At 28.3% G+C, this 52,897-nt stretch overlaps 1 protein-coding gene across 1 annotated transcript; it reads left to right on the plus strand.

Moving 5' to 3' along the window:
- The first annotated feature begins 5,155 nt into the window (after positions 1 to 5,155).
- LOC107450194 (glucosidase 2 subunit beta) lies at positions 5,156 to 52,165 on the plus strand. The gene is made up of 16 exons (XM_016065942.4): positions 5,156 to 5,457; positions 10,181 to 10,297; positions 11,665 to 11,760; positions 13,441 to 13,498; positions 15,582 to 15,699; positions 22,901 to 22,964; positions 26,249 to 26,314; positions 26,625 to 26,730; positions 27,740 to 27,818; positions 29,792 to 29,881; positions 34,367 to 34,471; positions 39,738 to 39,885; positions 39,961 to 40,030; positions 47,910 to 48,074; positions 51,375 to 51,474; positions 51,770 to 52,165. Exons 1-16 carry the CDS (start codon positions 5,358 to 5,360, stop codon positions 51,911 to 51,913), a joined length of 1,626 nt encoding a protein of 541 aa, XP_015921428.2. The 5' UTR covers positions 5,156 to 5,357; the 3' UTR covers positions 51,914 to 52,165.
- The last annotated feature ends 732 nt before the right edge of the window (positions 52,166 to 52,897 follow it).

Here is a 52,897-nt window from a genome sequence, read left to right on the forward strand (position 1 = left end):
CGATTAAATCACACACATGAAGAGCGTCTAAAGTGAGAAGAATTTGAAAGAGTTCGTCTAGAATTCGAAATTCGTGTTTAGTAATAATGTCGTATTAAAAATATGGTATTTTCAAAGCTATGCGTAAATCCGTAGGGTTAACCATCGAAAAAAAGAGATCGAAAAACGACATTGATTGAGATTGTGTGCGTTAAAAACCTTACTAACCAATTACTGATTTTTTTTTTATTTAAAAAAAATTATTATTACTTTCTTTTTTTTTATTATTTTGTTAGATTGTTGCAGCAGGCCGCTCATCGACAGTTGGCGGGCATTTATGAAACTAAACATTTTTGAAACTTAATCCCTTAATTACGCGGCCTTGCCTGTCTTCGCAGCTGACTATTTCACCAACTATTTAGTTGTATTTTTACATTTTTCAAGATCTTATTATGTACGCAAACACGCAAATTATATTTTCAATAACATACTAATCAATTGTGCTAGTCATTTAATTTAGGTCTTTCTTTAAATTAAAGGTTCGTTTTTAAATGATTTTATTTTATAATCGTCGTTGAACAGCCGATCCAATTTTTGAGTTTACGACTGTTATTTTTCAACTCCATAGTCTTAGAATTTTGAAACCAATCCAGAAGAAAAGGGAAAACTTAGATCAAGTATAGGACGACATTTTGCCTTCGTGGAGGACATTTTGGTGGAACTAACCTGCATTTGCGTTACATGGGAGGAAAACCTCCCTCGATTAGCCCGACGGCAAAGGGACTCCAACCCATGATCAATCTACCACTGAAGATATTTCACGTCAGCACTGTGGTCAATTCATGCAAATTTAGAGATTTTACTCTCGCTTTTGGACTCTCCACCTACGCTATAGCACTGAACTTCTTATATTGTTAATTAACGGGAAGGAAGTTCTTTAAGCTATATATTCCTGGAAGCAACGTGTGAGTCGTGGTGAGGTTGTTAGCGCCATGGGTAAAGAAGATTGTGGACTCGGTGGTCATGGGTTCGGACCTGGTCGCGGGTTAATTTTTAATTTTTTTTCTATTTACTTCATTTGATTTTTTAAAATTTATTTTTCGATATTTCAACGTGAACAAAGTGTGATATATACAAAAATAATTATTTTTCTTTGGAAATGAGGGAATAATAGCTGAAAAACGGATAAATTTCGACTCCAGAGCTGCGCACATGACTCACTCCGTAACTCTTACGTAACTCCCTTTAATATTAACTTATGAAAATCTTATGACAGGGTAGATTTTAACTGAGCATACGAGAACGCTGCAAACGGAAACCTTATAATTATGTAGATTTAAGATGATTTTCATCTTAGAACTAGCTTTATTCAAGGTTTTTTTTTTCCCGCTTGAAAACCCTAAGACTACCTCGTTTTAAGGTTGTTATGTTGAAGGTTGTTTTCCAAGGTTTTGGATTAGGGTAATGTGCGTAGAATAGAGCAGATTGTCTATAGATCTCGTTTTAAGGTTAGAAGGTTTACACGTAAACCGTGTAAAAAACCCTTTTTAGGTGGTTTGCATGAAAAGATTTTTGTTGTGTTGAAAAAACCTTATATTGCTATCTGGGTGTTAATGTGTCAGAGAGTAAAAAATAAAAGCGATAGAAATATAACTGGGGGCTTTTAAAATACATCATTCATAACTAACCAATCATATTAATAGTTTCTCTTTCGATTATTATTCCATCTGTTTTTATCAGACAAAATATAGAAGGAGCTTTTGCCATTTCCAAATAAAGGCACTTTAAATGAAGTTCTCAAATTAAATAATTGCGTTATTTTTTTAAAATAATTGAAAAAAAAAAAGTTTTTTTGTAAATATAGTTATGTTTAATTAAATCGTTGTGGTACTCCTACTAAAGTACGAGAATTTACGCTGTGCGGCTTCTAAGTATTAGGAAAGACGGCGCATTGTTTCTATGTTTAGAGAGGCACTGCTCTATACTGATATTATATCATAATATAATATTTTAACATGCATTGAATAGATTCCGACCCATTTCAGAATTGTAATTTTGATCCCAACCCAGAAAACAAGAGAATTTCTAGATCAAACATTGGGACAAACTACCCTTCATGGAGGACTTTTTGATGAGACCAACCCGCATTTGCGTTACACGAAGAGGAAAACCTCCCTCAGTTATTTCGACGGCGATGGGATTCTTACCCATTATCCGTCATCACTGAAGATATTTCAAGTTAGCACTGAGGTCAATTTGAGCCGGGAAGAGAATTCGTACCAACCAGCCACTGGTGGGATTCGAACCAGGGGCACCACATAGGGAAGCGAACGCTCTATCCCCTGAGTAATTCTGATTCTTTTTATTCTGATAAAGTAGATACTGAACAAAAACTGCAGGTAAAATTGTGGTATTCTTCTATACAAATAAAAGTTTAAAATGTTAAGACCGCCCTTTTTATGTATTGTTAGAATCAAAAAGTATGTACTTGCTGGATCGCAAATTAATATTTAATTGAAAAAAAATGAAAACATAATCAGAATCTGACCAATTACGGAAGAGGAATATAGCAAACATTTGGTGAACGGAAACACTATAAATAACTCTTGGAGCAAAATTACGATCTGTGGATGAATTAATGCATGTATGAATGGGTTCATTCTGTAAACGGGTGTGACGTATGGGTGTGTCAGAAGTCGAATTCTTGGCCATTGATGGCTGCACTGGAAAACAAGAATACTCGCACCCCCTTGCCTTAATGGCCGACAACAACATAACCATACGGGTGTGACGTATGGGTGTGTCAGAAGTCGAATTCTTGGTCATTGATGGCTGCACTGGAAAACAAGAATAATCACACCCACTTGCCTTAATGGCCGACAACAACATAACCATACGGGTGTGACGTATGGGTGTGTCAGAAGTCGAATTCTTGGCCATTGATGGCTGCACTGGAAGACAAGAATAATCACACACCCTTGCCTTAATGGCCAACAACAACATAACTTTTTGGGTAGTTCAACATTAAATTCGAATTTAGTTATTGAGTTATGCCGCCACAGTTTTTACAGTGTATATATTTTTAGTTCACTCCGAATTAGAGCCTCTATTATTGCCCTCCATTTTACTTAATTTGAGACTATATGTTTTACCTTCTTCCATGTCTTGCCGATTGCTTTTAACTCATTGGTAACCATCCTTAGCCTTTTAGTCCTTCCTCTTTGTCTGTTGCCTTGAGGGCTCTAATCAAAAACTTATTTTACTGTAAACTTCACGGGTTGACCGAGAACATGATCAATCGCTTGGCAGTTCTAGAATTTTTGCGTTAATTTTCTGCAACCGCTGTTGATTAGTGATTGAAGTTTTTCATGTTTCTTTTATTGCTGTGCTAGATTTCCGATCCACAAAGAAGATTACATATTAGTATACGAAAAATATATATTGAGGGTGATATTCAAGGAACATCCTCCTTTGTACTGAACAGGATAATCTATAGTTGAAAAATATCTTCTTTTTCTATGGTTTGATTTTTTTCACAAAAATAATTTTTCTGTTATATATCAATGTCTGTAGATCTGTTTAAGTTTGTCTTCTTCTTCTTATTATTATTATTATTTTAATCATTCAAGTAAAAACTCATTTTTTAAAATTTTTTTTTTAAGAATTTTTTTGCACCGTAGGATTTATTTTGAACTAGTTTCTCAAGAAAAAATTGGCCTTATATTTTTCGAAAATATCTATGTGTGCCCTAAAAGTATTTAAAGAAAAGTGAGAAATTAGAAACTAACTAAACAATAATAGTAATTTTTTTCAAAAAAAGCATAATTGAGATAAGAGATTTTTCTGCTATGTTGCATCCTTTTCTAATGCTATGTAATAAAAGTTTCTTTGAATATAAAGAAATGAAGCACTTTCTTGTCATATTTGGCCAGTTTTGTTAATATGATCTAATTTAGTAGTGTAAGAATAATTTAAATTTTATTATAAATTTTTATTGTGCGTAAAAAATTACAAATTCAGAAGATAGAAAATTTTTAAAATTTAAAGAAATTTGAAAATTTTAAATTTTAGGGAAAATATGCAATGACGGTCACGTTATACTTTGACCGACTTATAGTTTCTCTATAGTTTAGTAACTTTGTTGATGATAACTACGTGAGCAAAGGTTACAAGAGGCCCAGTTAAAGCCACAAGGTTACACAAAATAAAAATACATACACGAAAAAACTCTCTATGTAAATGAAGTCTAACTATGCGTTTTTTTATTGTTTATTTTTATACTTAACTTTTTTTTCCAGCTCTTACTAGAATATGGTTGTTTCAAATGAAAAGAAACAAAATTTGAAAAATGTTTTGATCGCTAATAGTAACATTTGAAAAAAATTGCATAAAAATTATTTCGCATTACAATCCTAAAAAAGAAGGCTGTATAATTATATTATAAATTAAAATTACAGGACCACACAGCTAATTTCGTGAAACTAAACATGATTAAACATTTTGTATGAGAGCATTTAAAGAGGATTCAAAAAGCTGTTGAGATAGTTGTTGTTGTAGTTCATTTGCGACGCACTAGAGCTACATAATGGGCTAATGGCGACGGTGTGGGATACATCCTTAAGGATGATCCGAAGACATGCTATCACACCTCGGGNGTTTTGTTTGACACTTAAAAACTTCCATTTATTAGCCATGCAACCATAGGTTACAATGAATGCTTTGCATAATCCAAGATGGCCGACAGTTACTTCAGTTTCTACTCATAGGAGGGTGGGAAATGCCATCTCTACTTATACTCTTAACTCTATGTAACGATCAGTCCACTGCGGGACCCATCGTGAATCACATTCAGAGAGTATTTTTCTTAATGACGCATTTTCACTGCATGTGGTTCACGCACTTTCGATCACCGTCAAAAGAAAATGAGAACATTGGTCAAAATTACCTTCCCTCGAAAAACTCACAATTAAGACCTCCATTTTTCTCGATGGTGATTGGAAATAAATCGTTAATTGTGTTCCCTAAAATGAACTGCTCGCGCGAACGCGAGGTGCATTTAAGTTCGATTGCACATGCAAATCATATGCAGTGAGAATTCTCCATGAAGTGACTCTTGAAAATTTAACGTTGCCATCAATTTTGTATAATTTTATGGACCTTGATCTGAACAGAAATAGGTAGTCAAAAACGCTTATCATTACTCGGCATCTTATAAAACTTTAATGCTGACTGTTTCAAACAATAAAACTGCTAAACTTAGAGATAAAGCATAAAAAAATTAAATACCCTTATTATTTTTACTCTCAAGATCTAATGCGTGGGGCATAGTTTTTATATTGAGCTGGCAGGAAGTTAAACATTTTTCTTATTTGTTGAACATGTATTTAGTTGTTTGTTTCATTGTTGTGACTTTTTGTTACACATCAACAATATCTGCTACTGTTGAAGTTTTACGACCTAGAGGAGTAGCTTTGTCAAGTAAGTTAGCAAAAATAGTTTTGGTCATGCTATCTTGTTTTAATGCTATATCGTGCTTAAAATTTAGCCGGGTTGCTGTCGTAATGAGATAATTATATTGTTAGTGCCGAATCAATAAAGTTAGTAGGGTGACCTGGGGTAATTCCTGATCAAAAAATGCAAACATCTATTTTGGGAAAAAACCATTCAAGATAGAATTTTAATATTTACTGGAAGTTTGAGGCTATATGAGATGAGTCCTATGCCACCTTCTTTTGTTTGAAAATCTGATTAGAATTTAAAAGATTTGACATTTTTAGTGATCGGGAATTACCCCTGGTCTTGATCATTTCTGGGGTAATTACTGATCACCAGTTTTTATTGTCAAGGGGCTGTTTAAAAATAATTATATGATGGTAATTAACAAGTAAGACATCAAGATCAAGCAAATGAACCAAAAAGATATGTTTAAGCAGCTAATGAAACGATTTATTAGAAAGCAAGAAGAAAGATTAGAACTTCAAATTTTCCAAAAATCTTTGCATCGTGCTATACATTTCAGGCAATCAGCCAACTCATTCTCATGTTCTGCTGAAATATGAGAGAGTTCCCACATAGGTTACTTTTGCTGGATTTTTTAACTTCATTGACGGAAAGTGTAAAGCTAAGTAAGGTATGTCAACAGCTCTGACAGCAGCTCTTGCTCTGAAATTTTCATTTTCAATCATTAAAAATAATTCACTAATTTTGCTTTCTAGAAGCTTAGTATCCTTTTTAGGCTTATAATTTCTCACCATATTTATACTAGGCTAATTTATAAACTTAAAAATTATTCTAACAATGTACACATATAAAATTAAGATAGACGCAAGGTAAGACAAACCAGAAATGATGCAAATGAGAATATAGTCTTGTATGCAGTTAAAAACAAATTTTGTGATGACAGTTAAAATATATTTGAGAGTTGTTCCACTTAATAAATATGAACTGTTATTTAAGAAAAGACAATTAACTATTTATTAGCTATTTTATATACTATTTATGAGAAGAAATGACAATGATCAGGAATTTTCCCCAGTGATCAATAATTACCCCATCTGTAGGGGGCAACATTTGATATAGTTCCTTATAATCAATTATAATGTTTACAGTAGATGTGAAACAATTAAACAAAAGCTTACACTACTTTTATATCAAAGAAAAAGAAAGTAACTCTAAATATTTATTATTAAGAGAAGGAGGGGGATCTTTGCAGAAATATGCACATTTTGAAACCCTTCTTTGAAATGGAAAATACAGAAAGCAGTTTAAAAGATACTTATTGTGTTAGATTAAACAAAAAACTATTATTAATTAAATGTAGTTATACTTTAGTAAAGTGTATAAGCATTCTTGTCCATGTCTCAAATTAAAAAAAAAATTTTTTTTTAAAATAAAACTTGGGTGATCATTATTTACCCCAGAAACAGAGTGATCGTGAATTACCCCGGGTCACCCTATCTCAAAAGATGATAGTTAAAATAAAAACAAGGTTTTTAAGCTACTAACTTGAGTTGATTTTTTATTATAACTGAATTATTTAGAATAGGGAAACAGTTCACAATTTCTTTGATTATTGCTTTAAAATTTTAGTAGCCCTTTACTGATAAAAAAAAAACCTGATGAAAATATAATGTGTAGGGTGATTCTTTAAGTGTCGTTCATAATACACTTTGCTTAAATTAATGAATCACTTTAACTTAAATATGATTTTAACAACAGCTAGTGGGGAAAAGGTTTTATAACAGTAATAATCTGGTTAATGCAGTTAAGAGTTTCTAGGGATGCTACCCTAATGGCTACAACTGCCAATTTGCCATAAAGATTTTAATCTTGCAAAAGTTTTAAAAAAAATTCAATTTGCCCTGGAGTGGTTATGAGTTACACCCTCCTTCAAATAGCTTCCCTTCATGGCTGGGTTAGCAAGTTTTTGACGCATAATAGTTTTTACCCCCATGTCAAAAACTTAAATTTTTGGTGGCTTAGTATTTTCATATTATTTCAATAAGTTGAAATAAAAAGTGAATATTAAAACATTAATTTAATAAAAAATTATAAAAGATATTTGACAAAAAATGACTTAAGATTGTTGATAAAATATTGTATCTTTATAGCTAGGCTATGAAAAGTGCACAAATGTAATCACTTGATTTTTACATGCCTTCTATATAATGACCCAGATTATTAAAAATGCCGTATTGCTTATGCAGTTTTGGTTTGAATTACGATTAAAAAATTTAATTAAAACCAAATTAGTAGAGCTTCTTAAATTAGTTTATATTTTTAGTTAAAAATTGTGTAAAATTATATCAAGTTTATATGCAGCTAGTCTAGTAAAAGTATAGGATAGAAGCTGAACGGATATCAATAGCAATTCAGAATGTTCGTGGTTCTTTAAACCATATTTTTAAAATTTCATTCGTGCAAAATTTTGATTTTTACTTTTGTCACTTATCAAAACATATGTATCACAACTCTTAATATTTTTTTTAATGTAATATATTAAAATAATTGTATAAATTATATTAATACTAATAACAAAATTAATTGTTAATTATGAAAAAAAATTTGTTATGAAATTTATTTCTTACTGTACGATAACATAAGAAAAATGTAAATGTTTGATAGTTTTTACCAGTAAAACACATGGTTTTTACCTTTATGAGTCAAAAACAGGTTTTTGACATTAAAATAAAAACCTTGCTTCTGGGATGTTTTTTCTTTTCTGTTTCTTACAGGCCCGTGCCTGAAAGTCGCCAAATCTTAGTGTTTATTTTGGTAGAGCTTTGGATTTAGAAATCTTCTTCAGCTTTTAATAATGAAAGTATTTTATAATAAGTAAATTCCATATGTAACAGACTAAATATTAAACAACTTTTGTTACTACACACATACATACTTTACTGTATAGTATAGTAACTTATACTCCTGTCAGGTAATGATAATGAAAAGAATTTGTTTTACATGAATAACATTTTAATTAAAATAAATAAATTCGCTATGACAAAAATAGACATGAATTTATTGTGACTGTGCAATATGACCTGATAGGGGACACCTGCTTCCGGGCGTAGTTTTAGAAGAGGTTGAATTCCAAGCTTAGCAGAGGGGAAATCACACTAGTATTTTATTCTAAAAAATATATTGAAGACAAAACTTCTACTAGAATATGCTACTTTAGGGTGCAATGTTTAATTAATTAGCATAAAATAATAAAAGAGCCTCATAATTAAATTGCAAGTTAATTAAAAGTACCTACTTGTAACAGTGGGGACAAATAAAATCCCACATTTTTGGCAAGCACTGTTATTTATGTTAAATTCTGTGGTCTGGACCATCCGAAACGTCGAAAAAATTTTTTTTTTTAAATTATCACATTTCAAGGTAAAATAAATTAGTTTAAGACTTTAAAAATTGCGAGCACATTTTTTTAAGTCTAAATAATGCATAGTAACAGAGAGGACATGGAATGTAGCAGAGAGGGCATCTTACAAATTTGACAAAAAGTTAAAGGGAAATATCACTGGTAAAAGTGGCTCTTTGGTTATTTAAAGTTGAAGTTGGTAGCACTGCTATAATTGAAACCTGTGCTACATCTTTGTAGATATATTTGAAAGTTTTTATTTTACCAGACCCTGTTTAAAAAAAATAAGTGCATTGTTTGTTTCTTTCTCAGTTTCAGTTATTTGGGCAACAAAAATAAATACCCAATTTTTTCCTAGAACTTTTTGCACTTGCAAATCTATAGATTGCAACTTCAAAAGAATCCTAGTGTTTTAAATGATGACTGATGTACATTAAATATGTCGAGTCACAAAGTCTTCCAAGTTTCCAAAACAAATCAACACCTCTGGGGGTATTGATCGAGAGTTCTCTTGTTTTTTGAATTAGGTTAAAAATTATAAGACTGCAGAGTTAAACACTCACAGCCGCAAACTCAAATTTGGGTTGGCTGTTCAACGACGGTTATAATATAAAAAGTTGATTGTCGCAAGTCGCGATATTTAGTAATTCTATGTAATTATTAGGCAAACGACTGATTTTTAATAGTAAATTCACATTTTCGTGAATAGCACATACACATTTTATATAGTGTTTTACCTACGCATAAAATATAGATAGATCTTAGAACAGCAAACTTAGATTTGCCAATTTTTATGTTTGAATGCATCTGCTTTGATACTTGATATGCTTCCATCAAGGTGCAGATTTGACTTGTGGACTTTCTGTCTATTTTCTGTGACTATCATGTGCAATCAACTCTACCAGAAGTCTGGTAAGAAAGTTTATCAGATGAGTAGAAAATTATTACAAGTTCTTTTGTTTCATCAGAAACTTTGTTACTAGGCTATTTCTTTTGTTTTGGTAGTAAGATTACAGAGTATGCGCAGAACAGTACAACATTTTCTTGGAGATATTGGGTAATGCACGGTTGGCTTTTTTAATAGCTTTCCCTAAATACCTAAGGAATATGTATTATATAGAGAAAGTGCTTTTTTATTACATCAGTGCCTTTTTATTTTTCCTTTTTTTTCTAACTTTTTTGTTTGTAATATCTTTTTTATTTATTTGTAGTAATAATTGTATATTTGATTGCAACATTGTTTTTATTAGAAAATAGTCAAATTTTTTTTCTGGATATGTTTAATGTATTTTTAATTTTGTTAGCAGTGCTTCTTATTTATGTATTCATTTTTTTAAATAGAAAAATTGTTCTACAATCCTGATCAAGACTTTAGGTGCATAGATGGATCAAATAGCATTCCATTTCAGTTTGTAAATGATGATTATTGTGATTGTGAAGATGGATCCGATGAGCCTGGTAAGTTATTATTGAGAATCAATTTTGTAAAGTTGACAGAAATTGTTTATTACAGGAAATAATTAACATATTAATCTTCCATATTATATGGAAATGACTATAATGTTTTCATGACTATACAGAAAAATATAATATTCTCAGAGTAAGAATGTTTTAAGAATTTATTGTTTAATATATTTCCAAACTATTTTAAACTAATCAGGGTTGACTGTTTAATGTCAAAAACTGATTTTTGACATGAATACTAGTTTTTATCGTGTTTCTAGTTTTCACCAGTTTCCATTATTCAGTTAATATATTTTTATTGTTATTATTTTTAACATACATGCTCTTTTATTCAAGAATTGTGAAGAAAAAAAAGAGTTTATTTAATGTCAAAATAATTCATCATGATTGATCACTTGTGTATATGTATGTTAATAAGTACTTCATGTTTATGCTTGTAATATCTAATAATTATCCTTACACCAAAATTTTTGATTTTAGACAATTGCCAAAATCAAGACCAAAAAGGATTTTTTGACAGAAAAAAAAGTTTTTTCATTAATTTTTATTTCAGTTATTCATTAAATAAAACTATTGAAAAATATTAATTTTAGGATATTTTTTTTAGTCATTACTGAAAATTTCGATTGGAGTTTGTATTCTCTTTTGGAGAGTAACTATACTCATAAATAACTACGTTTATAAATAGTATTAGATAATGTATTACATACATAATTTGATGTACACAGGGATATCAAAAGTTTTAACTAAGATAAGTTCACGAATCTTAATTATACTTGGAAACTGTTTTATTAAACAAAATTCAATTTTTAAAATGTTTAAAGTTAGCATGAAAGGGGAAAAATTGTTTTTCTTAGAAATGTTTTACTTATAAGTAACATACATATTCAGTTTTCATTTGGTCAGTTCTGTGACTGGGAGCTTTTAGAGTCTGTTACGTATTTTAAAAAGTTTATCTTTTAATGACTGTTAATCATTTAAGTTTATTTCTCAATAATTTAATTTTTTAATGTTATTATGCTTTATTTAATATAAATTATTTTACCTACTTAGGTTCAACTATTATTTCTGATGTTAACAATAAGATTATTTTACTAAAATACTTTTTTGAGAGCTATCAACCCTTAACCAAATATTTAGATAATTTTGAAAATTATATATATTTATTTGCTTATCTTTTTTTCATTGTTAAAATTTATATATGTTTCTTTTAGTTTTTTATTACTCATATTTCTTTTGTCTTGATTTGTTAACAAAAAATTCTTCTCATTACTGTTTTTTATTGTTTACCACTAATAAATTTGTGTAACAAACTGTGTCTTTCTTATTGTTCAAAAGTTTTTGAATGTTTTGTTTTATAGGTACACCAGCGTGTTCTAATGCCCTCTTCCATTGTATTAATTCAGGGCATATTTCTTCAGATATACCATCATCAAGAGTAAATGATAACATTTGTGGTAAGTAATTCATAAATTACTGTGAAACAAGAGCTGTTAGTGTTTTGATGTTAAAATATCCTTTTTTAATGTATAGTGTGTTTTATATTTAATTTTAATGTATACATTGAATGCAATACTCTCAAATAACTGAGAATTAAAATGTTTTTAATTATCTCTAGTTTAATATAAATTAAATCTTCTTAAAAGCAGTAATTTTAAAAAAAGTTTTTTTGTTGTTATAATTATCACTTTCCACTTTCAAAAAACATGTGTGATGATGTGACACTTCAAGATTTTCAGATATAAAGTTATTACAAATGTAATTTTTTAATTGGTAGAAATAAAATCCAAATTGTATTATAGCTTTTTATCTCTATTGTTAAATAGGATATAAACATACTTTTCTGGGGGAAAAAGTTCAATATAATCTAGTATTTTGTTGTAAACATGGAACAAATTATATTGTTTCTAATCTAACAATTAATATAGTCAATTTTCTTGACAATATATATTTATATATATTTAAATGCACATAGTAATTTTCTATGTTATAATCAAAAAAAGTTGTGAGGAAAAATATTTAATTATTTTGAAAACTTAAAATTAAATTTATGAAAAGAAATATCCTTTTCTTTATTAATTTTTGTTAAATTAAGAGATTTTTTGTTTTTAAAAATCTAAAATTTTTCTTTATATCTTTCCTATCACATTTTGTTTGTCATGCGTAAATTCATATTTTGGCATTTAATCTTTATATTTTTATTTAGTCTTTAACTTTTAATCTTATAGTTAAATTTGTATGAAACTTCTTAGTTGAAAAACATGGCGTTTCGATTGAATTGTTGCCGTCAATTTAACTAAATTTTAATTAAAAATGAATTAAGTGAAAAGATATGTGCATTGATGAACAAATAAATGCATTTGATACAAGTTGAAATATGTTACTCCACTTCTAGATGTCATATTCCATACTTAATATCTATCAAAAATTAGCATTATCACTTGCTATTTTATTAAAAACATAATGTTTAAAATATATAAAAAAATATCACTTTTTACTTCAGAACAATTTTTCAAGGCGTAGGAGTTTTTGAATAATTTTATTGAATTATCAATTTATTTTCTTTGTTACAGCGAAGTATAATTCTCGCAAAACTCATTATTTAGATTTTTCCTACTATTACAACTTTGCGTAAGAAACCTGCTATTTTGAAGAAATGTGAACTGTATGTAATCAAAATTATATTTAATATTACTGTTATAATTCATAAGAAAAGTGAAACTTTGATCGGATTTTCCTAATTTATTCCATTTCTTTCGGTTCTAAAACTCTTTCATTCCCTAAAGCTTTTATATAAACATAAAATAGACATGTGAATAGAAAAATGATTTATGCAACTCTGCATACTTTTTCTTTAGTTAAAAAGTATGTTTTCTAAATTATAAATATTTAAAAATCATTAAAAACAAACATAAATCATGTAAAAATAACTTAAGTGAAATTAACTGCAAATATTTAGAATAAGAAAAAAATTTTATAAATTTTTTTCGTTAGATTTGGGGAAAAAGTTAAAAAAAAAAAAAAAATGGTCTTCCTTTTATTAGCATGCTTAAATTTATTAACTTACTCTAAATCTTGTTGCATTTATGTTTGTCAGATCTAATGTTTTTTTTGTTTTTTTTTTGTGATACAATTAGACTGCTGTGATGGGAGTGATGAATTCAATAGTACAGCAGACTGTATAAACATTTGTATGTAAGTACTTCTTCATCATTACTTCTCAGAAGAATTGATAATATTCACATATATACACTTGTCTGTCTTAAACTCTAGCTTATTTCTTTTATTTTTCTCTAGCTTAGTAATGAATTGATCTTAAAAGTTCTGTTACAAACTGATGGGATTTAAATCTTTCAAAAGTTGTTAACTGGCTTATAAAAATTTTGACTTTGTGTGATTTTCAATTAATTTCTCAGCAGCGTGATTCAGGATTTAGGTCAGGAACATGGTAACAATCAGGGTTCCCACGGGTCAGGGAGAACAGGGAAAACCTGGAATTGTCAGGGAAGGATTTAATTTTTTTACAAAAACTTGGAATATTCCTATATCATACCTGGAAAATAACCAGTCTTAAAATTGTCAGTAACTGTAATCAGTTATTGTGATTAAAGTTAAATAATTAATCTATTACAATTCTTTGTAAATCTATTACAATTATTTGTTGTTAGAGGTTCTCATTTTAGTCAAACAGAAATGTTCCTTTCCTCATTTAATATTATTTTACACAGAAAATCTAATATTTCACATTACGAATAAGACTCAAAGTTTCCTGATGAAAATATGATCTAAATTTTTATTGAAATTTACCTTGCATACCTGAAGTCAAGGATTTTTTTTTTTCTGAAATTGAGTGGGAACCCTGAACAAGCAAGAATTGAGTAAGAATATATAGTCTGGAACAATTTCTGTTTGTGAAGAGGGCTCTAGATATGTTAAAAACTGGCCAGGCTGAAGTGACGAAAAGTGTATTTTGGGTGTATCTGTTTCAGCAGTTGAACACCTACTTTCGAACATTCTTTTTGCCAAAAATGTCTATTGTGTTTTATTTCTTTAATAAATTATTATTGGTAACCTGTCTCATATCTTTCAGTTTCTTACTTTATAGACGTGTTGCATATCTATATTTCATTTGCAACCAAATGTACCTATATTCTTGTTTGTTGTCATATTAATAGCCTGCATGTTGATTTCCGAACTAAAATTCTGAATCACCCTGTACATAAAATTGCGTGCAAATTATATAATCAATTATGTTTAAAGCTTAAGTATAAATATGACTCTTTTTAAAAACAAAAAAGGGATTGAGGCGTAACGAAATCTAAAATTTTCTAAGAGATACAAATTTCAGTAATTGTTTTTGCTATCTTTATTCCTTTGTATTTAAACAGATGGCATGTATCTGAACAGACACTAAATATTTAAGAAACTTCCTATCCGCACTTTGCCTATAGTATATTAGATAGCAATCATGGTGTTGTTTGAACTTGAAATTTTGTGGTTTAAAGTTTATGTTTTTATGATTTCAAGTGAATCTTTTCACCTGAACTTTTAGTGAAATGATTAGCATAAAATTCCATAAAACCACTACTTTCCACAAAAACAAAATGTTTTTTCTTTCTTTTAAAAATTCAGTGTGAAATGTTAAGCATTTAAAGCTATAGAGAGAAGACTCTATAAAAGGATTTTTTATCTTAATAGCAAACCCCATTGATATTTTTTTTTGCATTACTTCATATAAGGTCTAAAATACATTTAAATATATTTGAAGATGAAAAACAACTAACAGTTGCAATTGAAAAAGATCTAGTACTAAATATTTAATCTTAAAAAGAGAAATGAAACAATGGAATTATACATTGTTGGCAATATATATATTTCAAATATTATTAGATTTGTTTTAAAACATCACATTTTCATAATATTACTATGAGAACTGCTTTGAGTTTTCTTAGTATTACTATGAGAACTGCTTATTATTAGTTATGTTACATTATACCTTTTACTTGATAGGAAGTGGAACATGTTTTCTATTTTTTTTTTTTTTTTTGATGTTAAAAACCCTTTATTAGTGCCCAGTTTATCAATACTTTTAGTATTGAGTCTTTTCATTATTATCATTATTTTATATTTTATAATATTAAAATATATTATCTTAAAAGGTAAAAATTAGTATTTTTATAGATGCATATTTCTATTACTTATAACATACTTTTGACGAGACAAGCTTTTCCACCTAATTACCTATTTTTACTGAATACTAATTGAAATTTTTTTCCAGTGAACTTGGACGACAAGCAAAGGAGGAACAACTCAAGCAAAGGGAACTTTTTGAGCAAGGTTTTGCTCTTTGGCAACAGTATAGTGCTCAAGGAAAGCAATTAAAAGAAAATAATAAAGTAAGTTAAAAAGTGTTCTGTATATATTTTATTAAACACTATTCATTTTAAATTCTAGTTGGTAAAAGCATCATGTAACAGGGGTTGTCAAATTTCATTTTCAGAAATATTGATGTTTAATGTCAAAAAATAATTTAGTGAACATTTCTACTTATTGTTATTTTAAATTGATATCTTATTTACTATGCATTAAGTTATCAAGTATTTAGTCATTAAGATTATAAACAGAACTAGTTAAACAGAATAATAAATAAATTTTGCTTTAAATTAAATTTCATTTTAAATGAAGTGTTACTATCGAGTGTTTGCAAATTTTTTTTTTACAGTTAAATGTCTGGATTAAGAAATAATTGAGCAATTCCAATTTATGCAAAAGCTAATTTTATTTCCATTTTTTTATATTGGCAAATTTTGTTCAAACAACCTTTTTTTATAAGTTACTAGATTAAAATATGTATAGTAAAATATAACGCTGACTATTTAAAATATATGGTCAGCAAGAAATGTTAGTGTAAAAATGTTCATTATAGGGGATCTATTTCAAAATAATATAATATCTCATGATTTAATTTTCAAAAATGCTGATATTTAAATAAAATAGTGAAATTTGTAATTAGTATTTGAAGGTTATGATTCTGTAAATTCTGCTACAAGGGTTTGATATATGTATACCACTCCAGAAAAATGTCCTGATTTTTTTTTGCCCCACTATGAGGCTGCATATATAATTTTCATGTATTTAAAATGTTGAGAAGAACATGTGTTAAAAATTACCTTTTATTACCGAAATATGTTTAATACTAATTATATTTTACTATAAGTTAATAAAAGCTCTACAATTGCAAAGTTTCCTTTAAAAACACATTTTAATAAAAAGAGTTTTTAATATTCTATATAATAAATAATTATGCCTGTGTTCTCTTAAAGATAAAGTAATATATAACTTTAAGTTTATATATTAAACTACTAGATGCGTAGATTCTACAAAATCTATTTTGTGAATTAAAATTCAATTTTATTAATATGAAAATTAAAGAGATAACTGCAATGTATTTTAATTGAAATGAGTCTACTTAAAATTCCTTGAGAGAATAAGAGCTCTCATGTAAAATAAAGCAATAGAAAAGAAGTAGGAATGTTAATAGAAGAATTTTTTCTTCTATGCAAAATCATAATTTCTGCTTCAATGCAGTAAAACCCACTTACAACGAGCCCATGTTTAATAAGATTACAGATTTATCCAGCAAAATGGAACATTTTGTATGGTACATTGTTATAAATATATTAGAATGTAGTCTTTTTGCGAACAATTCTGCAATTTTCTTTTTTTTTGGACTTTCAGTCGGGAATAATTTTTAAAGCATGGAAATAGTATCAAAAATAATGCAAGACTATAAAAGCTCACATAGTGCACTATCAATTGCTTAAAATTATGAAAGGTGTTTTGGTATATGCTCAGTGTTTGGAAAAACATTTTCTTTGTTTCTAAGCTAATTACAACCATGTACTTTGCTAAAAATTCTGTTAACTACTTTTCTTAAATGTAGTGACTTCAAACTACTTTTGCAATGTTGTCACTACTGAACTGTTTTTTAAAAAGGAATTTTTCTTAGTTAATTCAATATACTCATGTTCAAAAAATCATGTTAAAAAAATTTAACAAATGAAAAAAATTAATGAAAAAGGGTTTCAAATAATAAATTGATTTATTTAAATGTGAAAAATTAAGAAATATCTATGTTTACATGAGAATTTGTTACTTTAAACTATTTTTTTTTTAACTCCTCAACTTCTATGTCATTGCTGGATTCAGGTGCAATTAATTCAACATCCTCACAATTTTCATTAAAAAGTTCCTTAAAATACCATCATTTTAAAATGTCTTGTTTATCAGTAATAATTTAACAAAATTTGTTTTTGTGTAGACTACAGGTCTGTTTATAGTCCAATCGGCTGCGGTTAATTTTCTGACAGAATGCTCTGCATTCATTAATGGATTTCAGTTGTTCAACATCTTTAAACAGTTCTTCATTAAAGACTTTTCTTTTGCCTAAAGAGTTTCTTCACCTCTTTTCTGCATCTATGGTACTTCTCTACACTATTTCTTGTGTTTGCTTGCATCATATGTATGTTAATATGCAACATCTTTTTATCATTAGCAATGGCACAATCAATATCATACCAATCCTTAACCTGTTTCATAGTTACTTTACTAATCACGGTATTGGTAGCATTACAAATACTGTCTTTTATACATTTCCATTTATTTTCCACAGTACCATAACAATTCATTAAATTCAACTCTTCCTTTACTTTTTGTATAGAAGTTGAGGCTCCAACTATTGAAGAGATCACGGCTGCAATTATAAATGTAAAGAATAAAAAGGCTTTGGGATATGATCTTATTTCAGCAGAACTACTAAAAAATTGTAAACCTACCGTGTTGAGAAATTTATCTGAACTTATTACTGACATCTGGCACTCTGAGATTATGCCAACGGATTGGAATATTAGCATTTTGTATTCAATTCACAAGAAAGGAGATCCTATGACCTGTGCCAACTATTGTGGCTTTAGTCTGCTTTGTATAACTTATAACATTCTATCTAGAATTTTATTTCTCAGGCTGTTACCATTCGTTGATTCACAAATAGGAAAATATCAACGTGGATTCCGTGCTGCAAAATCAACTAAAGATCAGATATTTTGTCTCCGCTAGATTTTAGAGAAGTCAATGGAATTTAACATTGAAACACATAATCTTTTTACTGTTTTCAAGGCTGCTTTTGATAGTATCAATAGAAATTATCTTTTTAAAACAATGAATACTTTCAAAATAACTTCAAAACTTATTAAATTGACGAGACTTACATTGAAAGATACGAAGTGTAAGATCAAGTTTCTGGGGTTTCTGTCAGAAAATCTCGACATATTTACAGGTGTTTGACAGGGAGATTCTCTCTTCTGTCTTCTTTTTAATATTGCACTTGAGAGAGTTTTTCGTGATTCAAACATCAATACCAGTGATCACATTTTTACTAGATCAGTACAACTGCTTGCATATGCTGATGATATTGATCTAATTGCTTGTTCCCTTCCTGTCATGAAAGAGGCATTTCTTGCTCTTGAGGTGGCTGCGAGGCAAATGGACTTAGTCATAAATGTAGAGAAAACAAAATATATGTTATTCTCAAGAAACAAAGTCCCAGAACCCTCTCTTGAAATAAATTCTTATAGATTTGAAACAGTAAGGAGTTTTACTTACTTAGGGTCAATTACTACCATTGATAACAGAATGACTCCTGAAATAAAATAACGACTCTTATCTGGCAAATAGGGCTGTCTATGGGCTGAGAAGATTTCTTAAATCTAGGTTTCTTTCTAGAAAAACTTAGTTCTTAATCAACAAAACTCTTGTCATGCCAGTCTTGACATACGATAATGAGACTTGGACAATGACAAAACTAGAGGAAAATTGTGCCACAATATTTGAGAGAAATGTTTTGCGGAGTATACTTGGTGCTGTAAATGAAAACAATAATTGGAGAAGGAGGTTTAACTTTGAACTGTACAAGATTTATAAACAACCAGATATTATTAAGTGCATGAAAATAAATGGAATGAATTGGATGGCCCTTGTGATTCGAATGAGTGATGACAATGCAATAAAAAAGATGCTACTTTTTAAACCCACTGGAACAAGAAAGCTGGGAAGGCCGAGGTTGAGATGGGTTGACTCAATGGAGTCTGATTTTCTTGCAATTAATGTAAAGAATTGGAAATCAAAGATAAATCTGAAGTCGTTATAGAGAAATCCTCATATTGGGCTACCTTGCCAAGTATGATGATTTTTTTTAACGATTTGATTAGCCTTTCAGGTAACTTGTCTCTGCTTTCTCTGAAATTTTTTTTAAATCAAAAATAAAAAGTTGGCCACGCAAAAAAAAAGAAAAGAAAAAAAAAACTTGTTCATGCAGAGCATTCCTCTGAGTTTTATAACATTTTGAATATAGCTACAAGTACTGAAAACAGGCAGATGTGTGAAGGGGATCATCATTACATTAAGCTTTTTTTGAATAGGCAAAAATTGGTTTTAGCGAGAAATACAGTCAAACCCCGCTATAGTGAACCTTCAAGGGATCGAAATTTCGGTTCACTATAACCGGGAGTTCACCGGGCTACGCAGGCATCTTAACTAATGGTTCCCAAACTCCTCCCTTTTATTGCATATTATTCAAATAAATGACTAAAAAATATTAGTTAGTAGCAAAAAATATGTTTTTTTCATTACTCTTCATCTTGCGTTATAAAAAAAATTAGTAATCTTTAGATGATGAGCAATCCTCAACATCAGATATGGAAACACTTCCCGACTCTCAGATAATTTTTCCTGAATTTCTGTTATTCCGCTTTTTAAGCCTGTCTAGCCTGCCATTCGAGCACATATAAGTAGTCACATAAAATAGCTTAGCAAATTCATTGGCATTTGTCCAGATACTGGAAGATTGTGAGTCCGATTGGTGAACCACTTCAGTAATGCTTCTTCAACATTCTTGTGATCTGCTTTTCTCAACTTTTTTCTGCCATCTAAATTTTTTTCATGAGCAGAAGTTATTAATTGCCTATTTTTCCATATATTACAAACTGCAGATTTGGATAGCTTATATTCCCTGCAAATATCAGCTTGATTGCATCCATTTTCAATTTTTCTGATTATGCCCATTTTATCATCAATGGAGAACGTTTTACGTTTACTGTTTTCTGTTTACGTTTATCATAGTTAAATTTGTGACACTTGTTTGCAGGATTTTTTTTAACTGAACTGAGAGCAAAAAGGAGTTGAAATGAGGGCCTCATCAACGCATATTAGTGTCCAACCCTTTAACCAATAATGAATAATTTCTCATTCCCTCTGACAGAAAATGCATATTGATCCCACTGACACCTTACAGGTGCATCATCTGCCTGAGTTGGAAACATCTGCTTGGTTTGCTTAGGGATGGGAAAGGGAGACAAAAGAAGAAAACAAGAAAAATGCTTATCGCTACATTCCCCTCTATAGATTGTTTTAAAAAATCTGTATATGTATTTATTTTGAAGTAGAAATTTCGAAATTATTACAAAAAAAATTAAGAAAAAAATCAGTTGAAGAGAGAAAAAAGTTCATTATATCCAACTTCCTCACTTTTTTGGTTCACTATATCCACAAAAAATAACATTACACGTATATAGCAAGGCACGGGAGGGAACATTTCGTTCACTATATCCGGGAGTTCACTATAAACCGTGTTCACTATAGAGGGGTTTGACTGTATATATATTTAGAGACATAATATTTTGTATTCCAGGAGTTGAAGTAAATTTTAAGAGAATTTTTATTGAGGTTATTTACTAATATTGATTGCATTTTTATTAAACTTCTATTAAAGAGCAGATTTAATCACAAAACTTCTCCTTAACTTCTATTAAAGAGCAGATTTAATCACAAAATAGTTTTATCAAATGAAAATCAAAAGTTTAATCACAAAGATGTTTTTTTAAATAAAAATCAAATTTAACCACAAAACTTATCAAAAATTTAACCGTTACATGAGCAAAATTCGTACCAAAGGACATTAATCATTAGATGTAAATCAAAAAAAATATATGTTCCATTAAAGAAATTGTTAAATTAAAACATTAAAATTAAATTAAAATTAAAAAAATATCTATTTAACAATAGATTTCATTCTATAAAAAATAATCTAATAAATCTTTTAAATATGGCTTTTATTTATTTTATTTTATTTTTGATTTATCTTTGCAAAACACAAAATTGTATTCATGCTCAAATGGAATTGTATCTTTGCTTCATTTCTTGCATCTTCATTGAATCATTTGCTTAAAAACAGAGATATTTTAGAAATTAGAGGTAAAGTTTCACTCTTGAATTATGTTATGTCTTTAAGTATGAAAAAAGAAAAAATAAAGTTAAAATTTAATAATGGGAAAAAATTACAAATGGGAGAACTGACAGTATTAGAGAAACTAAATGTTTTTGAGTACTTGAGGCTAATTATCATAAAATCAGTAACATTTTATAGAAAAGCAAAATAATAATAGAAATAAGTGGGTTATTTCATTAAAAGTCATTTGCCTAATGTCCTTTACAATTTTCACTAAAGAATTGTTTGAAGTTTACAGTAGGGGAAAGAAAGGAAACGGACAGCAGCTATAAATTTTCAATAGTTGGTTGTTGATGTTTCCCATTCATAACCATACTCTCTGCTCATTCTTAAACTCTGGATCATGGGGACATTTGCATTGTGCCACTGATAGACTTTTAAGATTTGCACGAATCAGGTTCAATAAATTACTTATGTTTGAACATTGTTTCTAATGTTAAAAGTAGTTGTCAGGTATTGCTGCAAGCTATTGTTTTTTTTATATCTCACTAGTCATTTCATTACTTAAAAAAAAAAAAGTAGCTCTCTACGCAACTAACTATGAAAAAAGTTGTGACTTCAGTAGTTTCGCAACATGTAACATGCTAGTTACGCCCATGGTGTATGGGTAACCTTCAGAGAAGGGAGACCAGGTTAGCCCATTGTCTTGTTTCCAGAAGATTTTTTCCATAGAAGAATTTTGTGAGAATCTGAATATTGTCAGAAAAGTACCTGCTTGATTGCAGATACATTTCTGGTTTCTGAGTTGTGTGAAAAGAGGCTCATTTTCAGCTGTTACCTTTTCTTGAAAACGTGTTTTTCATTCAGTTTCTTAAAATATAGAAAAACAAAGTTTTACTCATAAAAGAAAAGTCTGAAAAACTCTTAGATAAAGGGAAAAAAAACTTAGTTATATGTAATTAAAATGTGTTAAATAAAGCAATTCAAATAATTTGTATTTTATGTTTAACTTTTTTTTCTTGTTCTAAACTAGAATTCAGATTTAGTGAGCATCCAAATTTACAGGTCTTATTGTCTTATTATTGTTAATTCTATATTTATATGACAACATAACAATATTTGTTTGTACTTATTGAACAATTTGATGTTTAAATATGCTATAAAAAATCCTAATTTGTGTTATGGTTTTGTAGCTATTCTTTTAGAATAAGATTTGTGCTTGGCGCAGTGTAACTGCTTCCTTCTCTTGTGTCAACAGGTAAACTAAACTAACCTCTTGTTTATAATAACAATTATGAAAATTTCTTTTTTTTTAGTTGCAAGTTGAAAATCTTAAATCAGTTGAAGTGGAGGAAGAAAGAATAAAAGTTGATAAGGAAGGTAATTTGAATTTAGCTTGTGTTTCCTTTTTAATGTTAGTTTATGCTTTAGTAAAATTTTCCTTTTATTTCAGCATTCAATCATATTTATTAATGTATTGTTATTAGCTCATTGCATTTTTGTATGCAGATTAAAGATAATAATTTGTTTTTAATTTCGCCCAACGATTTTTGTTGAACATATTTCTATTTTTACCATTTTTATACTTATGGTAGTGTTCTGGAAATTATTAAAAGAGAATTTTTATGATAAGATAATATTTTTTAAAATTAATATCCATTTATAGAAACATGAGCTCTCGAAAAATGTCAATTTCTGCATGCCCCACAGAGCGTGTAAGTCTAAAAAAGAGGTGCCCCAGTGAACATACCCAAATATTGTGCATACCTCTTACATACCCAGATATGTTTTCCAAATGCATATAAATGCAGGAGTACCAGAATGGGAGGCCACGGAAGGTTGCTGCGACTTTCTTAAGATTTTCGCTAATCGGCATATTTATGTCATTTGGTATATTTACGAAATTTCATTTTTCTCTTCTTTTTTTGTTTGGAAAACACAAATACAATTAGTCAGTATTACAACTCAATTTAAAATTTTTAAATAGGGAGGAAAAAATAATCTCAGTATTATATCAGGCACACATTTCAAAAAATTTCATATTATCCTTAACATGTCTAATTCCTATCTTGCCATTGAAAACTTCGTTTTTCACAAAAATCGTCATAGAACTCCTATTTTCGAATAGGGAAAGCCAATTTCATCAGAAACATAGCTAAGATACCAAGCAGCTCATCTTCAAAAGCTCCCTCGTTCTGCATTTATGAATAAGACAAATTCAAAAATTCCAATTGGTTAGTAATGTAAGCGATTGTCGCAGAAATAAAAAAAAAAAATCAATTTAATTACATTCTGTAGAAGCAAGTGTCCATCAACATATTTATTTGTTTAAAATGATGTTATAGAAATGATGTCATTCTTGCATTTCCTTTCATATTGAAATTTCAAGATTTATATTAATTTCTTCTGCACAGTTAGAACATACTTTTTTTTTTAATTTTGAAGTTTGAAAAATATATTTCATATAGAATAAACCTTAATAATGCATTATTTACAATGCTGACTTGTAACTCTACATTAATTTTGAATGATTACTCTCCTTTTTATATAATGTTGAACCTCGATCCATTGTTTCACCAGGCTGAGGAGATTTGAGTCACTTTTAGTCACCATTTTAAAATTATTCCTTTTAACGTTCTTGAAGATATTTTACTTAATGATTAGAAATTGCTTCGAAATGACCTTTTTATGAAAAAATGACCTTTTATGAAAAAATGACCTTTGTGAAAATGAAAAGATTGATACCTATTGGCATTACTATATTTCCAAGAAAGACACTTCTGAAGATTACAAATTGACTTTCACTCTGTTATTTGACAATGTGGATATAGAGCGAAGATTTTCAGTTTCAAAATGTGTTTTATGTGAAGATAACACTGCAATGACAGAAAGGCATCTGAATGTTTTGATTGCAAAAATGCTTTAAAAGAGATCCTTATCTCTCTTCAACTTGTGCAAGTGACTGATAAATTGATTAAATATTGATTACTAGCCCATGAAATGTATGCAGCATGCATTGAAGATTGCAAGAATAAAAACATAATGGAAAAGAAATGAAACATGAAAACCGAAAAGAGACCCAAAAGAAAAATTTCAAATAATAAAAAAATCCTACATACGCGCAGGGTATTGAATTGGAGATACACAATAAAATAAAAAAAAAGCTGCTGAAAATTTGATAGAAAAATCCTCAAATTGATGCATGTGGTATGCTTATGGGTGTTAAAGCCATGAAATCAGAAGAAAATGTTTAAGAAAGGCAGAAGAAGAGCCTTGAAAAGAAACAAAATCATTACTAGAAAAACTTACATCAGCAGTCACATTTAATGCTTAGCTTAAAAAAAGTTTTAGAAAAAAATTATTAGAAAAAAGTTAAACTAGTTCCTGGTATGCTAATGGGTGTTAAGAATTAAAGGTACACAATGAAATCAAATAAGCAGCTGAAAATTTAATAGAAGAATCCACCAATTGATTTGAAAAAAGCTTTAGAAATTATTTTTTTTAAAAAAAAAGCGAAGCTAGCTCATGTTATGCTTATGGATGTTAAAACCATGAAATCTGAAGAAAAGGTTTAGGAAAAACAGAAGAAGAGTCTTGGAAAGAAACAAAATAATTGCTAGAAAAACAAAAATCAGCAGTCATTACTTCAAGGCAAATTAATAAATAATTGTACATCAATTTTTCTTATGTCCTGTTTTTTTTTTTTTTTTTAACCAATTATTTTTATTTAATAAATTTAGGAAAAAGCTACGTATTGTTGCCTTTTTTTAAATCACTTTTAATCACCTTTTTCTGTAAATTAATTACTATTTGAAATTGTAACCCACTCCCTACCTTTCCTACATCTTTCATTTTCCCATACGTATGGTCTTGTTTTAACAGTTCTATCCGGAACACTATTCTTTTAATAATCGCTTTTGAGACTAGCAGACTCCTGTGTCTGTCATTCAGTAATTCTACTGACTGTTAAAAAATTTTTAAACTTATTTCATTTTGAGAAGTAAAGCTGAAACTCTTGATGTTAAGGAAAAAAAAGAAAAAGATTTATTGCAGTTTGGGAAAATGTCCCAAACATTACATTTGATGCTAATGCATCAAATGGAACCACAACCATTGACGGTGAGATGGAAGTTGAGCTGACGGTGAAATTGAAGTTGAGCTCATGGTGAAAGGGAACCACATTCAGTTCCAACATTTTCAGAAGGCCCTTGCCTTTGAAACAGTGAGGAATTATCTGTGTTCATGCAAATATGCAGAATAAGCCCATTGCTTAATCGCTTCTTATAAATTTCATAAATTGATATTTTATACTTCATGTTAACCTGCATTTGTCAGTTGTAATGAATGGTCCTATGAGAAATGATCGATTGAAGTACTACTCTATTAACCTAAATTATTAGTGATCTGTTAACAAATTCATGATGAAAACTTAACATGAAACTGTATTAAATTGCTTTAGAGGTATAATTAATTTTTGTTATCAATATTCATTTATTTAGTTATTCTCCAAATTTTTAAAAGATATAATTTTGATATTATAAGTCTAGTTAGTTTTATGCTACTCAAGTTTAATAGCTGTGGGAAAAGTTTGTTATATTTTAATAAGTTTGATAAATTATTTAAAACTCTTTGAACTTATATTAAAATGCAATTTTTTTTTAAAGCTGTAAAAAATAATGCAGAAGAAAAAGAAAAAGCTGCCCTGGATGTTTATAAAACAGCAAAGGATGGTAATTATTTTTTTTTCTTTTCATTTCATATATTTAATAATTTCTTTAAAAGCTCATAATTCTTTATTAATTCACAAAATAAAACAAAAATTATTTTAATTTTTCTTTAAAAATTACATTCGAAATAGGCATTTTTTAATATAAAAAAAATTCTCTTTAGTGAAATAAAAGTAAGGAGAGTTTAAATGTTTTGTAAAATGTGGTGTACAACATTGTATATGTGTAATATCGGTATGCAAATAAAAGCAATAAATCGTTTTTAAAATAAGGAAAGGTAATTCTGATTTTTTTTTTTACCATAATATTTTAGAACAAATGAAGAAACATGAAGAGGAAGAAATGCTTAAGGATCAAGAAAAGGAAAAGAAGAAGGCAGAAGAAGCATTTAATGAGTTAGATATTAATCAAGATAAAGTGTAAGTGAACTGATAAGCTATATATTTAGTTTTAAATTATTAATTCATATCAAGACCTCAGAAGTAGAAAGTGATAACCCATATTTTGTATTTAAAGGATAAACAGAATTTCCTGTTACTGGTCCTGTAGAGATGTGTGGCTTTATAATATGAAAATGCCATTTCTTTACAAAGAGTCACATTACTTGAGCAGAATAATAGCTTTTGTGAGATCATTTTATCAAAGTGAAATTTTTTCAAGATGAGGGCTATCACTTTTTCTCCTCTGAGATCTTCAGTGGTGCACTCTTATTTAGAAGTGTTCCCTTTTTCGAAGGAGATACTAACGTTTTTGAGCACCAGCTCTTCTCCACACTATTTGACATGCTCCGTTTTTAACATTTATGGTTTAGTTTACAGTTAGTGACTTCAGTTTGTGATTTTTTTTTTGCCACTTCATTATGTGATTGGCAAACTCAGTTTTAATTCTGTGTTGGTTAAGACAGTACATATAACAATTGTTAAACATTCATTAGAAGGTTTTCATGTTACTAGTTACATAAATTTTTGGCAATATGTAATGTAATTATAAAATACACCTTCCTAAGGCTTACCATCTCTCATGTAAGCGAGATGCCATTTTACACCCTGAGATCTTTTTTCCCTCAATTTTGTATCACTCTTTGTTTATAGCATTCTTTGATCAGCTATATTTTTGTTTGTATGGTTCCAGCTCTTACACTGCCATTAATTGAAATTCTATACCTAACTAAGCTTAATATTTATTATTTTAGCATGTTTTCGTGTATGAAATTAAATTAGTTTTTCTGTTTGAAACTTTAATAAAATAGTCATTTATTTTTTAATGCCCTCTCAGTGTATTCTAAATTTAACAAAAAAACTTTTTTGCATTAAACGCAATTAGTTTCACAGAAATTTGTTTAAATTGAAAAGTTTATTTATGTTTCAAATAGTAATGAAAAGTCTTGAACTTACTGTTGATTGTAATTTAATTCTACTTTCTTTTTAGTCTTACTTATCAAGAGATTCAGGAATTTCAGAAATTCGACAGTGATAAGGATGGAATTGTTTCGGAACAAGAAGCAAAAGTAATTTTTTAATTTTAGAAAATTTTAACTATTGCATGTGTGACTATTTATCTGAAAATAATTTTGTGTCTTGTAATTAATGGTGTATTTATTATATTTGTGTATATAGAGTAATTTGTGATTCATTCGCTAAACAACGATTTACAACAAACAAAAGTTAACATTTCTTTTGTTGCAAAAGCATATTTATTTTTACTTATGCTGTATTTTTGGCCTTTTCTCTCTTACTGATATTCTTTCTGAGATGGTTTTGAATTCCTATTAAAATTGTGTAATGTATTTTAATTTTGGACAGTTGTAAGATTCAAGCAAAAACTTATTCTAATTTAACCTATTAATTTAAATGAATTAAGCATGAATTGAGAGGTCATTTATTATTATAATTAATGAAATCTTAATTGTGGAATTTGTTTCAAAATTTTTGATCTTGTATATTTTAGTTAAATTATTACAATTTATTAGAGCATCAGCAGTTCATTTAAAATTATTTTGAACCACTTGGCAATTCAATAATAAGAGACATCTAAAAATAGTAAACTAATGTATTGCTTACTAATTTAGTTTCTTAAATAAATATTTGGTTGCATTCAAAATGATTTAAACTTTTTAATTTAAATTAGTTTGTTCTGGTCAAAAAGTACTATACCATTACAGCTTTTTAAGAAATGATACCAGATTGGCTATGAGTAAACATTAAATCCAATTAAGAGTTTCACAAATATTGAAATTTTAGAATTAATGTAATTATTTTTTTTATTTATGAAGTTTTTTTGTTTTCTTTTCCATCTACATATTACATACCTTTATTAATTCATTATTTTAACTGCTAAGGTATTAAGAGTAATTTAAGCAGTAACGAGCAACTGTTACTGCTAAGAAACATTGAATAAATTAATCAAAATGATGTTCACGTCTAATTGATAAGAAAACGATAATGACCAGGGTAAATCAAAGTCCAGACCCGAAACCCATGGAAAACTTTTGGGTTATATTTGTGTCAAAAATTTTAACTGAACTGGAAATAGCTATCATAAAAAAAATGGTTTGATATTATTGAAATTTAATTTAACAACTTAGTCAATCCAATGAACTACGGGAAGCTAACATAAGAAAAGCTACAATATTACTGAAATATAACTTAACTACTTAGTCAATCCGAGGAAAAGCAGTTTGTTTGAAATAATTGGAAAAAAAGGGGGGGCCAATATTGTGTTATCAGCAGTACTAAGTAGATTTTCTACCAATTTCCAAAATTTTAGTTAGTTTAATCCTTGTCATATTTTTCGTTAGAAGATCCACACTATCATGAATACTGCACCTTAGTGAAACTGTAAAATAAAGGCAGTCATCAGAAATGTGGCTACAGCGTAAACGTGTAATGACATGATGCCACGCATATAAATATTTTAATATGAGGGACACTTGAATAATCATGCATGATCTATACACGAAGTTTCTAAAAGTATATGGGGAAAGAGAAATTTTCTTTTCCAACTAAAGAGAAAAATGTAAAAAAAAAAAAAAAAAAAAAATTATGTGAAACTGAATTATAGTAACCAGTTGGCATTGTGCAAAAAATTAAAAACTATCAAGAGAAAGAGAGCAAAATGATGCACTAAATTAAATGAATATGTACCCATCGTTGCTGAGTTGCTTCTCCGAGGGATGGGTGAAAAGAAATTATTTCATCATAAGCATTGCAGGTAAGAAAAAACAAAAACAATTTTTCTTGTAAGCACCACTGTGCTTATGCCAAAACATACAGTATTTGAAGCATTCAAAATAATTAAATGTAATTATGATAGCTATGTTGTAAGATTTTTATTTTGCAGATGTTAAAACCATTATTTATTTCTGTAGTCTTATTTATTAGATTTATGTATTTCTATATTTTACTGTATGTAATTATTTATTTCAGTAGTCTTTTTGAGCTTTATTTATCCAAAATATGAAATCTAGTTTTTTGCCTTTAGTTTTTTCTTCATATGAAAGAGTTTATGCTGCTTGAGGAATTTGTTTCAATTGGATGGATGATCATGAAGCCAGTTTTTGAAAGTGATAAAGTAAATCCATTTCAAACATTCAATTACATTAATTGAAAAAAAAAATTAATAAAATTTTTTTCCCAGTTTATTGGTGTGAATAAGGCATATTCTTAATGTTTTTATTTTTTGTTTTTTCATTAAAAATTGACGAAATATTCTGTGACAAATGAATATTTTGGGAGCCATAGATTAATTTATTTAGTAACCAAATTTTGTGAATAATTGTTTCTTAAGTTAACATTTAAACAAAGCAATTTTTAGGCGTTTCATTTTTAAATGATTTACTACTTTCATTTTAGTCCTATTATGATACAGTGCTAGCACTTTACTACTAGAATTATAAATTAATGACCTTGCATCTATCATGCATGACCCCTTTTTTATTTTTCTAACACTTATATTTTATAAATTTTGAACTTTTCAATATTGTTAATGTTTTACTTTATTAATCTAAGACTTTGTAATATCAGGTTATCAATCTCAGTCAATTATATCAGATTATCAATATTGTTTTATATGTAATTCAAGGTCCAGATGTTAGTGTTTAAAAACAGTTGAGTACTTATTGGTTATAGGGACCATGAAGCAAAGTTCATCAACATGTAGAAATGCCAGGTTCTGGTTTACACAGGCTACAGTGAATACACATAGGTTTATCAAATACGACCATATCACAATCATTGATGATAACAATATGTGTACATACATTAGTATCAAGATCATTATTGATGACATATTTTCAAGACATGAATATTATACATAATAATTATTATTGAATATATTTTTAGTGTTTGACAAATTTTATTTTAATAGTGAAAGTATTGACCTGTGTAAAAATAATATCAATTACCGTATTTTTCGGCGAAACGCCGCTTTGTCACAAGCGCTGCACATCGATGAAAATGAAATTTTTAAAAACAAATTTATAATAAGCGCGCGCCACTCTGGCGCAATCGCCACAATGACGCTACACCACGGATATCAGCATCCTTATAGAAGAGACCTCTAAATTACCATTTAGAATATCTGTGTAATAATAAAAACATTTTTTTTATACATTTCATATTTCTAAATTATAATAAAAAATTTCGTTTTCAGCAAATAAAAAACAACAAAATGATATAAAATGGAAGCTTTCTTGCCTGTTAAAAAATAAAGTTAAGTACCACAAATAATTCGGAATGTTGAACAGCAAAATATTTTAAAATACATTAAGTAACGCAATTTCTAAATTATTTGGGGGGAGGGGAGAATAGCCTAAAATGCGTTAACAAAGAGTTAACGTGAAAAAAGTTCTCTTTTCGCAAAAAAAGTAAGCAACAAAACAATATAAAATAAAGTTGTTCTTACCAGTTGGCATCGCGCCAAAAAACAGAAGAGCAAATAATTAACAGCAAAAAAATATTTATGTGCTCAGCAGCTGAATTAACTCAGGACTGATTACAGAAATCTGTAAAACAATATAATATGAAAAATTTATTAAAAAAAAGATTCTAAAATAAAAAGATTTAAAAATTTATTGCAGTTAACAATTTGAGGAAAACTAACAAAACATTGTAAACTAAGGAAATAACGAAACAACTAATAATAACAAGAATAAGAAATAACTAAGCGCGCCCCAAGAAATTTCTCTAGAAGGAATGAGTGAAGGGGAAATAAGTTTCACTTTCACAATGCTTCCTCCACATGTCATTTCTTCTGGAGCTGTTTAGGAGGAATCAATTATTTTTAAAGGGGTTGGGGAGTATGGGACCCTAACCCGGCATCCCGAAATTCGGCACTTAATCTGATCTAATTTTATTTATTTATTAATTTTTTTTAAAGAAATTTCTATTGAGAAGACAAAAAAGAAAAAAAAAATCAGCTGTATAGCTTTTTATTTGGAATTTTATTCTGTTGAAGTATTATCCAACTTTATCTTTTAAAAATAAAAAAAAGCTTGAAAAAAAATAATAAATCTGTGCCAAAGGAAGCATCTGTTTCTAAAGCAGTTTAAGATAAAGTGAAAAGTAAAAACACCTGCATTTCCAATGAACAAAATAAAGAAATGCAAGTTGGAAAAAAATGATCAATCAATCTTGACAGCTGTGCTTGTGCTTTACTGGTTTGTCCCCAAATTTCCCTCTTCTGTTTGACCATAAATTGTCCACACTGAAACTACCAAGTGGACTACAAAACAAATTTTATCGCTTTTGCGGTTTTTAATTCGATTCATTAATTTTTTATTTTGCCGCTCTTTTATTAGTTATTAACTGTTAATTTTTGTTTTTTTGTTTATAGTTAGCTTGTTTTTCTTCTTATTATTAGTTATTTGCTTGTTTTTTTTATCGTTATTAGTTTTTAGCTTGTTTTTTGTTGTTATTCATTGTTAGTTTCTTAGCATTATTTGTTACTTTTTTTTGTAGTTCCTTTGTACATGTCACACAAGAAAAAAAAAGCTAACAGCTTTTTTTTTCTTGTGGGGTGAGCGTCTTTTGTTAAAGCAAATTGTTTCTAAAAGAAAAAACGAGTTTTATGATCTTGCTCCGAGGAAGAAACTATTATTTCTTATTAGGAGGATTCAGATTATTTCTTGAGTTATTTCTTCGTGATTATATTGTATAGATTATTATTTTAATTAATAAAATTTTTTAAGATAAAATTTAATTTTACCATTTTAAATTCACCTCATCATAATCTACTATCGAAGTTTGACTAAATTTATTGGTTTTTCTGAAATTAATAGTGTAATTGAATTATAGTAATATTTGGGCGACATATTGGAATTTCCGAAAGAGATCCGAAATTTGCCATTTCGTCAGTCCTGTGAGTGCTGGATTTGGGGTTCTATTACTTCCTTTTCTGTTTGCTCCAATTACAATTGCCAAGGCGCTAAAGTAGATTTCTAGCTTGCGATTTTTCTTTAAGCTGGTGGTGGATATAAGATGCATACCTTTTAAATTTTCTCCTTATGTGATGTTTTTTTTTAAATTATTATTTCGTCTATTTATTTTCTTGCAGGCTGCTGCTGAAAGTTTGCTATGAATTGGCAATTGTTCTGCAGCGTATCGCGATACGGGCGAATATTTCGTCGACTGTGTTATGAATTTTTTTTAATTAGTCTTTCTCTCAGAAAATAATTTAATCTTAAATAACTTTCCTTGAAAATTTTTTCTTTGCTACTGAAAATTATTTTGTCGGAAGTGCCGCCTGTAGGAAAAAAACAACTTTTTTCCGATAGCACTGCGGCGCTTTTACCGAAAAATACGGTAGTTAAATTGGAAAAATATTGTAACATACTGTTAAATATCAATATTTTGAAAATACATCATGTATGAGCGACGATGACTCAGAGGATAGAGCGTTAGCCTTCCAATGCAGTGAACCTTGCTCGGATCCCAGCAATGGCTGGTTAGTTCAAATCCACATCTTGCCTGCATCTTGCATAAAATATCCTCAGTGGTCGACGGATCATGGGTTAGAGTCCCTTTGCCGTCAGGTTAACCATGGGAGGTTCTAGTGGTCTTCTCCATGTAATCTAAATATGGGTTCCACGAAAGCAAATTTCTCTCACTACTTGATTCAAGAGTTCCCTTGTCTTCTGTATTGGGTTCAAAATTACAAGGCTACAGAGTTGAACATTAGTAGTCTTAAACCCAAAAAATTGGCTGGCTGTTTAATGATGGTTATAAAATAAATCATGTATACTTAAATTATGCTCTTGGTATACATCCTAATATGTTTGTGTTGGTGACAACTCTGAATAGCAAGTGCAAACACATGGTCCTCATAATGGATAAGTATCAACAGTTGTTATCTGTGCCTATTTATGCTCATTAATTAGTAGTCGTACCATGCCAACTATCCTTATGTTTTTTCCCCTTTTTTTCACCTATTTTCTATCACCTTTTTTTCACCTTTTTTTTTACCTATTTTCATCAAACAAAATTTAGTGTATTTAGATTTAGTGTACCTTTCAGCTTAACCAAGTAAAAACATGATATAAGCATTGTTGCTGATCCTTCTGTATTGAAACTTTGTTTTTCTGTTTGAAAGATTAAATTTTTCAAATTTTTGCTTGATCTATGTTATTCAATTTTTGCGTGATGTTTGAGAATACCTATAAATAATTTTCAAAGTGTTGCAGTTCAAAAAGTCTTTTAGTTGTAAAAGTCTTTTTAGTTCCTTTTTTCCTAAGTCTTCTTTTTTTTTTTAGTCTTTTTAGTTGCAAATCTAAACGGGGCCCACTTTTTCTAAGTTCAATCGTAGAACTTAAGTTCATTAACTCCATTTTTTCTTAACCAGTTGAAAATGTTTCTTTATAAAATACAGATTCTACATTCTTTTAGGTATTTTAGGGGTGCCAAACTTTTTTAATTTTGTTTTATGCTCCTTATTTAGAACTTTTATTTTCCAGTACTTTTAGATTACTTGGTAAAGTTTTGTGTATTTATACATTAATTAGATAAGTTGTTAAAAAACAGTTTTGAAGTTATATTTTACATGAAAACTTTAATCTCCTAGGAACCAATTACAGAACCTCCTCTTAAAGAAGAAAGCGAAAAGGAAACTGATGAACCTGACATTAATGAGGCTGAGACAGCTGAAGAAAATGATGATGAGCCTGAGGTAATGTGAAACTTTTATAAAGGTGTTTGACTTAGATTTTTTTTACTATTTATGAGTTGCCTTTTTGTGAAACAAATTAGTTACTCACCATTAAAATGTTGTTCATATGATAAAAGTAAACACAAGCTCAACCTGCATGCTTAAAATGCAAATTCAGTGATCTCTACTAAAATCACTGGTTTATAAGAATCAGCTGCTTTTTAAAATCAAATCTACAATAATTGAATCATTGCAATATCAAAATATGTTAAAATCATTCTATAATAAAGTTATAGAATGATTATATCATATTGTTGAATGATGAATCATTGTTTTATGCTATCAAGCTTTGGAAGAATAGATGTTTTAAAAAAATAGAAAAGCATCATATTGCCCCCCTCCCTCCTTGTCAGATTTAGATTTCTTTTCAAGATTTGAAAGACATGCTGCATATAGCTAACAAATTTCAGGCTGCAACCTGTGGATGGATAAAAGAAACCAGGTGTGAATTAAGACTTTTTCTTAAAATTGAGGGGTCTTCATTAAAAAAGAATGAAACACAGAGGCGAGACCAAATGAAACTTCAAATGAATTGAAAATTATTGAATGACCAACACTCACTGTCACTGATTATCACACACTGACTAAACACCATTGTTAAGAAAGAATGAAGCTGTTATAACAGGGTTGAAAAACAATTCAAATGCAAATGAACTAAAGATTAGATTGAATGCCTGACATATTCAATGGAATGAACCATATCTATTCTGTGAAATATTTTATTCTTGCGTAATGTGAGTCAGAATATGCATGAACAATTTTGAATAAAGATCGAAATTGCATTTTTTAAGTCTTGGATACTCATTGTAATAAAAGTTGCTAAAACTGTTACTGACTCTTAAAAATTTTTTAAATTAGAATGCTGCCAATCAAATAACAATATGCTAATATTTTTACCCTTCTGTAAATTAAGAAAATATAGCTCATATTTGATCAAAATATTAACTGTAAATTTAAAAGTTAAAATTTAAATGCTGCAATTGATTTAGCTATTGTTTTTTTTTAGGTTTAACTTATAAACTTTTTTTTTTTAGTACAGATATATCTTTATAAAATTGGCTGCTTTATAAAATCAAATGTCCTTGGAATGAATATTATTTTAATAAGCTACAGGTACCGTTGTAATGAAATTATTTTCAGTAATTTAATCTTATTCTAACAAAAGACATTTATATTTTCCTTTAAAATGCCCCTTCATAAATCATTGAAAATTGACGCTGTGTAGGCTCCAAGCCCTCACTGGTAGTATAATATTGTGTGCTACTAAGTTAAGGTGCAAATAAAATTTTTCTATAAATTCTAATATTAAATTTTTTTTCCTCCATATTTTGTTAAAGTTGTCATGAATTAATAAAAGATACAACCAAGAAAGAAAAATTACTAAAAATTAAAATAAAACAATTAATGTTTAAATTTTTACTCACTTGATCTGCTACAAAATTTTCTGCAAAATAACAATTTTTGTTCAGAGAAAATGAAATCTAAAATTTTAAAAATGTATGTGATTACATTCCCCTCCCCCCAATTGCTACATGTTTTTTTTTATTGAAGGAATATATTTTGCATACCAAACCATTCTGTTTTTATGGTTTCTTACAGTTCCAGTGATGATGAGCACTGACTAAGTAAAGTCTAATATGAAGCTACTATGTTTTTACTCTAGGCTATTATTAAAAGGATGTAGATACATGTATGGTGGCATGATTTATTAGAAAACTCACTTCAGCCCACCTAATGTATCTCTGAAACATAGCAAATAGTTCTCTGATGTACTTTGATTGTTAACTGAGAATTGATAACCACTTAAAATGGTTAAGCCATCGAATTCAAAGGAAACACCATTACTAAAACTCCAGGATATTGTCTTCTGAGATCTCTTGGGCTCTTTTTTAGTTCTTACAGATAATATCTAGTGCCATTTGGCATATTTCTGGCTATCCACTTCATTTCATCGCTGAACAGCATATAAATCCATTCATATTCCTCTTAAATGTACTTGCAGGAATAATCTAGTCTCATTTGGATCAACTTGCATACTTTGAAATATCAGGTCTCTTAAATCATCTATAAATGATTATTATTATAATTTTTTTTTTTAAATAATATAATCTATCTGAATTTTGATGTTAATAATTAAATAATTTTTGAACTTTATTTTCTGTCTTGGTTATCTTTTCCGGCCTTTCGCATTATAATTCTTTACTTTAAGTCTGACCAGTGACTTGAGCTTTGTTATACAGTAGAGAACCGATTATCCGGAACGATCGGGACCATCGCTATTCCGGATAACTGATTTTTCCGGTTTTCTGAATCGCTACAAAAAACCTTCTTTTTATTGTTATGCCCAACTAAAAAAAAAATATTTGGAAATAATCTTAAAAAGAAGAAAAAACGATGAAGTAATACTTTAATGATTATTTCCAAAATGATGGTAAGGTAAACATCTTTCAAAAAAGAAGAAAAATCCTAAAACCTTATGAGGAAAAAAAATTTTTTTTTAAAAATGGCGGGAAAATTTNTTTGTAGGAATTAAAATACTACTAATTTTTCTTACAAAAAAGTAGAAAAAAAATAATAAATAAATTCAAAGAAAAATCATAGAAATTCTGATTGATGCAATTTTTCTCTCAAAACTTTTTTCTCCCAGATTTTTCAGACTCTGATGTTTTGAAAGCTAAAATTTCCAGCAAATTTTAGGTTTTTTAGTCATAGTTTTTGAATGATATAAAGTGTTCAATTGATTTAGAAATATGTTCAATGTGTTAACTCCATTATTATGACAGGTTAATATTATTATGACAGGTTAATATTGTTATCCTTTTTGTTCTTTTAATTTATGTACAATACAAAGAATAATTAATTTTTTATCATTTACAATCAAATTTTTAAATTTAGTTTTTACTGCTAATAAATAAAATTTAGTTCTACAGGTTTCATTGGTTATGAATAAACATCGTGATTCACATTAAACTGATTCTTGATTTACAGATCGTAATTCATATAAAATGTTCTGCAAATTGCGGTTTAACTGAAAGTGATTAATGAATCACATATTGAATATTATTGTACAGTGATTTGCCAATTACTCATCAGAATTCATGCCAGATCTCATCAGAAGTTATTTCTGAATCATATAATGTATTTAAGTAATTTCAGAATCATGCCTCACAATTCTCATTCTAGTAGTTTAAAAATCACGTATTGCTATTCACAAAAGAGAGATTTAAGAATTACCACCCACAATTCTCATCAAAATGATTTAAGAATCACACACAGCTGTTCTATATAAGGCACCTTTCGAATCCCAAATTGCAATTTGCATCTTAATGATCACTATTCTCATGAAAACTATTAGCTAATCACGTAACAGAATTCACATTAAAGTGATTTATGTATCTTCATACCTGCCAACTTTTACGCATTTGGCGTAAATTTTTTTTAGTAAAAGTTAGTAAGTGGTAGTAAATATATACTATTTTTTTCTTTTATTAACTTAATTTTTAAATTATTTTGTTCACCACTATTCTTAAAAAAATTAAGCATATATATTAATATGTGTTACTATCATGGTTGCCAGCTTAAGCTTTTTCAAATACAACATATTTTTTTTGCTTAAAATTGAAATTTTAATACCACTGGGAAAAATCATTATGGAAGGGATTAAAAGTTGGCAGGTATGTATCTTACATTGTGGCTTATGTCTTGTTAGTTCATGCATTTTATATCATTTGCTATTCATATTATTCCGATTTAAGAAACATACACCGCTATTCAATTTCAATTTACAAATCACACACTGTGATATGTGATTTACGCAATCTTAGAGACTTACTGCACTTTTCTTATAATTTCGATTTACATATAGTTTATCTAGATTCATATAAATGTGATTTAAAAATTACGCTTAGTAAAAATTATGCATTTTCACAAAATTTTAAAAATCATGCTTCACATTTTATGGATATATTTTAAAGAAAATAAAGCTCGGTAAGTCTTCGATAGTTATCTGTGAAATATTGTTCTACAATAGATTTTATTATGTCCAAAATACCTTACTAATATTCTAACAAAATCAAAAATTTGATATTATAATTGAAACAGGTATGTTAAATTGATAATTTATCTAATTATATACATTTCCTGTAACCTAAAATTTGGTCTAACATATTAAAAAAAATATTTATAATTTAATAACCATGCAATTAAACAACCTTTATCAATTATTTACTATGCTTGTTTGAAAGAAACTAAATGAATGTATAATATGTGCATTATACATTCATTTAGTTTTATTAATTCTAATTTTTCATGAAAAGTTACACTGATGTTAGTTTGTATTGTTGGATTTTTTTTTTGTCAATTGGAATTTTTCTAAGTGATTTGAAACAGCAATGTATCAATCATTTGTATTATTAGCTGATAAATTTAATAAAAAAAAATTTTGTTGTCAAATAAGCATTGTGATTTTAAAATATACAATTTCTGCTTCTACGTAATTGTAAAATCTGATTGACATGTACTACTTTAGCATATAAGAATAATACCAAATAGGTCCTTGAAAAATTTGATTTTAGGTCCTTGAAAGTCATTGAAAAGTCCTTGAATTTATAAAAAAAAATTGAGTGGGAACCCTGACAATCGTTGTTGCTGTAAAAATAAATTCAAGTTTGATTGGTTAAATAAAACGATCATAGTGATTTAAACTATTAGTAACAATCTATCAGAAGATTGAGGTGATAATTAATGACTGTTTTAATTTAAAATGATTCACTGACAATTAATTTAAAATGATAATTATCAAGCCTTATATATTGCTAAATTTTCTTTAATATAGTTGTGGTCAGAGAAGTTTAAAATTATAGTTTAGAAAAATTTTAATTTCACTATCTAAATGCTTTTGCCACTTAACTATAAAATAAAAATCTCAAAGCAGAGTTAGAAGTTAGGTTTTTATATATTTTATTGATATCATAGTATTACACTCCTACATTTACTAGGATACTCCCACCGCCACCTCCCATTGTCTGCATTGTAAAAGTTCATCTTTTTTTGTCCATTTTCATGCCTGTATATTAAAGTTAGAAAACTATTTTTTGGGAACAGTCTTATGTCCATGCAAATTTGAAATTGTGTGTTTCATTGTTAAGATAATATGCAGGGTTATGTCTCAATATTTTATTGATTTGGAGTATGCAATGATGATTTTTATCTTTTAATATTTGAATAGGAAGAGAGCTTTGAATCATATGATGAGGATGAGGCCCTGTTAAATGATGATGCTGATAAGCCACCTGTTTTTCCCCCTAAAGAGGAAGTAGAAGAATCTAAACCTCAAGAACCTGTATATGATGAAGAAACACAACAACTTGTTGATGGTATGAGTTGTCTCACTTGTTTCTAAATTTATGTTAAAACTCTGTCTAAATCTAGTTTTATTTTTCTCTTTAAAGCTGCAAATGAAGCTAGGCGTTTGCATAAGGAAGCTGTAGACAAAGTGGAAAAAACAAGAGAAGAAATTAGGTAGATAATGTAAAAATATATTAAAATTGCAATATTGCAACTTATTTTTAAGAGTTTGTAACTTGGTTTCCTTATTAATGATTGATCACATATCAAGGCTGGCTAGTTTAAACCAAATGGATTTTTAAAAATCTTTTTAATCATTTAAATTTTTATTATATACAGTGTTTACAATACAGAAAAAAAATGGGAGAGAATTTCTCTCCCTTTCTCAAAAACAGGGTGAGATTTCAAAAAGTTAAGTGAGATTTCTAAAAACTAAAAAAAAACAAGAGTAGACTTGAAAAAAAAATATTTCTTTAATTATAATACATTTTCAACATCTTATAATTTCTAAACCACTGAATATTTTCTGCATCATCATATGGAAAATGTTCTATATTTTCTTTAATCAGCTATTCTCATTAAGTTGCTCAAATGCTCATCAGTCAATCTGTTATAATATTTTGTTCTAATTCGGTTTTGGGAACTAAGTGACCTTGCAACAGATGCTGAACTATTCGGAATCACTAATTAAATTTGTAGCATTTGTGCTCACATTTTCTTATCCTTTACATCTACCAGCATAGGGTTTTCAATTATTTCTGTTTTAGAATAGTGAAGTTCGTTGAAGTTATTTCCATGTTCATACTTCTTGTTAGGTCTTCCAGCATAGTTTTCACAGATTTCAACTTTTATAAATTGCTGTAAATTGTCAATGAGGGAGTTTGGTAATTCATTAACAACTAAAAACAAAGCTAACTTTAAACAACTATGTTTAAAGTAGTTGATAAAGGAATCATTTTTTTTTCTCAACACTTGTCATAGCTGTTTTCATGCTTTTTTTCAAAATGGCGAAAAACGGAAATTTTTTCCAAAATTCGAGAGATTCGCTCATTTTAAAATTAATAGAGTGCGCGAACTTCTCACGTTAATTATTTTTTAGTGCGAGAAAAGAAAAAAATATTCGAGATTCTCGCTTTCTCGCTCTGTAGTGAAAACACTATATATAATTAGTTTAGTTTTAAACGAAGCAATTAAAAAAATTTCTCAGTTATTTAAATTTAAACTGATAATTGAAAATTTTTGAGTTTAGCTAAAGTCTGTATTGCTTTAAATAAACTTAAATACATAATATTTAAATTTTTATGTAGCACTGCATTTGCTGCAAAAAATATCTATATAAAGTAACAATATCAAATTTTAGGTTAAGTCTTGTCTGTAAAAATTTTTTTTAATAAAATGGAACATCGCAAAATGTTCTGATAAGATTTTAAAATGAGTTAATTATTGTTGAATAAGTTTAGGTGAAAAAAATTGTGAAACTTTTTTATTTTCTTAAAGATACATTATATTTAATAAATTAAAAACAAATTGAAATGATGTACTTTTCTGAATTTTTTACGTTGTTTTTCACTTCAATTTTCAATATTTTTCTGTTATCAGTGTAAACAAATTTTTACTGTAAAAATGAATCTCGTGGTTTATTTATTATAATATTTTCCAAAAATCCAAGGTACCCATTATCCAATTTTCGGGCCAATCCAAGATAACAGACAAATCCAATGCAGTTCTGTACTTTAGTAAGAACGCATAATAAAATATGTCTATTTATGCTTTTAATTTCATATTTTGTAATCTGGCAAACTAGTTATGAAAATATTTTAAAATAATTTTGAAAGATCTTTTACTGTAAATAACTGGATGTCTGATCTCGCTACTAGCTTTATATGTTACTTTTTGTCTTTTATTTTGCATTTTTCTTTAACTTATGTTTTTTGTGATATTTTTGTGTTTGTTTGTTTATGTTATAGTTTTGATTTTTTTTTTCTTTGGTGCTCCTCACACTTTTATATTATATTTTGATTTGGCTATATTGATACAATATTAGATTGTACTAATTAGAATGTACAATAATTTGTGAATATAATCGTGTGAGCTGACGAAGAAATTATATATTTTTTTATTTTGTTTTCTGACCTTATAATTTTTTTAAAAAGAATTTTTTAAATAGTTCGGTTTTTTCATAGTCTTTCCTCTTTTCCTTTAAAAAGTATTTTCCCCTTATGTTTCTTTCCATGTTTTCTTTGTATTTTAACTTATAAATATATTTAAGACATTTTAACAAAAAATATTCAAAATTCATTTAGAATTATTTCATTGTATATTATGTTAATAAGCATATTGTTAAACTTAAAGGCTAACTGTTGCTTTCTAGTCAAATGTGGCTCTTTCGGCTTCTTGGTTGTGGCTGTTTTAGATAATTCCAACTTCAAATAGGAAATGTCTAAAATAGGGGTGCACAACCTTTTTGAGTGAAGGGCCACTTGCACAGCAGGTTGGCTAACGAAGGGCCGCACATGTATTGAGACATGTTAATGACAAATGTAGAAATGTTTATTTAAACATTAGCATTCTATTTTTTTGTCAATAAACTTAGTAATATATTTGTAAAAAATTAAAGGTGTTCCATTTTTAGAATTCATTCAAAAATAAAAAAAACTTATACTTTTATTTTACTAAAAGAAAATTGCTATTTTTGTCATATGAACAATAGATTTATCAAAATAAATAAACATTGAAGAAAAGAAATGTTTCTTTTTCATCATATCACGCAATACGAAAATTCATTTTAGAATTACGAGGCGCATCCGAAAAGCAAGTTTCCCTATTTCTTTTTTTAAAAAAAGAACTCGTACTTTCAGGAACATATTTATTGGCAACAAGTACAGCAATGTTTCAGCTATTTTTCAACATAGCCACCACCAGAATTGAGACATTTGTCGTATCGTGGGATCAACTTTTGTATCCCTCTGTCATAGAACTCTGCCGCCAGTAAATGGAACCAGCGTGTGACAGACGTCTTCAGCTCTTCGTCGTTGCCAAAACGCTCACCGGAGGACAGGAATTTCTTGAGGTGCAAGAAAACCTGAAAATCGCTGGGAGCAAGATCAGGGCTGTAGGGTGGATGATCAAACAACTCCGGGCCAAATTTCGTCAAAACAGCTGCTGTGCATCGAGCTGCATGTGAAAGAGCATTGTCATGGAGAAGCACAACACCTGCAGTAAGCATTCCACACCTCTTGTTTTGAATGGCACGTCCCAATTTCCGCAGTGTTTCACAGTAACAGTCAGCGCTTACTGTTTCACAACGTGGTTCTATTCACACGCGGCAGAGTACTACGACAGGGATACAAAAGTTGAACCCATGATACGACAAGTGTCTCAATTCTATGTTGCTAAAATAGCTGAAACATTGCTGTACTTGTTGCCAAAGAGTAGGGAAACTTACTTTCTGGATATGCCTCGTAAATTCTAATAAATAAAAAAAAAACTGCAATAACCATAGAATGAAAGTAGGAAAAAATTTAGTCATAATTAAGTAATATAAATTCAAATTAAATATTTTAGTTGAAGAAAATTTATAGGTTTTAGACAAAAGCCTAAAATAAAAACAAAACTGTGATAGTATAGGAAAATAAAATTCAATGCTTATTTTGTAATGTACTTCATTATTTCATTTTATTAATCTTTATATTTTTTTATATCGTAAATGTTTTCCTTTTTTTTTATCGAAAAAGATCACTTAAGCAACAAAAAATTGAAATCTAAACTACAAACAGTTAGCAGTTTAAAAATTCACTTTTCCCGCCATTTTATGAATTTCTCAAGTTGCAATAACAATGCATTTAAATTAAGGATGTAACGAGTATTTGGCCCTTCCCTGAAAAATTCAGTTGGTTGAATGATCAGTCAAATATTCGGCAGAAATGTTTTAGAAATGTATTATTCAAGTTTTTTTTTTTATTTTTGAATTTTTATAGATATTACTTTTTTTTAAAAAATTATAATCAGACAAGTCAATTTTGTCATTTTTTCGTTACTTTGAGAATTGAGAAGGGATTTTTTTTCCATTTTTTGCTGTTTTTATTATAACCCAGCATTTTAACAGAATGTCTCATACTATTAATTTATTATCACTCTTTCCCTCTACTGTAATATAAATAACCAGTAACATGGAAAAGTGTGATTTTCAGTATTAAAGTTTTGTTTCTGGAACTAAGAAAAATTTGTTTTTTCTGTTTTTCTTTTTTAGGCATTTCAGCATTTTTTTAAAAATAAAGTTACTAATAAAATTTATTTTATAGCAATCTCTTTTCTTCTAAAATTATGGCAATGAGAAAAATTTAAATTGAGATTTTCAGCATAAGATTTTCATTTAAAAAATTAAGAGCGTTTTTTCTAACTTTTTACTTTCTTTGAATAAAAAAAACTTTTTTTAGACGTTTTTATTATAACGCAGCAATATTTAATAGCATTTCTGCTGACTTAATTATTTTTTCTTGGTTTTTTTCTGGTAATTGGAAAACTGAGATGTTCAGCTTTAAAATTTTCTTTCAAAAATTAAGATTGATTTTTATGCTCTCTGTTTCGCTTTTCGACATTTTCAAAAACTTTCTTGATTGGCCTTAATTTTTAGAGTTAATTAATGAATACGTTTTTCCAGGAAATATTATTCTGAGCATTGAAATTTTAGTTTTAGTGTTGCTATGCTGCTAAAAGATTTTGCTATTTGGCCCCAAGTGTACGGTGTTCAGTCGATTTTTGTTCTTTTTTTTTTGCCGAATATTTAGTTTTTAACTGAATCACAATTCATTACCACATTCGACCAAATCATATTCCTTGTGGAAAAAAAAACATAGGAAAAATAACTAGGATTTACAATAAAACTGCACCGAAATATCGTATCAAAAAGTAATTATTTAATTGCGCGATTAACTATCAAGTGTTGTAATAACATCATAGTTAAATAACGGGATCGTCAAAATCATGTGTAAAAGTATAGAAATAATTGGGGGAAAAATTACTTATATTTATGCTGAACTCAGCACGAATAAAGCGTGTCAAATGCACGATTTAAAATTTGCATATTGTAATAGAATCATTGGAATTTTTTATGATATGTGGGAACGCATAGCAATAACTGCCGAAAAAATTTTTGAAAAAAAGAAACAATTGTAAAAAAAATATAAAAAATCACTAAGATTTAAGATGAAATCATCACAAATAAAGTGCACTAAAAAGTGATTATTTAAATCGGCGATCTAAAACTCGCACCGTAATAAAAATTCCGGATTTTCGAAATCACGTAGAAAAGCGGAAATAACTGTTTAAAAAAAATCTTTTATATTTACGATAAAATCGGCTTAAAGAAAGCGCATTAAACGTACATTTACTAAAGAATCTCTTAAAATTGTGTCAAAACGTGATGACTTAAAAGTGCGATTAAAAATTCCCATTTTTTAAATTTTTTTTTTGTGTTTAGAAGCTTTCGCGGACCACACTTCAGTAGTCGAAGGGCCGCATTTCGGCCGCGGGCTGTGCACCCCTAGTCAAAAAGCTAACAACTCTGATATTTCGACACAGAAGCCTTTTTATTCGTTATTTGGTGTATCAAGTTAAAATTGCATTGTACTGATTCTAGTAAAATTTTTACTGATGTATTGATACCTGGGCCATTGAAATGATTTCAGTACAATTAACCACAATAACACTGACCTAATAAAATGAATAATAGTTTACCTACCTGTACACCTTAAGTTTAAAAATTGTTGTTCTTAAAGAAATTTCAATCATTTAGTTGTTAATGATTGGCTCTGTTTACCAATGAATTAGCCAACAACTGACCTAACCATTGCATACAAAGTAATGCATCTTAACATTTAAAAAAAAAAAAAACAGCGTAAGGTACCTCAATTAATAGATAGCTCTTTCGAATTCCTCATAAGAAAAACGTGATCCAAGCAATCATGACTACTATGATTATCAAAATTAAAAAATAAATAGAAAAATGTCGTACAAACAAAACCCACCCTGTGATCATTCTAACATATATATCCTGTAGTATCTTATCTAACCCACCATTATCTAAATATAATGTATTATTTATGGAATTATATTATAATCTAAATTTCTTTTATGATAATTCTACTCTCGACATAATAAATAGGTAGAAAAGAGATATTAAAACACCACTGAAAAATTAAATAAGAAAACTGAAATTTTCACCACGCAAGTTCAAGTGTAAAATAACTTAGGTTTTTGTTAATCATGTGGATTTAAATACTTGTAACATTTTCTATAGCTTTGATCTTTTTTTAACTTTTCAGTTACACTAATTCCTACAAGATAAATTTTGAGACACCTTGAGTATTAATATCTAAAAATATATTTATTTCAGAAATTTAACTGGGAATTCGAATGTATTTATAAAGTTTTTATATCAAAACTAAGTGAAATATCAGAAGAGAAAAAGAAAGGAAAAAATAATGCAAAATGGCTTTAAAAAATTATAATTTCTGAGAGCAAATCAGAACTTCTAAAATTAATGAATAAAATAATGAATGAGTTTCTTACTTTAAAATTGCAATTTTGTTGAGTTAGTTATCATGCTGTAAAAATAAATTCCATAATTGTTTTCAATACACATATTGTCAGTGGATGGGTGTTAAGCTTTTTTGCTTTTTTTTTTTAGTTTAATTCTTGGTATTTCAAACCTTTAGTATCAAGGTTCACTGGAGAGTAATTTATCTTTTTAAGATTTGAAATAATCAATGAATATTTTTCCTAAGTTAATGTTTGTATCTATTAATTGACATCAAGAAAATCAAATGCTTAAAGCTAAAAATGTAATACTTCTAAGCTAACCTGCTGGAGCTTTGAGGTAAATGGCATTAGCATTAATTTAATAATTATTTCATTTAAGGGACAGAAATTAGTATTTGTTTCAAACATTTGTGACAAGACAACTAAAATTTAAAACTTTTGTTTTTCTTTCCTTTTGTATCAATATCTACACTTATATTTATTTATTTCATTTTACTGCTCTGCTCAAGAATATTCATCATTTTAGACTTCTATAATAAATATTTTCTATGCCCAAATTATATAATTATCATTTATGCTACTGTTTATTTTTTCTTTCATTAAATAGTAATTTTATACTGTTTGAGGGGTTATTGTATTCTTTTACTCTATATTAGTTCTAGTAACTTCTACTAAAGATTCTTTATATATTTTTTAGAAAACTCCTTATACATCAATTGGCATTTATAGTAATTTATTTCATGATTAATACCCAGGTTTGATTTTCAGATATAATTTATCTTAAATTGATCTAAATTTTCTTAGAAAGTTAGTAAGGGCTTTAAAAGTTTCTGAGTTGCTAAAAAATCACTGCTTTTAAGAATGATTAAACCAAATGTTACTCAACAGAATTTAATGAGTTTTTATTTTGTAAAGTATTACCAAAAAAAAAAGTGTAAATATAAAACTAATTTCGATAACTTAAATTTTTTAAAATTAATCACATTTCTTAACCCACTGACGGTTCTGCATGTAAAAAGTCTTATTTTAACCTGCAGTCTTCACCTCATAGCTAAACCGGTTTTTCTATGTTATTAGATAGGAAAATAGTGTATTGGGGAGAAACATTCTCCCAATCTTGCCCTTTTGCTAAACCGCCAGTGGGTTAAGAAAAGATACTTATTTTCTGGAAAATGCAACAAATATAATTTTTGTGTTTAATAGAAGTTTAAAGTTATATAAAATTGTGATTGTCAACTATTAATTGACAGTTTAAAATGAGAAGCAAATTTATACCATAAAATTGAGTATCTTATATTTTTCTATTCAGTTTTTATTTCTTTGAATTTATGTTCCTGAATCTTGTTTTAATATTGAATGTGACTAATTAAGCAAATATTTTAAATTATGCCTGGATATGTCAGTAATTTGTTATGAAAGATCTATATGTTTAAAATTTACTTCTCATTAAAAAATCAAAATATATTACATATAATTATTTAGCTCTAATCATTTTATACTTTCCTTATTTTAGACGTCTTCAAGCTGATATTGAAGCTGATTTTGGTAAAAATGAAGAGTTTGCGGTACTGAAAGGTCAATGCTTTGATTTTGAAGATCGATATTATACTTATAGGTTTTGTCCTTTTGATAAAGCTAGTCAAATAGATAAATCAGGAGGCTCTGATGTTAGTTTAGGGTAAGTACTTTTTTTAAAAATGTTTTTATTTTAATTTCTAGCTTGTTTTTATTATTTTTTAATTTTATTATTTATTAAATTTTTTTAATTAAATAATCATTGCATTTTTTTTTAAAAATATGAGGTACATTTTATGTTATAGTTTTTATTCTTTGTTCAATTCCAAGTTGCTAGCAATTGATTGTTGGTTTTCTGACTTTTTTTCAAACATTTTTTATTTGGTTTAATTTTTAAAAAAAAAATATATCATGATCTTTTAAATTTATTTTTAAACAATTCATGGGTATATATAATTAAATATATTATATACAGTCGAATCCCATTTTTGCGAATTCCTAGGGACCAAAGCAATCGCTATGCAATCACGAAAATTCATTACACAGATATTACGAATTTCAACATTAACCAAAATTATTTTGCCCATATCTTGTAGCTACAGCTTTTTTTGCACCACCATCAACTTCTGATATGATGTCAAGTTTTTTCTTTAATCAAATATTGCTTTTGTTTCTGACCTCATTTCGTTTAAGAATGAAAACAAAAGGTCCACAAACGTTGTTACTAGCAATGCAGTTGGAAACTGGTTCAACATCCTTCTCCTGCAGAATTCGTACATGGTGCTGCACACGGCACCCCCTCCATAACTTAGAATTCTTAGAACAATTCTCCCACCTCTATTCAACCACATTCAAGAAAACAAGAGTTGTCCCAATAAGGGTGATCATATCTAAGCAATCATGTCATTCTTAACAAGCCCTTTCAGAACTGGAAATCACTCTTTTGGAAAGCTGCATGTATATTTACTTCAATTATGAATGGGTAGGGGTTGAGTCTTTTCAGGGTGGTCCCTTCCGAGTGATTAATCTTTTTTGGCATATCCCTTTCATATCTGAAACTGTTTATTTTGAAGAATTTATTTTATTTTGAAAATATTTGAATTCTGAGAACAATATGTACTTTTAAATAATGGAAAAGTGTTTTGATCATGAGAGAAAATGAGAAGTGCAGCTTATTTTCACCTTCATTAAAAGCGGATTATCAATTTCCTAATATAAGTATTTTTAATCCATTGTTTCTATGGAGATTTGGAAAATATTTGTTACATTTAAATTTTTGCTATTTCAGATTTTGCTAAAACTGGATTTGACTATATTGATCTATATTATTTTGTGGAATAAGCGGTGTGTATTTTGTGGAATTACCAAATGGAAACTATAGTTTAAAAAGCGGCTAACATAAATATTAAAACCCCAGACAAGGCAGGATATTAAAAGATCAACTGATTAAAAAATAAAAAACTGAAAATTCATGGATGAAAAGAACTAATTTATTGAATATGAAATTTAGTGTGAACAGTGGGGAAAAAAAAACTCAAAAAATAGTGGAATGAGAAATGCATCACTTTTAAAAAGAGAAATCTGCTTCATAAAATAATCAATTGCTATCAGTAATAATTAATTGTATGGTTAGATTAATAATCATTCTTCTCCTTTTATTTTTTTTATAAAAGCGGGCAATTATTAAATAAAAGTTGATGTGATTCCACATCAAGCAAACCTTGCAAATGATACCACACTTCTGAATAATCAGAATTTATTCAATTGAAAAATATTGTTTCCTTAAAAGATGTCAATTAGATAAGTATAACAGGCAATAAAAAGACGTTATGTTCAATATAATTTATCGTAATAATAATGTATTATCCAAAATTATAAAAATAATTTATCATAATAAGTCAAAGATGACAAGAATTGACTGGATAAAGCTAAATTAAAAATAATTCCTAACATGTTAATAATCTTGAGGCCGAAGTTTCAAGTTCCTTAACTCGGATATCCAAGAGATCACGCTCCAGAAGTGATTAAGAATAATGATAAAAGAATTTTGAGGATACACCTAATGACGGTTGGTCAAGAAAAAAAATCAGATTATTTTTTATTAAATCCTCTAATGCGCAAGCACAAATTGCGATATCACAGAAGAGTGAAATTCAATAATTTGATAGTGTCAAATTTTCTGACAATGACAAATACTGATAAAATTGCATTTTTCCCTTATAGTTCACTGGCTTTTCTTACCACATCTCACTTTACCTAACAATTCCCGGAGCTTACGAATCAGTCATTTTACTTTAACACAATATCGTTCAATTTCCGAATTTTCATTCTAGATTCTAAATTTCACAGGATCGGAGTTTAGAAAATAATATATATGTATTCATTATTTTTATTTCGTTTTTATTTTTTTAAACCCCATGTTCTTATAAGGAGTGGAAAAACTTTCTCGTGTTTTCAATTAAATGCTACTAATTTCTTTTATATTTAATCTACTTTTTTAAGCAATACTCTGAAAAAAAAATACTACTCAAATTTGAAATCGAACAGATGTCTCTTTGGAACCAGGTAATTTGTACCAATAAAAAAAAATTATTTTATTTTGATAAATTATGAATTTTATCAGTAGTAGTTCAGACAAAGCATGGATTTTATATTTTTCCCTTACTAGCTCAGCCATTTATGTTTTGAGTTATAATTTACTAAATTCTTCTGATTATTTTTTAAATGATAAAATTCAGCTTAACTACATTCCTTCTTTATTAATGAATGAAAAATAGCCGTATTTTAATTGTTTTCCAATTAATATTTTGCATTTCTGTTTAACTTTTTTTACTTTTTCTTAGTATTAGGGATATATATTTCTTTTTATTTCTCTTTCACCTTCTGTTCATTGATAGATGTTTGCAATGCATTTCCCGACCCCCTCTTAAATCAAAGAGAAAACAAAATCATCTTTGCCACTCCTATATGTTTAATTGATGGCAGCTTATCAGAAAACAACAGATTCTTTTGGACACACAGGAGAAAATATAATATCTGTCCCTTCCCTGCCCCCTCTCCACCTAAAAATCTTCTAGGTCACTGATGAAAAATTAAAATTTTCTTTTGATAAACAGGAAAAGAAAATAGCATCAGTCACCTTTTCCTCTACTAACTTCAAGGATGAGTCATATTTCTTCTTTTTTTTTCTCAATCGTACTAGTTCAAAATAGCAGGAATACCAACAGAAAAAAATTTTGGTTTCCCGGTTTTTTAGATATTGGATTAATGGTTCTGTACTGTATTAATAATTGAAAAAAAATGTTAATAAAGAGGAACTACCATTCACAATTTGATTTATGATTTATTATGTGAAGAGGTTAAAATCTAAATAGGGTGTAATTTTCTCTAAAAATTTTGCTATCTTTCATAGTAATTTTTTTCTTTTTAAAGACATTTTTTTTTTTTTTTTTTTGAATCTTAGGAAATGGGGATCTTGGATTGGACCTGAGGAAAATAAGTACTCAAAAATGAAATATGAAAATGGACAGATGTGTTGGAATGGTCCTACTAGATCTGTGACTGTAAGTGTTTATTTATTTTGTATTTATTCAAGTTCTTAAAACTAGTAATGTTGTTTTGTGGTATGTTTTCCTAATCCTGTAATTTCAAAAAGCAAAGTGTTCTTTTTTTTTGTGTGTGTAAAACTTGAAAGTTTGGACGCAAGCTCATATTTAATATCTTAAAATTTGTTTACGAATATTACGTGGCTATAATATCTTACCAGTTTTTTTGTGAGTATTATTATTAAATTTCATGACTGGAACTTTATTTTTATATTTATGAGATAAAAACATTAATTTGTCTTTTTCTCATCAGGTTTTACTGCAGTGTGGTCTTGAAAACAAACTATTATCATCCAGTGAACCTAATCGTTGTGAATATCTATTTGAATTTAGCACACCCTCTTTGTGTTCTTTACAATTAAATATGCCTAATATGCACCAACATGAAGAACTATAGAAATTTTAGGGATGAACTTATATAAATAAAACTTATTTTTGTGGTTGTATCTATAAATTAAAGAATATAACACAAATAGTCATGCTCGCTATATAACTTTCATAATAACAAACAAAAAATGTACTTTTTTATTGTGATAATTCAGTTGGAAACTACTTATTATAAACAAGATATGCGAGTGTGAATTATATATATTTTCATACACAAGTGCTGTTACTGAACAACTTTTAATTAAAAAAATTTCTTTTTGGATTTAGTTTATTTTTGCATATTTTTTAAACATTTTTTTTAAATCTATACCTTTTAATGTGCTACAATTTTAAAAAATGTTTCTCTTAAAAATGTATTTATGTTACACGTTAAATAAATAATGAAACTCTTAATTATATGGGGATAAACATATTTATAATTCAAAAACTTTGTAATTAGACAAAATTTACTAGCCAGTCATTGCGATAATCAACAATAAATAGGATAAATAAAATTTCAAAAATTCTATGGGGTAATTAATTTAATCTAATTAAAGAATTATTTATTCTATTAAATTAAAAGAACTCTATAGGGTGCTGAATAAGATATATATTCAAGGAATTTGAATCTGCAATAATTTTTTTTTGCAAATAATTTATAATATTACAAATATGTGAGGGTAAAGGCACATTTTAGTCATATTTGTTTTTTTAAATTTTACATCGAGGTTAGTAAATTAGGACATTGTTTCTATTTCTAAGTATTGTTATTACATATATAAATTTACCCAATATCTATCATGTACTGTTCCTATTCATATCTCTGCCTTTTTCTATTCTNTTTTTTTTTTTTTTTTTTTTGATCTCATTAAAATAATCTGAAAATTTGATATATTGCTCAGCTTTCTTTGTGCTATGCTTCAAGTTCGTTATAAAAATGTAATATTTATGCTTTTGAACATTATGCATGCATTTTTAAAGATTTAAGGTTAAATTTGCTGCTATAATTTGTGTA

This window comes from Parasteatoda tepidariorum, chromosome X2, assembly GCF_043381705.1.
Source record: "Parasteatoda tepidariorum isolate YZ-2023 chromosome X2, CAS_Ptep_4.0, whole genome shotgun sequence".
Lineage (NCBI taxonomy): Eukaryota > Metazoa > Arthropoda > Arachnida > Araneae > Theridiidae > Parasteatoda > Parasteatoda tepidariorum.

What these genes read in the sequence shown, in the direction of transcription:
- LOC107450194 (XM_016065942.4), top strand. Translation starts at nt 5,358, where the DNA reads ATGTATTTAGTTGTTTGTTTCATTGTTGTGACTTTTTGTTACACATCA. An exon ending in TTTCGGAACAAGAAGCAAAA is followed by an intron (nt 27,819 to 29,791) that starts GTAATTTTTTAA and finishes TTTTGCCTTTAG; the next exon opens with TTTTTTCTTCATATGAAAGA. An exon ending in GGCTCTGATGTTAGTTTAGG is followed by an intron (nt 48,075 to 51,374) that starts GTAAGTACTTTT and finishes TTTGAATCTTAG; the next exon opens with GAAATGGGGATCTTGGATTG.